At 37.5% G+C, this 68,153-nt stretch overlaps 1 protein-coding gene and 1 pseudogene across 1 annotated transcript; one reads left to right on the top strand and one right to left on the bottom strand.

The window, feature by feature from the left end:
- The first annotated feature begins 8,209 nt into the window (after window positions 1-8,209).
- Window positions 8,210-36,113, top strand: LOC131164489 (developmentally-regulated G-protein 2). Its single transcript, XM_058121721.1, has 12 exons — window positions 8,210-8,382; window positions 9,105-9,190; window positions 9,691-9,758; window positions 16,843-16,919; window positions 17,394-17,574; window positions 17,800-17,856; window positions 21,642-21,716; window positions 24,249-24,368; window positions 34,306-34,476; window positions 35,058-35,171; window positions 35,436-35,606; window positions 35,723-36,113. Exons 2-12 carry the CDS (start codon window positions 9,121-9,123, stop codon window positions 35,816-35,818), a joined length of 1,200 nt encoding a protein of 399 aa, XP_057977704.1. The 5' UTR covers window positions 8,210-8,382; window positions 9,105-9,120; the 3' UTR covers window positions 35,819-36,113.
- Window positions 36,114-37,374: 1,261 nt separating this feature from the next.
- On the bottom strand, window positions 37,375-42,968 carry LOC131163546 (pentatricopeptide repeat-containing protein At4g02750-like; annotated as a pseudogene).
- Between the last annotated feature and the right edge of the window lie 25,185 nt (window positions 42,969-68,153).

Below are 68,153 nucleotides of genomic sequence, written 5' to 3'. Positions count from 1 at the left end.
AACTTGTCTCTCTCTTCAATAGAGAACCAATGCCTTTAATAGTTTTAAAAGTATATGATTATGGGCAAAAACAACCAAAAATATAACAAGCATTAATCAAAAAATTCTTTTATCATAAGAAATGCCAACATAGGTCTGCATAATCAAATCATGTTGTTAATATATTTATCCTAAAGAAAGCTAATAATTGGATCATAATTCATATTTATATTTTTACCCATTATCCCATTGAATTAAAAACTCAATAGCCTTCTATATACTTCTTGCTTGAATGAGTAATCTTTAAAAATCCCCAAGTTTATGGAAAGATTCAGGATAATTCTAGAGAAAATCGTAAGTTTTTAAGAAATCAAATTTTCGTTGTGCAATTCTAGTAGAGTCTGATTGGTAGAATTTTGTTCTTCTCGTAATAGACTTAGTTGGATTATTTTCTCTATTTCAGATGCTTCTTGTTTTTGTATGGTTAGAATTATGACTTAGAGCCTAAAAAGGTCATCTAATTTGGTCTCTGATGCACTCAAATGCCTAAATCTTTCACATAACTAGTTGTAAGTTCAACAAAGGAGGAGAGTTGTATTGGGTAGTTGACAACCAGTTTAGAGCTTGTCAAATCTCTACGATACAAATCTTTATTGATTATTTAGTAGGGCATCGTACATGAGCATTCGTTGCATTTATACCACTTGGGTGTAGTAAAAAATGGGTAAGGATGGATTATGTTGTCGCCTTGAAGCAATGCGTCCCGGGAGCCTGGAGTACGATGTTAAATATATGTGAGGGTTCTTACATCATTTGGGATATGAGCGGGTTAAAAAGGTTATTTGAGAATGATATGCCTAAATAAACTAGCCAATAAGAGTAAGACAATACCTAGCCCGTGGTCCCCCCCCCCCCGGGAAGTCAAACAATCTGACGAGAGCAATCAACTCCAACTCAATAAAGAGGAGGAGAGATCTACGCGAATGGCTTAAATGGCCGAGTGATGTGCGTAAACACTTTATGACCCAGGAGCAATTCAAGCCCAGCGCAATAAAGGTGAATCAACTAAGGGTCAATTCGAGCCCCTATAAGAAGGGATCTGGAGAAGAGGTCAAGGTAAGTCATTCAACCTATTCTACTATTACATTCAGCCTATCTAAAGCATCCCTCTTACTTAGGCATTGGAGTGATCCCCCAAAGTACACCCTGAGTCCTCCAAGCCTTTCTTTTCTTCCCTTTTCAGGTCAACGGAAGTCGAAAGAGCAACCCTCGCTAATTTTACCCCACAACAGTTGGCGCTGTTTGTGGGAACCTGCTTTTAAGAGGCGATCACATCTTGCTCTCGACTTTCGACATTCAGGCAATGCCGACCTCACACAGTTCTACTTCCATCCCTGCTGCAAGAAAAGAATCGTCCCAGTCTATCCACTCCACACCCACACAACCATTGGGCGTCAGCAAGGAGGAATTCCTTGCTTTCCAAAAGGAAATGAAGGATATACTCAACCAACTCTTACAACAAAAGAGTCAGGAAGGGCACGTCCTCCACCAATGGCAAGAGAGCCCCACTGCAGACAAGAAAGCTAACAAACCAGCGGAGAACGAGGAAAAAATCTACCTCAACAAGAAGGTAGAGGATGCAAACAACGTGGATGTCAACCAACAGAGATCCACGGAGCTCGAAGAAAGGATCAAGAAAATAGATCACATAGAAAATATGATGAGAGAGGGCAGAACCAAACCCTTCTACGGGGAAGCATCCCTAAGTTCCTCAGAGCCGCCATTCAACAAGGAGATCATGGAGGCTCCACTGCCAAGTAGATTCAAGATGCCCACCTTCGAAAGGTACGAAGGTCTTTCTGACCCAATTGATCATCTGGACACCTTCAAGATGGTCATGTAGCTGCAAGGTACTCCAGATGCCATCATGTGCCGAGCCTTTGCAACAACCCTTAAGGGTATTGCAAGTGACTGGTATCGAACTCTGCGACCAGGATCGATCGGTTCCTTCTTAGAGATGGAACAACTATTCACCGGTCATTTCCTTAGTAGCCGTAGAATTGCTAAAACAATGGGCCCATCCCATGAGTATGGCGTAAGGAGAGCATGAGACTCTAAAGAAATTCATGCACCGCTTCAACACGGCCACCCTAGAAATTCGCAACCTAGACATGGGGGTGGCTTTAGCAGCCTTGACAACGGCTCTTCAGCTCGGAAGTTTCTTATACTCTCTAGGGAAAAAGTCGACGGTGGATATAGGGGAGCTAATGGCTCGAGCACAGAAATATATCAACCTGGAGGAGATGATGGACACAAGAGGAAGTCGCATAGAACGGAAAAGGAAAAGTAGTGGTAGGGAGACGGGAGAATCCTATAGATCTGCGAAAAGACAAGAGGCTAGCACACTACACACAAGCCCAGCAGATGAGCATAAATCATTAAGCATCAAAGGCCCAAATGACGAGCACGACTCGTAAGGTCAAAAACAACCCAACAGATGAGCACGATTCATTAGGCATGAAGGCCAAATTCACGAGCACGACTTGGAAAGCCAAAAACAGCCCAAGCAGATGAGCACGATTCATTAGGCACAGAGGCCGAACTGACGAGCATGACTCGTAAGGCCAAAAACAGCCTAGCAGATAAGAACGACTCATTAAGCATCAAAGGCCCAAATGACGAGCACGACTCGTGAGTCCAAAAAAGCCCAAGAGATGAACACGACTCATTATGCATCAAAGGCCCAAATGACGAGCACGACTCGTGAGGCCAAAAAAGCCCAGCAGATGAGCACGACTCATTACGCATCAAAGGCCCAAATGACAAGCACGACTCGTGAGGCCAAAAAAGCCCAGCAGATGAGCACGACTCATTACGCATCAAAAGCCCAAATGACAAGCACGACTCGTGAGGCCAAAAAAGCCCAATAGATGAGCACAACTTATTACGCATCAAAGGCCCAAATGACGAACACGACTCGTTAGGCCAAAAAAGCCCAACAAATGTGCACAACTCATTGAGTAAAGATGCCAAAATGACGAGTACGACTCGTAAGGCCCATATCAACCCAACAAATGAGCACAACTCAATAGGTCTAAATGGCCACGAAGCTGCTCGGTAAGATCAGTTCGGCCAAATTCGCTCCATGATCTGGCTCGGCAAGTCCGCTCCGTAAAACTACTCCATGAAGCTGCTCGGTGAAATCAGTTAAGAAAAATTCACTTTATAAGCCAGCCCGGCACAGCTCCTCTTCAAGCTTGCTCGGCAAGCCCCGCATTGAGAAATTGCTCCATGAAGCAGCTCGGCGAAATTCGTTCGGCAAAATTCACTTCATGAGTTAGCTCGACAAGAGATGCCCGCTGAGCTTGCTCGGCAAGAGCCACTCCCCGAAGTTGCTCCATGAACCTGCTCGCTGAAATCAGTTCGACAAAATACGCTACATGGATCAGCTCGGCATAAGCTGCTCGGCAAGCTTGCTCGGTAAGTCCCGTTCCCCAAAGTTGCTCCATGAAACCGCTCGCCGAAATTAGTTCGGCAAAAATCTTCCACGGGGCAGCTCATTAAAAAGTTCTCCAAGGAGCAGCTCAGACAGCTCAGAAAAATGCTCCATGGATCAGCTCGAACTAACAGCTCGGACAAATCGGCCAAAGTCCCACGCGAACAGATCGGATAGCTCGAACTAACAGCTCATACAGATCGGCCAAAGTCCCGCGCGAACAGCTCGGACAAATTGCCAAAGTCCTGCGTGAACAACTCGGACAATCAGCTCGGACAGCTCGGCCAAAGTCCTACGCGAACAGATCAGACAGCTCGGACTAATAGCTCGAACAGATCACCAAAGTCCTACGCGAACAGCTCGAACAATTAGCTCGGATAGCTCGGCCAAAGTCCTATGCGAACAACTCGGACAGCTCGAACTAACAGCTCAGATAGATCAGCCAAAGTCCTATGCGAACAGTTCGGACAGATAGGCCAAAATCACCTCCGAAAATTCTACCCAGCTCAGAACATCAGTTCAGAAAATTCTCCCCAACTCGGAACATCAGCTCAAAAAATTCTCCCTAACTCAAAACATCAGCTCAGAAAATTCTCCCCAGCTCGAAAAATTCTCCCCAACTCAGAACATCAGCTCGGAACATCAGCTTGAAAAATTACCCCCAACTTGGAACATCGGTTTGGAAAATTCTCCCCAGCTCGAAAAATCAACTCGAAAAATTCTCCCCAACTCGGAACATCAACTCGAAAAATTCTCCCCAGCTCGGAACATCAGTTTGGAAAATTCTCCCTAGCTCAGAATAGCCCGGTAAATGTCCTCCGCGAAATAGCTCGGAATATTAGCTTGGAACATCAGTTCGGAAAATTCTCCCTAGCTCGGAACAACTCTGTAAAATTCCTCCACAAAGCAACTCGGAATATCAGCTTGGAACACCAAAAAAAAAAAAAGAGTTGGAAGAGAGAAAAAAAGAAGAAGAAGAGGAGGAGGGAGCTTTACATATTTCGAGGGGAGTGTGCAGATTCAAAATTCCATTCGGAAATTTGAAACTAAAGGGGGACAACTGATATGCCCAAAATAAACTAGCCAATAAGAGCAAAACAACACCTGGCCCGTGGTCCCCCCCCAGGAAGTCAAATAATCTGGCGAGAGCAGTCAACTCCAACTCAATAAAGAGGAGGAGAGATCTACGCTAGCGGCTTAAATGGCCAAGTGATGTGTGCGAACACTTTATAACCTGTGAGCAATTCAAGCCCCAGGCAATAAAGGTGAATCAATTAAGGGTCAATTAAGGGATCTGGAGAAGAGGTCAAGGTAAGTCATTCAACATATTCTACTGTTGCATTTAGTCTCTCTAAAGCATTCATCTTACTTAGGCATTGGAGTGATCCCCCGGAGTACACCCCGGGTCCTCCAAGCCTTTCTTTTCTTCCCTTTTCAGGTCAATGGAAGTCGAAAGGGCAACCCTACTAATTTTACCCCGCAACAGAGAATACCATGTTTAGATTAACAACTTGGAATAAGAACACTCAATGGTAAAAATTTAGAGATAGTTGACATAATAATTAAAAGAAAAATTAACATAATTTGGCTTTAAGAAGCTAGTGGGAAGGCGAGAAAGTGAAACTGAAAAATTAAGATCTAAACTTTACGTTGGAAAAAGAAAAACATAAGAATAAGGTAATAATTGTTGTAGACAATGATATAAAAGATAGTGATGTACATACTAAATGTCATTAGTACTTATATTCCTTAAATATGCTTAGTAGAAAAACCTAAAAGAAAAGAATTTAGAGATTACTATACAAAGAATGGACTAAGAAAATATTTATAAGAGTTAATTTAAAATGAGGATATTAAGTCTACACGGGAAAAAGAACAACATAAGAATAGCATCTCACTCAATGCTTCAAAAATATTGTTAGGTTCTTCCTTTTTTACATAATTGTCAATGACAACGTTCCAAGAGATATTATTTATCTTTAGCATATTTGTAGTGACCCGAAGAATAATATCATTTTAATAATAATAAGAGGGAAGAAATAGATACAAAAACAGAAGGAGACCGTAGACTTCGTCGACGAATGCGAAGACATTGCATTTTGGGGATAATTTTAATTTTAGGAAATTGCCAGGACTCGTCGACGAATACAGGGGTTCGTCGACGAGCGCAGAAAGAAATTCGTTGACGAACATAGGGCTTCGTCGATGAGAAAATATCAAGAGACGGATTGGGCTGCTCTGAATTTCGTTGATGAATACAGGGCTTCATTGATGAATTTACCGAAAGACTTGTCGATGAGGTGACGTGTCTTGTCGACGAATCTGACCTTATAAGTAGGAAAATCTAGGATTTTTATCATAATTTTTGGCTTATCTCTCTCTCTACATCTCTCTCTCCCTTCTTTCTTCGTTTGCGGCCCCGCCAGATGCCGGATCGACGATCTGAAGCTGCCACGACGCTCCTAGCGAAGTTCTCTACAAGACTGCCGGAGCGGATCGTTAGGGAAATGAAATAAGATTTCATCCTAAATTCAGGGTAAAGCCTTTTAACCTAATTTTGGCCTTATGGTAGTTATAAGAAATGGTGTAGGCAATGAAATACTGATATTTAGTTCTGGCGAATGTTGTTTTCAGGGTGTTTTGTAGGAGGCCCTGCGGGTGTAAGACTAGTATTCCATAGGGGATTTCTAATAGTCAGGTAAGGAAAATATGTTATACTAGGTATTTTTAAAATATTGTACAGTTTATTTAATGATGAAAATTATGTATTACAATATCGTGTGGCTTTTGAATATGAATATAGTACGAATATATGTTTTATGATATTTCAGTATTCTAATTTTACGATATTTCAGTACCATGATTTTATGATTCTCAGTACCATGATTACACGAATATCAGTATTATAATTATGCAGTTTCAATATTATGATTATGCAGTTTTAGTGTTATAATTATACAGTTCTCAGTATTGTGACATATGAATTACATTGCAGATATGTAGCATCATGGTTAATTCAGTACTTCAGAATCATGGTAAATCAAATAGATATATATATATATATATATATATATATAGAAATATATTATATGATATCAGACCCTGTTGGACTTGCAACTACAGAACATGGTATCGTTGCTACAGATATTATGTTACTTTATGAGTGCAACCACCTATTTAGATAACACGTGATAAGGTCAATCACCTAGGCCCTTGAAGAGGTTAGGCTCCTCATCTAGATATGGGTTGAGGTGAGCAGATCGACTGATGGAGTATAGTGATTTATTTCTAGTTGGCCAGTCAGGGTAAATCCCGCCTACGGGCCGCACAACCCTGTCATAAGGGGGTAAGTCATGACACACAGATAGCCACATGGAACAGTTTCAGTTATTATCACATATGTATAGATTTGCAGAAACAGGGAACATACTTACTTGTACTAGAAGTATTTTGAATAATAAACTTCAATACTGTCATGTTAAGTAATAGGGACAGGAGTGGTGGATTTTATCACTTATATTTTATTTATATATTCAGTTACACATGTTTATTTGAAAACTAATTTTCATGATATAGTAGCTCATTTGCCACACATTAGTAATATCATATTTCGTCTTACTGAGCGTTGGCTCATCCCAGTGTTGAATTATTTTTCAGGTGATCCAGGTAGGCTCGTAGACCAGACTCACAGATAGAGGGGCTTCTGTAGTGTCCTGTCAGAGAGTGAGTATATTTTAGGAATGTTTATGTATAACCCTAGCTAGTTGAGGGTATTTTTGGGGAACAAGTATATGTACATATTTTGGGAAACATGTAGTACTCTGGTATTGTGTGGTTTTGGTTTTGTATTGTGTATATATTTTCATATGATTATGTCTATATGATTTATGCTTTTCGCTGCTTAGGTTATTAATTGGGTTACCCCCAGTACGGTATCAGAACATGTAAATTAGTATAAAAAAAATATGAAAATTAAGCAGGTTGTTACAATATTGTTCAAATGACTCCTTCGCTTCCTCAATTAACTACCCATTGACCATGAAATTTTGTAGAACAACATTTTTACCCAAAATAAGGTTACACACTAGGTGCCCATATCTTGTTTGTCAACAATTATAGCACAGAGTGAAAACAAAGTTGCCAACAAAGACATCTTTCTTGATCTTAAAGTAGAGGTCGATTTTTTTATCTTATAAGGATAAATTTTACAGGTTGGTGAATTGAGTTGACGACCATTTAGGTTGACTAGGACGTCACGTCACCATTTATTCAAATTTCTTGCATTTTATAAATTTGTTTTAATGGACATTAGAAATTAGATGACCTTAAAACAATTACCAAACTTGAGTCCATGGTATAAAGGAAGTCCGGTGATCAAATTGAACTCAAGTTTTATAAAAAATACATGAAAAAACATTCATATTTTTATAGCAAATAAAATATACTTATTTTAATGCTATATTTTTATAAGATAATATAATTATTCATATGCTTAATTTATAGTACTTAATTGTTAAATTATAATAGTGACAAATATGGGAAGTCTATTAATGCTATCATATTTTATAATGTTTTTCTTTATCAAGTTTATATTATTTATAAATACAATGAAAAAAAAATATATAATTAGCAATACAATATATGTTAATGTAACATTATAATATGGTAAATTTTGTTCAGATTTATTGAGATTCAATATATTTTGTTACAAATAATAATTCATTTAATATAATAAAAATTTAAGCTTGAAAAGCATACAGTCGTGTAGCAGAGTTGTCCGAACCAGAAGTCCTGAAGGTGGGGGTACTGTCACAGGTAATCGGCAAGCCCTATTCGTTTCCCTCTGCCTCTCTCCCAATCCATCGACTCCCCCTCTCTCATCTGCTAGAGCCGGCGACTCTGGTACGGTGAGTAATCGACGAATGCTCTCTGAGGTTCTTGTCTCGCCAATGCTTTATGTGGACGGGTATCTTAGAAATTTAGGTTAATTCAGAGCTGGATGACTGTGGAGTCAATTGATTGTGCAATAAATGTGAAGTACCTTCCTTGGCGTTAGATTTTTGAGCTGATCTTTCTATGGTCTTTAGAGCCACCTAATCCTGTTTCTGTTGGTCACTGTCTCGATTTCCTACCTAATTATACCAATGTCTCTTCTTGACTTGCTACATGATTGGCTGATTATTAAATTAACCGGTTCAAGAAAGAATTGAGAGATGCAATATATTTTATAAAGCATTGATTAGCTTATTGCCAGGGTTTGCATTCTGCTTGTGAAAAACTTTATGTTTGTGAAATTATACATGCGCTGGATATGCATTATTTGGAGTAATGAGTGTTTATGATCTTATTACAAATTGACAGGGTCAGTGAAGTCTATGATTTTATGATATCCTATGTCTTTAAAATAAGTTCGTTACTTTGTTGAGTGATGGACGTCCGCTTGATCTTTTTGGTTCTTCCTTAATGCCTATATTTTGTTTTTGTTTTTGTGTTTTTGAGAATTTTTTTCCCTGCAATATTTAGTTTTGTGCTGCGTCTATTATCTGGGTATATGACTTAGTTGATCTTCCAAATAGCAACATTTGCAGTTCATGAAACCTAATTTTTGCCCCTTTTTACATGGAAGCAGCTGATATACACGAAAAATGGGGATTATAGAGAGGATTAAAGAAATTGAAGCCGAGATGGCTCGGACTCAGAAAAATAAAGCCACAGGTTTTCTTTTTTCCTTTTCCTTTTTCCATTATACATCACCAGTAATATTTTAAAAATATTGTTAGTCAGAATGATTTTTTATTATTTCGCATGTGCAGGCTAGTATGTCATTAGAGGTACTGCAAAATTGTTTTGAATGCTGTTTTATTAATATTTATTGAGTGATTGATCAAATGAAGATAGTTGCTGTGTTTTTTTTACCACTGTGTGTGCATCTGCTTGTTTGTGTGTTTACATATAGTCTGCATGTGCCTGTGCATCTTTATATTATTAGAGACATTGGTATTCTTTTTAGTTATTGAATGTTTGAGAATTAAATACTTAATATTTCCTAGGTGATTGATTGAACAATGATATTGTTTGAAGTTTCTTGCAGCTGAATTCTTGTTGCACTTATGTGTCATATTTATACGTTGTTATCAGATTTCTGTAGTCTTTCATACATATTGTAGATAAACCCCTAGGGAACTTGGAGACTCACTTATTTTGATTGAATGCAGAGTATCACCTTGGTCAACTCAAGGCAAAGATTGCAAAACTAAGGACACAATTATTGGAGCCTCCAAAAGTATGATTTCTTTCACTTTCTCCATGTTTCATCTATAGATGCATATACGGGGGTTAATTTTGAATAATTTTCTAGATGGCCATGTTCTAAAATCATCAAATCTTTCTTTAATGTGCTTAAATAATTAATGCTTTTGTTTTTAGGGGAAAAAAGTTTTTGTTCATCAAGTAATTATTCTATCTTGAGTAACTTGTCTGTGTATTGCTACTATTGCTCTTTTACCACTTTTGCAAGATCCAGATTCCTGCTTCAGAAATCATGGTGTAGGTTTTTATTTTTTATTTTTTATTTTTAATAATAATAATGATGAATGGTTTCATTTTTTTTTTGTTTGGTAAGGAAAGGGAACTTTATTGAAGAAGCATCAAGGGGATGCTAGCCCATGGTACAGTAAGTCAAGCACCCTGAAGGGTGTCACACAAGTAAAAAATTACATCATAATCTTAACAGTAGTCCCACTATGCCAGCTATTGACTGCAGTAAACCAGTCTTCTTTGCTTTTTTGGATTTCTGAGATTGAATTTTAAACACTCTGCAAACGGAATGAGGGACATAGCCTTTCTCTTATTTTTTTTGCATGAATCCCTTTCCAAGCCTAGAGTTCCCTTCCCATAGATTTAATGATAACCCACCTTTGTCTCATCAAAGTTAGCGCTATATTCTAGAATTTTCTTGTCCGAGTGCAGTGAAGGAGGATGTGCTCAACAGATTCTACATTAGCCATGCAAAGGGGGACATCTGTTGGTGATTGACAGACCCCTTCTTTGCAAGTTATCCATGGGCAAAATCTTACCATTGGTTGCCTCTCATACAAGGAAGGCAACTTTTGTTGGGGCTGCTGCCTTGCAAATCTGAGTCCAAGGGAAATTAAAATTGTTTAACTCCACAGGGAAGAGCTTCTTGTAGAAGGATCTAACAGTGAAGTCCCCATTCTCATCAAAGGCCCAAATAGGAAGATCAGTGCTATTATGGTGCTGTAAGTTGTAAAAGTTTGTGAGCTGGTTGAGTTCTCAATCTTCCACATTTCAAATGAAGGGGATGTTCCAAAGAGCCCTTGATTTGAGGTTTGAAGTTGTTGATTGATGCAGGCATCTTTATCACTTGCCAAGTTGTAAATGGCTAGAAATAAGACACTAAGAGCTTCTTGATTGCGTCATGAGTCATGCCAAAAAATAAATGTTATCCCCACTCCCCACTTGAAGTCTGATACAAGAAACGAAATCATTCCAACCTTTCTTAATGAAATTCTACACCTTTACACCCTGTGATCCTCTGTTAGACTGGGAGTTCCAATTGTTATGTTCAAGCCTATATTTCACAAGAATGACTCCTAGCCAAAGGTGGTCTCTTTCAATCATGAATCTCCATATCCATTTCCCCAACAGGGATTTATTGAAAATGTGGAGGGACTTCAAACCCAAGCCTCCTAAATGAAAGGGTTGTTTCACCATGCTGCATTTGACAAGGTGAAATTTGAATTCCACCTCGAAGCTCCCCCAAAGAAATCTCCTTTGAATTCCTTCGAGTCTCTTGGCAACTAAGTCAGAAGGGGAAGAAGAGACGTGAAATAAACAGGGAGATTTGGCAAGGTGCTTTTAATGAGAGTGGGTTTGCCATGATAAGAAATTCGTCTTTGTCAATGATGGGATCCTAGACTCCTTTATCTTTGAATTTGGTGCCAAGAGGTAGCCAAAGGTAGTTAACAAGGAAAGTACCCATTTTGGAGCCTAGAAGACCAGCAAGGAGAGGCCCATCTACATTTTCTCCATTCAAAATGATTTCGCTTTTTCCAAGTTTAACTTTCAAACCCAAAACCACCTCAAATCCTGCCAAGATACGTCTCAAATTTAGAATGTGAAGAGGGTCATTCTCACAAAAAATAATGGTGTCATCTACAAACAAGAGGTGTGTGACCTCCATGGACCTATTGTGCCTGCTAGCTCTAAGGCCTTTGAGCAGCCCTTATCTGGTAGCTTTTATCAACATGAGGCTCAACACCTCCATCACCACGATGAACAAAAAAGGGGGAGAGAGGGTGCCCTTGTCTCAAACCTCTGGAGCAGCCGAAGAAATCAATGGTCTGCCCGTTGATTAACATTGAGAAGCTTGGCGTGTTGATGCAATGAGCGATCCAATTACAACAACGTTTCCCAAAACTCATTTTATTGAGAGTATAGAGAAGGAAGTTTTAGTTGATGTGATCAAAAGCTTTCTCCATGTCAAGTTTGCACACCACCCATTTTTCTTTTCCCTCTGGCAAGTATCCACTACCTCATTACCTATGAGGGCTGCATCCATGATTTGTATTCCTGCCACAAATGCATGTTGATATTGCCCAATGACATCTAGAGTGACTTTTTTAAGCCTCGTACCAAGGACTTTAGCAAGAATCTTATAGATACTTCCCATCAAGCTAATCGGACGAAAGTCCTTGATGTTGGTTGCCTCGGGTTTCTTTGAGATCAAGATAAGGAAAGTGGCATTGATGTTGCTCACAAATCTACCCAATTTAAAGAATCCCTAAAAAATTTTAATAAATTTATGCTTAAGCTTGTCTATTTGACTGGAATAATGATGAGGAGAACCCATATGGCCCTGGCACTTTGTCTCCATTTGAATCTCCAATGGCTTGGAGGATTTTAGCTTCCTCAAAAGATCTCTGAAGCTGCTTCACGATGGTGGAGTTGATAGACTTAAAATCGTACTACAAGTCTCCAGCTTTCAGATTCAATGTAAAGAGCTTTATGAAAGTTGTAGATTCCTCTTTTGATGTCCTCCTCCTTAGTTTAGGTGTTCTATTTCAATGTTGGAAATGGTGTTCAATTTGTGATGGGCATTCAGAGTTTGTTGGAAAAATATGGTATTCTAATCTCCTTCCTTGAGCCAGGCTCTAGATTTTTGCCTCTAGGAAATCTCTTTAAGGCGAACAGCCTCGGTTAGCTCCTTCTTCAATGAAACTCTTTTGGCCTTTTCATTGGAACTAAGCCCTTGTCTTAGCTCTTGCTCATCAAGGCTCTTGATGCCGTTAAGAATAATGGTTTTTTTTTTTTCCTGAATGTTCCCAAAAGTGCTTTTATTTTACAATTTGAGCTTCTCTTTCAATCCCTTCAATTTTGAAGCTAGCACAAAGTTGGCTTTCCCCTCAATGTGCAACATGGACCACTACATCTTAATGAGGTCCTTGAAGCCTTTGTGCTTTAACCATATATTTTTCAAAGCGAAATGGGGTTGGTCCCCATTTGATTCCACCTGTGTCAGTGATGATAAGGAAATGATCTGACATGAGCCTATGTTGGAGCTCCTAAGTGGTTTTGGGAAAGTGAGTATCCCAATGCATTGAGATGAGGAATCTCTCAATTCTTGAGAAGGAAGGTGGGTGCCTAGGGTTGGACCAAGCAAAAGCACCACCAATGAGAGGGATATCAATGAAGACATTCATATTAGTGAAGTCTAGGCTTGAAGGAACCAAGAAAGCTCCTCCAAATCTAGGAAGATAGAAGCCCGACAACCATTTTGAAATTATGTGAGTCTCAAGATGTCAGTTCCCCCACTTCGATGGCCAATTTAGAGGTTTTCCTCTCAATCCACATTGAGAGCTTTGCACTTGCCATGGGAAAGGTAGAGGGTGAGGGTGGGGGAGGCCCTATAGTCGTAGGGATTGAAAGCCAGAGTTGCACAGGGTAAAGGTATCGTGGTGGGTTTTGAATTCACAAAGGGTTTGGGGTTCCAACATAGAGAGAAGGAGAAGGCAAGGGAAAGAGGGGAGGGGGGTGAGGGGAAGAAGAACAGGGGTCTTCAGGTTTAAGGATGGAGGAGCCCAACATTGTGAACTACGGAGGAGGGGTCTGTGAGGGGGAACAATGGGGGGAGCATCGTGAGAGGGTTTTTCAACTATGAATGAGTTCATTAGTATTCAAAGAAGAATAAAGGTTATTTTTCTCTGCCTATAGCCTATACCAAGGGATGGGGGAGTTGTTAGGTGTCGTGTTACAACAAATGGAATTCAATTTCCACCTTAAAGGGAATAGATTTGCACTTCCCAAATGACAGGTCAAGGGAGGGCTGCGTGTGTTTGTTGAGAGTGGTATTGATGGTGTTTACACTGTCGTCTTTCTTGGTCAAGGACATGGAAGTGTTGATATGTGAGCTGTGCAGGGTGTTGTATTCAAACTAAGGAGAGTGGAAGTTTGAGGTGGCTATTGAAATATGAGTGGACCCTTATGTACAATAGAGTTGTATGTGGGGTGTCTTATACAGGTGCTTTTAGCTGAGACCTACAACTTCATATGTCTTTCAAAAGGTTGTTGGGCAGTCGTGAAGAACACCTTATGAAGGTTTCCAATGAATTTTATTGGAATGGGGTTTTAAGTAAGTTAATTCTACTTTCATCTGTCTAGTGCCAGAGAAAAGTTAGTCTATGAAAATTTTGATTATAGACTGATTAGCCTAGTTTATAGTGTTTATAAAATCATCACTAAAGTGCTAGCTAATAGATTAAGTGTGGTGCTTGATTAGACTATTTTAAAGCCCAGAGTGCATTCGTAAGGGGAAGATAGGTTACGAATGAAGCTGTTGAGGATATTAGGAGGAGGAAAACAAAGGGCTTGTTTTTAAGTTGGATTTTGGAAAAAAATTACGATAGAGTGAGCTGGAAATTTATGGATAAGATTTTTGTGAGGAAGGGGCTTGGAGAGAGATGATGTAGATGGATGAAAGGTTGTATATCTAATGTGAATTTTGTGGTGAGAGTGAATGGTGATCCTAACTCTTGGTTTAGGGCCATGGGATTAGACAAGGGGATCTCCATTCTATGTTTTTGTTTGTGTTAGTGGCTGATGCTTTGAGTAGGATGGTTGATAGGGTGATGGATAGAGGTTTAGTGAAAGGTCTAAAAGTGGGTAGGGAGGAGATCTTGGTGTCACACCTTCAATATGCAGATGATACTATATTTTTTCCTGGAGGATCATAAGCCTTCTTTCCTAAATATATTGGGGCTTCTTCAAATTTTTGAAAGGGTCTTGGGGCTTAAGATGAGTCGGGAAAGAGTGGTATTGTGGCTATTAACGTGTCTGTAGAGAGTGTTAGGGAATTAGCTTTGGAAGTTGGGTGTGCTGAGTGGCTGTTGTCCAATCAAGGGGTTCCTTTGGGGGGTAATCCTAGATCAGCTAGTTTTTGGGATTCGGTGGTGGAGAGGGTGTCCAAGCATTAAGATGGGTGGAAGGTGCCCTTTTTATCTTTGGGAGGGAGGATTACTCTAATTCAAGCTTGTCTTTCTAGTATTTCGTTGGATTTTCTTTCTATTTTTATTATCCAGTGGGAGTTGCTAGTAAGATTGAGAGAATTATGAGATATTTTCTTTGGTCAAGGGTGGGGGGTTTTAGGGATCATTTGGTGAGTTGGGAGGTGGTTTGTAGGACTAGGATGGAGGGTGGTTTGGGTCTTGGAAATTTGGTGTCTAAGAACACGACTTCTCTAGCTAAATGGCTGTGGAAGTTCCCGTTAGAGGTTTCTTTCTTGTGGCATAAAGTTATCAAAAGTAAATTTTGACTTGATGGGAATGCCTGTGATACTAATTTGTCTAGATGTTCTTCAGAAAGCCCATGGAAAGCTATTTCCCACATTTACCCTCTTTTTATTCTCCATACCAAAATTGTTTTGGCTAAGAGCTGTAATTTCCATTTTTGGAAAGACTTGGATGGGGAATGTTGTTCCATCCACATCTTTTCCTCCCCTATTTCGCTTGAGCTCAGGGCAAAATGATCCCATTTCTTCTTTTTTTGTAGACCTAGGTGGTCCTTTACCTTATTGGGATTTTCACTTTAGGTGAGCCTTGAATGATAGGGAAACTATTGGGTTATCTTCTTTGTTGGGTATGTTGAATAGTTTTAGGGTATCTTCCGAAGATGATAGATGATCTTAGTTGTTGGATTCTTCGGGTGTTTATTCTTGTAAATCATTCTGTGAATTCTTGACAGGTACAATTTCTCCTTTCCATTCTACAAAGTTATCTGGAAGGTCAAAATCCCCACAAAACACAAAGCATTTCTTTGGTTGGTTGTGCTTAATAGAATGAATACTAATGACTTGCTGCAGATGAGGAGACCTTTAAAGGATATCTCTCCTGATATTGTATGCTTTGTTTTGATTATTCAGAATCTGTTTCACATCTTTTCTCGCATTGCAATTTTACATGGAATGTTAACAAGCTATTCAATTATTTTGGAGAAAGCTGGGTTTGTCCTAGAGCAGTGGAGGAGTTCTTGGCAATATCTTTTGTGGGGTTTGGAAGGAAGAAGGAATTGCATTACAGAATTGAGCTTTATTTGCAGTGTTTTGGGGCTTGTGGAAGGAATGTAACTTGCATATGTTTTCAGGGAAGTTACCATATTGGTCGTTGTGGTAACTCTTTATGACTTCTTTATGGTGTGTGGGCAATGGAAATTTCAAGGGGATGTGTATTTCTGATGTTCAGGGTGACTGGCATTCTCTTCTTAGGGCGGGCTTATTTTCTTTTGCTGTATTTTACTTGTTGTGTTCTTTTTTTTTTTTTAATTTTTTCTTGGGATTCCAGATGTCGTTAAGGAAATGTCTTCTCTCGTGATTGTGCATTCTTTCTCTTTCTAATGAATTTCTTTTTCTATATAAAAAAAAGGATCTCATGATTGAATGATTTCCGGTGCAGTGGCATAACACTAACCAGTACCTGTGATTCGTTCAATTTCATGATCATGTATTTTTAGAAGTAACTCATGATATGTACGTGAGTTTTTGTGTCACTTAGCTACATGTGTCGAGCAGTCTAATGTTGGCATCAGTAGAGACTTGAGAATCTAATATACAAAGAAAACCTTTGTGATTTTTGTATTTGGAAATTTCATCAGGTGCTGATAAATGAGTTAATATAATAATCCAGCAACCAGCATGGCCACCTTAGTTGTTTTTGTTGGTTTTGTTACTTGTTTGTCTCTAATGGTTTTCCAATTTTATTATTTTATCTTTCCATTATTTCTTTTCTAATATGCTACTCTGCCTTTGCTTGCCTATGCATGCATATGCATATTCAAACATTGGATTTTTAATTTAGGGTTCTAGTGGAGGTGGAGAGGGTTTTGAAGTTACAAAATATGGCCATGGACGTGTTGCACTAATAGGATTTCCCAGGTTTGCTGTCTTCTTAACTTAATATGTATCTATCATACGAGGACAATCACAATAGAAGCTTACCTTGAAAGAAAAAAGAAATATTAGCAGAAATTTGGCAACATGGTTTGGTTAATTTAAATGCTTGTTGGCTTCTCTTTAGTTGATGTTTTCACAGTATATTTCTCAAGTCCCATGCCATCAAATGCTTTTTTTCTATCAGACTCAAAGTAAGAACCAAAATACTTGTTGGCTTCTCTTTAGTTGATGTTTTCACAGTAGGATTCTCAAGTCCCATGCCACCAAATGTTTTTTTTTTTTCATCAGACATGAAGTAAGAACCAAAATATTTTTTCCAATTCTGTATTATCTGATTTTTGAATGCCCCTGCCTGGACAATGATGTTGATGCTGTAAACAGATACTTTTCTTATTTTTTTTTTCCTTCTCTCTTGAACATTACCTTCTCAATATTTTTTTAAATGAATAATTTCAGTGTGGGGAAGTCTACCCTTCTGACTATGTTAACGGGAACACATTCAGAAGCTGCATCATACGAGTTTACTACTCTTACCTGTATACCTGGAATCATACACTACAATGATACTAAAATTCAATTGCTCGATCTTCCTGGAATTATTGAGGGTGCTTCTGAAGGCAAAGGACGCGGTAGACAGGTCAAATACTGTAAATAGTTATTTTCTCCGTTGATATTATGTCATATCTTGTTTATATATAAATTTTCTAATGGTTTTGCCTTTTAGAAGCCATGTTTGATCAAATTTCTTGTACTTATTTTCCCGATTAAAGTGGAGATTATATTTGAATGCTTGTGTTATGCACTGCTTTGCCCAATGTAGTTATGTACTGTATTTACGTGAAATATGGCATTTTTCTTTCAGGTTATTGCTGTTGCCAAGTCATCAGACATTGTGTTGATGGTTCTTGATGCTTCAAAAGTGAGTGAATTTTGTATTTGTAGTGTTTTTAATACTATTGTGAAAAATGAGTCAACATTTTGTTTATTATATATATATATATATATATATATTTATTTGTATATATTATATATTTTGGGGGGTGGGGGAGTGGGTGTCTCGCTTGTGTTATCTGAGACACTCCCAGAAATGTTTTCCCCAGTGCCTTATGTTTGATAGTATGATTACTATCTCATGAGATTATTTTTTTTTGGCTCACTCATTGGGGTTCCTAGGAATATAAGATGATAGTGTCCCCATACTATGGGTATTCTAATGTTATTGCAATAAGATTACTTGAATAGCCCTAAACTTGTAAGCTTAATAATTTCATGTGCATCTTTTATTGTGTGCATATAACAATAATAATAATTTAACCACAACAACAACAACAATAACAGAAACAACGACTGAAATAATTTAATTGTTATAATTTAGACTTGTCATTGTTCACAATGCAACAATTTCATTCATTTGAGGGGTGCTTTCTTTGAATTTTCATTTCTTTAGAAGTCTCAATGAAAGAGAGGTTGGTGAGTTAACTCTTTTATTGGCTGTGCTGGATTCTTTCATGCCAAATTCGCGGGGGATACAAGGCTTTGGATTGAGGACGTTTCAGGGTCTTCCTCTTCAAAGTCTTTCTTTTCCAATTTCATAAAATCCAGAAATCCAAGCCCTTTCCTCTTACATAAAGCTGTTTGGAAAGCAAAAATTCCTTTTAAAATTTGGGCCTTCATTTGGACCTTAATTCTTAACAAGATCAACACAAATGATTTGCTACAAAAAAGGAGGCCTTACAAAGCCCTTAGTCCAGATATTTGCATGCTGTGCATTGTGTCTAATGAGACTATTAGTCATTTGTTCATTCATTGTAAGGTAGCAAGATGCATGTGAAACAATTTGTTTTCATACTCTGGTGAGTATTTGGTGGCTCCATCTACAAATTAGGATTTTCTGAAAGTTAAGTTTTGGGGTTTCAGGAAGAAGGAGAGAGAGGATATTTTGGGACCATGCCATTTTTACAATCTTGTGGTTACTTTGGCTGGAAAGGAATGCTAGAGTTTTTAAAGATCAAAAGACTTCTCCAAGATTGCTTTGGGAGAAAGTTCCTTTCCTTGCTTCTTTTTGGGCTCATTCTTTTGGGGTTTTTGGGGGTCTTTTGCTGTTTGACATTCAAAGGGAATGGAAAGTAGCTTTGCTGTAATTTGTTAGTTTTTTCTCCTTTTTTCTTCTCTGCTTTTTATTGGGAGATGTTGTATCCTCACTTCATTGTAATTATGTTTAATTAATAGATTTTTTAATTATAAAAAATAATAATGAAAGCATAGTTTTAAAAACCAGACTGGCTGGTTCAACTTGGTTGGAACAGAACCAGTCAACTCACCGGTCTAGGCATAAGCATTAAACCGGATTTGGAGTGAACTGGCATCAACCTGGTCAAACTCGGGCTAACTTGGTCAAACCCAGTGAGTTGACTAGGTTGACCCGGACTTCAATAAAACATTAGAAAGAGGAAAATTAGGAGGCACCTGGGATAGAACCCAGGACCTCATGCACACAGGGACACTTACCACGGGAGCCAAATTTATTTCTCAGTTTATGAGCATACATATTTATATACATATTCATGTACATATAAATATATGTAAAAAATAAAAAAAACTTACGAAAATATAAAATCATTTTTACTTTAAAGTCATTGTTTGAAACTTGAAACTATTAATAAAAGTAACACCATATATAGAAGAATTTTAAATTTTCAAACTAAATCATGAAAATTAAAAAAGAAAACAATGTGTAATAAATCAATTAAAAAAATTTTGATTTTGTACATTATTAACATTTATTTTCTTAATTTTAAATAAATATTTATTAAAAAATAATAAGATAAAATGAATTTTCTGCTTATTTTTTTCTTCAAAATAAAGTTCTTAATCCAAACAAATAGTAATAATTATTAAAATCTCTTGTAGTACACACACACACACACGCATATTACATATATATATATAAAATATTCCTGGTTCGGCCACTGGTTCGACCGGTTGAACCGATCTGGTGGCTTCACTGGGTCGATCACCGGTTCGGGTTTTAAAACCATGAACGAGAACTAATAATAAATACTTTATAATAATACTTTTTATGTTAATAATCATATAACGAAAACAAAAATAGTGATAATATATTATTATTGTTATTTTTATTGTTATTATTATTAATGATTACGGCGTTTTTAATAATACTAATAATAGTGAACAAGAAGGCACAATCTCATCTGGGAGCAAATGAATCATTAGGATATTTTTATCCTATGAAGTTCGACTCACATGAGAATTCAAGATTATGCGAGGGAGAGTTCAGAGTCGAGTTTTGAATACCTTTATTTTTGGGGCATCTTGCATTCCTTGTCCAAGATGCTTCTGATGCAAGACTCTGTCTCTCTGTTTATTTGTTTGTGTGCCTCTGTGTGTGTGTGGTGTATTCTTTATTGTTTTCATTTTCGTTTATGCCCTCAGTAAAATAAATTAGGATGTGATGAATAAAAAAACAATGTAGCCTGCATCTTTTATGCGATAGAGTCAGAGAACCTTATCGGTTACCAAAGCACTTAAGGTTGATGTTATCTTTTACAATGTAATCAGATGCAAATTGTTCTGTTCTATTTGACCAGTTACTGAAGATGACTTGAGACACTCAAACTTCAGCATTGGCTTGCATTCTTCTGATAGCCATAAAAGGAGTCCCCTTCACCTGAATGTGTGCACCTCCCTCCTTCCCCATGCATACTTATTACATATGTCTAGTGATCTCAAAGATATGGGAGAGTATCTTTTTCATGCAGCTATATTTTCATGTATGCAATGACTGGTGAGTTATGAGCACAATCTTTATCTGCATCGACTGTATAAAATTCACATATTTTGAGGGAAAGTGGTGGTTACTAGTGATTCAAGATGCTCTTAACAGATGCATTGCTACCTCTGAACCTCCTAAATATTCATGTGAAGGGTTTACTAGTGGTTACTTATGTTTGGCAGTTTTGTACATATATATAGTCTGGACCACCTGAACATTTTTTAGTTTGCGACTTGCTATACAATCTTGCATCAACCTAACCTCTCTGATCTATCATCTTTTCTTGCACAACCGTCTCACCTTCCTTGATCAATCTATATTGGTTCATAAAACTTGCTCAGATCCTGTTGGTTCTAAAATCCTCTCCCATGAGTGGGTTATTATGGGTGATATACATGGGCTTCTAACTGGATAGAAATGACCAAATAGTAGACCTTAATAGTAGAGATTCCTAGTGGTTAGAGAACTAATCTTAATTGTAGACTGAACACTAGACCAAAGAAATTTGAGAGGACTAAAAAAAAAAAAGGAAAAATTCTTATTTATTCACTTGCACTGTGCAATACAAATGATACAGCACTACAGCCATACAAAAATCCTTGTAGTAGTGTGAGCAGGAACACTACAGTAATTACTCCAAAGTACTGGACTTTTTAATTAGAAATATGCTAATATTGAAAATTTAAGGCTAATTAAACAAGTGAACATACATCTTTGTGAGTTATGATCATTCTAAAAGAATTTGATGCCAAATTATCCTACACTCTCCATTCTTGTTGACACAAACATATGTTGTGTCAGCTATTAGTTGTATTGTCTTTTTTTATATTTTTTTGCTATCATTAGTTTTTCTGGAAATGGTATTGTCAATGTGTTTTGCTTTTAGCATAACCAGCTGCAAAATACTTCAGAGTGAGGGACATCGGCAGATATTGACAAAAGAGCTGGAGGCTGTGGGCTTGCGTCTAAATAAGAGACCACCTCAGGTAAGATTCTGCCTTTAAGAATTTCTGCAGATTTCAACATGCTTCCAAATTTGCATATGTAGTTCACGTCATACCATTTTTATTTTGTTGTTGTCTCTATTTTCTGTTTTCTACGTTTATTCATTTACTGTAAGGACCATTTGGTACAATTGTTAAAAATTATGAAAATGAAAACTGAAAACTGAATAAACTGTTTGGTTAATATTTTCAAGACTGAAAGTCTGAATCCTTTTAGAAACTTGATTGAATACATGTTCATTTTTTGTCCTTGGATCAAATAACAAATAAAAAATGTTTACAATAATCGGAATGCAAAATAGTATGAATTAAAGCATATATATTATTATAAAAAATATAAATTAATTATAATTATTGTACTTATTTTTTAATATTTTTTGATCTCCTATTTTAGTGCTTCAAGAACAATCCTATTATTGTATATGATATTTGAAAATTGATGAAAATGTTTTTTTGGATGACTATTATTTATTTTTTTCAAAATTTTAGAAATTTGTCGATTTTCATTCTCATTTTGTTTTAAATTCACATGGCAATTTGATTCTAATATTTTCATAAAAAAAAAACTGTGTATGTAACAATTTAATCCACAAGAGTGAATTTTGGATGTTGAAGTACTGTGGCATCATGCCCCAACCCTCAACAACTGCATTTGGTTTCCAGTTGTTGCCACAATAACTGAAAAATGAATATCCAGAAACTATTAAAAGAAAAAAAAACTAGTAATGCAGACAATCGTGTTCTCACCATGTCTCTTCATTGTATTGCAATGAATAGATAATACAAGTGTGATACCAAACAGCCCTGTAGTAATCTAGCCTACTTTAAGCCACGCGGAGAAGGAACCAGATTCAGGGCCTCCAATTACACAGGCTGATGCCACTGATTTATCCTTAATTCCAGCTCCTTCAAACCACTTGGAGGCCTTACAAACCAGTCCCTGTCTGGCTGATAACCAGGACACCCCTAACTTTGTGTCACGATCTTACATCGAATGTGTATTAGGGAGTTCTTGGGCCTATGAGGAGGGTTTGGGTTCTAACTAAGGGAAGCACCTTTTTTAGGACAAGCCCGTGAGACCAATAGGCCAAAGCGGAAATACCTCACTGGAGTTGGGTACAAGACCATTACATTTGGTATTAGAGCAACCCTATAGGTACTATCATGTGAGCGGATCTGCCCTGGGGGTACTATCATGTGGGTGGATCCTTCACAGAGGTGTAAGCCACTTTGACAAAGACGTCAAAGATCGGACAGGAGACCCTGTCACGATCCGTCTCATATCGGATGTAAATTAAGGAAATCACATTGACGAGGACATCATAAATCAGGTGGGAGAGTTCACATCGGGTGTGTACTAGGGAAATCACACTGACGAGGACGTTGGAGATTGGACGGGAGAGCTTATTAGAATCTCACATCGGATGTGTACTAGAGAGATTTTGAGCTTATAAGGAGGGTTTGGATTCCAACTAAGGGAGACGCCTTTTATAGGACAAACCTGGAGTTGGGCTAGGACCATTACACTTTGAAATGCTGAATGGAATAGAGCCAAAAAGCACACATTTTAAGGAGCAGGTCTCCTAGTGGGTGTTAAGGAAAATGAAAATGAAGAGATAGAGAATAAGAGAAGAGATTAGACCCAACTTTGCTAAAAAAAGCTATGGGCAGTAACAAGAAACTAGACACAAACAGGGAGCTCAAACACCTGGAATGTTCAGTAAATTATGATAAATTGGGTGGGTGCACTGATTTGGTGGAGGCAAGCAGCAATTATGCGTGCACTACTAGATCATGTTTAGGAAACTCATTTCTTGGAATAAGGAGGGATTAAATGATAAAGATAAAAGGATTCTAATCAAAGAATGGAGAGGTGACATTGTCTGCTTAAAGGAAACTAAAGTGAAAAATACGGGTCAATTCTTAGTCAAAGATATTTGTGGAGATGGAGTAGAGCTGTTTTGTAACTTTTGTTCTCAAGTTTTCTAGTTTGTTCTTTTTTCTGTTTTACCAGGACTCAGGATGATTTTCTCTTTTTCCCTCTCTTTCTCTAATAAAAATCTTTGTTTATGAAAAAAAAAAAAAAAAGAAAAAAAAAAAATGGCCCCTGAATTCATAAATTGTTAGCTTGGTTTATCAGGAGGAAAATGCCTCCTTTATGCAGCTTATTTGGGCCATTCTTACCAAGTCATTTGAGAATTGAGTTTTAATTTCCTGCGGAAGTTCCATCAAAATTGTTTTACAAAAGTGTTTGATTGTTTGATCTAGACCTTCAAGGGTTACTTAATGTCGGATTTTTTTCTCCCATCAGAAGCCCCTTAGTTTAGCTTTTAGAAGTCTTCAAACTTGAACTTCACTATGTGGTATCCTGATAACAAGTAAGTTTGCTTTCGCTGGGCACTGATCAAGTACATTTACTAAATTGAATTCCTGCTTTTAAACTATGTGAGGATTTGTGGATTCTTTTGTTTGTTTAACTTTGGCTATATTATTTTTCTTCCTTTGGCATCACAGATATACTTCAAAAAGAAAAAGACTGGGGGCATTTCTTTCAACAGCACTATTCCTTTAACTCATGTGGATGAGAAACTTTGCTATCAAATTCTGCATGAGTACAAGATTCACAATGCTGAGGTACTTTATTTCAAGCCTATATTACTTAGTTTTTTGTACAGAATCGTTAGAACTTAAGAAAAAATAAATTGTAATATTTCACATAATCAGCCATTACGAATGTTGGGTGAAAAGCATTTTATGTATTTATTGTGCAACAGGAGGTAAATAGTCAGGACTCTGGAAACCTTCTAATTCAGTGACCATATTTTACAGGGAAAAAGACCATGACCTCCCCTGAGGTTTGATAGAAAGATGCTGACCTTCCCTAAAGTTTCAAAAATCCGAGGGACTTCCTCTAAGGTTTCAAATTCCAAGAGACCTCCCATGAGGTTTGCCAAAAAAACACAAACCTTCCCTTGTATTTTGCAAAAAGAAGAGTCTTTTGAGGGAAGATTTGTGTCTTTTTGGCAAACCTCAGGAGAGGTCTGTGTTATTTTTGAAACCTCAGGGCTGTCTTTTTTGTCAAACCTTGAGGAGGTGAATGTCTTTTGCCTTATTTTACAACATTTCCCTTTTCATCCTTACTGGTGCTTCCCCATTTTTACAACATTTCTCTTTTCTTTTCTGCAGTCAGATATTCCATATTATATCTTGTATTTAGTCATTTCTGTCATTCTCCTTGATCATGTCAAGTTAAAATCCAAGTTTTTCTAGGTTACCCCTCCTGCTGTCTAAAGCCTCAATTGAAATCACTCTTTCTGACTTATAGACCATATGGTCTAAATTACAATATCTGGTCCACAATAAGAGTTTCCCAACTGTCTTATCCCTTGTATTCTTCATGGCTGCTTATGGCTCTTACTATTTGGATGACAAAAAGTAGCAGCAACATTCCAGGATGTGCTCTCTGGAGGAAATCCTGGTTGTTTTGGTTTGTTCTTCTGAGAGAACAGGATTCCAGGATGTGCTCTCTGGAGAAAATTCCAGGATGTGCCTATCCTTCTTCTTCTGGTCATACATTCTTTTTTTGTTTTTAAAAAGCAGCTGGGTTTCATTAGAAGTCATTTGCACTCTTAACATTCCTCTGAAAAATGTTTTATATTCATTTCCCTGCATACATGGCTTCTAAACTTTGCACTAATGGTCTTTGATACAACTTACTTTCTTTGATTCGTCATGATGTGCATAATAATGTAAATGTAGATACAAAGAGGATTAGGGGCATATGCTAGAACTAATAGGTCAAGTTTGCACATTTCAATGCAATCAATCAAGAGTGTGGTTGCCAGGCTAAAAAGGTTAAAAAAAAAAAAACATTAATTGTGTAGTTTATGATATGTATTGAGGCAAAGTTCACATACTTTGTTGGTAGATGACATTTGGATAATAAAATGCTGGAAAGCTGCACTGTTGTAATTTTCTGGTTGTTTTGTTTTGCTCTCTGGAGGAAATCCTGTTCTCCTAATGTACTTATTTGGTTTGCTGTTGATATGTACTTTCTTTTCATTCATTAAAAAAAAGTTTGATCTATCTCAAAACTGTGTTTTTAGAATTATCTTGTTGAGTAATTTTGAGTTTTCTTCTTCTTCTTCTTCTTCTGTTTATTTTTATAATATAATAAAATGCATAAAGGAAGAAAAATATAGACTAAAGAGATTACATCCTAATACGTTCTAAAGACCATAATACCCTTAATAACTCTCACTTGTTAACATAAAACTAACCCACTAATAATACTAAATGACTAAAATAACCATTAACAGTGCCAAAGTCTGCCAATAAAGAGACATATTGTCTAAAACCTGGTAATTGAATTAAGCAAAAATTATACACCATAGGATCAAGCACCTCCCCACAAGAAGCTGTAGTTGATAATGAGAGTGCTACCCAAACCCTTTATGCTACAGCAAACACAAGTGCAACAGTTCAAATGATGATTTGACACACGCCTTAGGCCTCTAGCAGGCAGACTGCTGCCACACCTTGGCCAAAAATATTCACCCCAGCAAGTACCCGTTGGCACTAGGAATTAAACTCATGACCTTCAATATGATACCACTGGAAGGGCTCAGCGCTTCATGCAGCACCAAAAGCTATAGCTAATGAGTGTTACTGATATCCTTTATACTACACCAGTTCAAGCGCCATGGTTTGATTGTGACTTGACCTGCAACCTGGGCCCCCATCACATGAGCAGATTGCTGCCACACCTTGGTCAGCGCACTAAAGTGAAAAGCTATAGCTGATGGCATGGTTTTAAATTGTGGTAGCAGGTAGCGTAGCGTAATGGTAATGTGTAGCAGGAAGCAAAAGAAGTGGATGCTTTTTTTCTTTTATATTTATTTATTACGCAAAAACTCCAGCCACCAACAAGCCACATTGGACCCCCAGAACAGCATCAAACCCAAGTGATAATGGGCCTGCCCCTCTACCCTTCTCCACTTAAATAATTGAGTCTGATCTCAGGGGCAGTGGGTTCAAACCCTCGACCATGCGGTAGACCAGGTCCAAACCTTACCACCTGAGCAACCCCAAGGGGGCAGCAAGAGTAGTGGATGTTACATAACAGGAAGTATGAGTAACAGCCGTGAACTTTTTTCTAGCACACATAAACTTATGTATATTTGTTTATTAGCATGTTTTAAGCTCTCAACCCTTTTTAAAATAAACTTTACAATTGTTTTAAACCACTATTAACAAAGAAATTATTTATTTTTTCACTTTTTCATTAATTATATGTGTGATAAATTAGTTATAAGAACATAATGTATTATACACTCCATTAGTCTATTAGGCACATAAGTTGTACAAATAATACAAAAAATTAAAGAAGTTCTATTATTTTATTTGTTGAAGTGATAAAAATTTAATAAATTTTGAGTCCAAGACCAACAAGTTCTATTGTATAACTATAACCTAAGCTTTAAAATTATTATATATAATCATAAATTTATCATTAAATAAATGAAGTACAGTAGTAACCATAGCATGAAGCCCTGTGGCTCGAGGACACCTTTTTAATTTTTTTTTTTTTTAGCAGATGCAGTGGCCATTACACAACATTGGTGGTCCGTGATGGCTGCTACAGTAAATTTTCTTCCCATTGGTTTGCAGTGTGTACCATTATTGGGACCTCAAAAAAACCATTACCTAATGGCGTTAAATAACAGTGGCAGCTACTATTTGAAACCATGGCTAATGGGCAGGCTTTATATAACCGATCGCATGCAAGTCCAAAGCACACGCTTTCCATTGTCACCACTAGTAATGGCCCATAGTCTTGAGTAAGACGTTGACTCAAGGTTTTGGGCCTAAATTTGGTTCCTCTAAGTTAAAAAGGAGGGTTTAGCTCTTTGAAAATATAGGGTTGTTGCTGGAGGTTAGACTCCTCAAAGCTTGCAAATGAGTAGAAGTTCGAGCCACCTATATAGGGCTGTTCAACAACTGGAGCAAGGTCAGCTACATCTCCATCACAAGTGAGGGTAACATGCCCACAGGTCTTGGAAGGTAGATTCCAGTAAATACCAAAAGCGGTTCAGGCAAATCTGTGAGTTCAGTTGATGTTTCTGCCTCCTTGGTGCGGGAGAACTATTGCCATGATGAACATAGAAGCACCAATACTGGACACGAGACACAGATACAACATGATACTGACACAGCGATACGACAATTCAAAAGTGTATATATATATTTAGGCATGTTTTTTCTTTTAGATGACAAATATTGTCGTAGTTTTAAGTTTAAATGAAATATAAACATAATTCATGAAAAATTATCAATCACAATTTTTTACAAACTACACGTATACAATCATCAACTACATTTGTATTATGGAATATTGGTCTAAAAATTAAAAAAAAAAAAAAACAAAACAAAACAAAAGAAACACTCAAGGGTATGGCTAATGGTGAGCAATGTGCATGTCAAGCAATTATTTTTTTAGGAAAAAAAAAGGAAAGAAGAAGAAATCGTAGAAGAAGAAAGAAGAAGAAGAAGCTTAACAGAGAATGGCGAACAAGTGATGGCTTTAAAGAGAGGGGGAACTCTGGGACCTGGCGAACCAGACACATTACCCTCACTTGTGATGGAGATGTAGCTGACCACTGCTCCAGTTGCAGAACAGCCCTATATAGGTGGCTCGAACCTCCACTCATTTACGAGCTTTGAGGAGTCTACCCTCCAGAGACAACCCTATATTTTCAAAAAGCTAAACCCTCCTTTTTAACTTAGAGGAACCAAATTTAGGCCCAAAACCTTGAGTCAACGTCTTACTCAAGATTATGAGCCATTACTAGTGGTGACAATGGGAAACATGTGCTTTGGGCTTGCATGCGATGGGTTATATAAAGCCTGCAGATTAGCCATGGTTTCAAATAGTAGCTGCCATTGTTACTAAACGCCATTATGTAATGGTTTTTTTGGGGTCCCAATAATGGTACACACTGCAAATCAATGGGAAGAAAATTCACTGTAGCGGCCATCACGGACCGCCAATGTTGCGTAATGGCCACTGCATCTGCTAAAAAAAAATTTAAGAGGGCGTCCCTGGGTGACAAGCTTCCTGCTATGGTTACTACTGTACTTCATTTATCTAATGATATTTTATGATTATATATAATAATTTTAAAGCTTAGGTTGTAGTTATACAATAGAACTTGTTCGTCAAACTGAAAAAAAAAAAAAAAAAAAAAAAAAAAAAAAAAAAAAAAAAAAGAAAACACACTCAAGGGTATGGCTAATGGTGAGCAATGTGCATGTCAAGAAATTTATTTTTTAGGAAAAAAAAGAAAGAAGAAGAAGAAATTGTAGAAGAAGAAGAAGCATAACAGAGAGTGGCGAACTGGAGATGGCTTTAGAGAGAGAGGAACTCTGGGACCTGGAAGGTCCTGCAGTGTTCTATATGGCTGGCACAATGATGCTAGGGATCCAAAGCCCAACCACTCCAATGTCAAAGAAACTCTTAACTCTTAGTCTCTGGACCTTTTCTTTGGGAGTTATGCTAACAGAATTGAAGGAGGCAAAACAACATTTTAATGAAAGAAGTGTCCAGGAGGTGTCCTTGCCGTATCAAGAAGTGCCTCAGTCGTGTCCAAATATAAAAATAAATCAATTAATTTCTTACACGTGTTGGGCACTGACACGTGAGGCTTCCAGAAGTGTCGGTGCTTCCTAAATGATGAGAGATTGGCCAACAAGCATCCTTTGGTGTCTATTGTTGGGGGAAGGGTTGTGAAGGATCAGGAAGTTTGTGGTAATGACATTCAAGGCAAGTTGATGTTCTGGGCTAGATAGGGGAAACCATTTTGACAAGCCTAGGGGCTGTAAGGTTCATTCTCTTCAGATAGCAGTGCAGGAGGGTGTAAATGTTCAAAAGGGGACAGATGAAAATATACCACAGGTGAGGAGAAAAGGCAATGGAGAGATAAGTTGGATCACAGATGATGAGGTTGATACTGCCAATGAGTTTGCCTATGATGACACTTTATTATTAGATGAACTTCAAGAACAATATGGGTATGTGTCTGAATCATTTAACTTGCCGATATATCATATGTGTCACCGTCTCCAGAGGAAGTTAGGAGGGGGGTTACCATTTTGAGGAAGATAGACTGGGTAAAGAGCAGCAGTGCACGAATGAGATCATGCATATTCCTTTATGTAGATGAGATTTAATGGGGAGGATTTACAAGCTCGATAACTGTTGGATAAGGTGGGATTGTTGTTGTCTGATCCTGTAAGAAATGAAGCTGGTCTGAATCGTGGTATAAGAAAGGTGATATGTTTTATAAATAGAGGGAGAGACCTATCGTTGTCTTAGGTCATTCATTTAACCAAACACCTCAACATGGTATAAGAGTAAGATCCAAACTTAACCCTACCCTCCAAACCAAACTTATTCATCACTGGAAAACACCCTTACATGGCTGCTTTTCTCAGAACCACTACGACCCTTCAACATTTCACAAAACCAACGACATAGCCAGAAACAGAACCCTACAAACTAAAATCCCATCGCCAAAAACCTCCTTATGCACCGGCCGACTGCTGACAGTCCCAACCCCACACTCTGGCACATGAGAGAGTTTCGCGCCACCTTTTCCTGTTTCTTTTTTTCCCCTTCCAGCATGTTATGGTTCCTTCATGTGTTTTGCTCAATGATCCAATCTTTTTCAGCCATGCGCTCATGATAATCCGTTAGTTGTTGTTCAGTGTTAGTAAAGGCCATTGGTGAGTCTCTTGGAGCAGTTGCAGTGTTCATAAGTTGATTTTGTGAGGCTGTGGCAGTGTTATATCAGTTTGTTGGTGACTTTTCTGTGGTTGTTTCGGTGGTTAACCTCGTTCATGGTTGTCTCGGTTAGTTTGATTGTTCCTCCTGTTTGACAATGGTCTAGTTTGTGAGTGTTGGAATGGAGTCTATGAGTTCCAAAAACATGTTTCCTTCATCGCAGCCACTGTTAACAATTGAAAACTTGTATGGAAAGAATTATGTTCAGTGGTTTAAGGCTGTTAGATTTTATTTAACAGGATTAGGGAAATTTGACCACTTGTTCCAATTTGGTCCTTTTGATGAGAGGAGAAAAGAAGTGTGGATTTCGGAAGATGCTTTGATTGTTTCCCTCTCGTGGAACTAGATGGAACCCCAGATTGCGTGGATGTGCATGCATCTGGATGAATGCAATGAGATTTAGGATTATGCTAAGCTTTTGTACTCTAGTAACATTACATGTATCTATAGTTTATCCTTGGAATACATTCAATTACAATAGGGAGATAGGGGTGTTACAAAGTATTTTGGAGAGATGAAGCATATTTATGAGGAGCTTAACATCAACCTATAATTGTGAATGTTCATGAAATGCAAAAGTAGAGGGAGTTGATGACAATTCTTCGGGTTTTAGTAGGTTTGAAGCCTGAGTTTGAGGCAGGCCAGTCCCAAATACTTAGTATTGTAGAGTTTCCATCATTTGCCGATGTTTATTCTCGCGTCTTTCGTGCTTCCTCCAGTGGGCATTTCTCTTGCTTTTGTGTCTAGCTCTGAGAGGACATCCTAGGCACTGTGATTCTAGTGTTTTAACCCAAGCAGCCCTAGAAGTCATCAGGGTCATTTAAGTGGTCATGGTGGAAGAGATGAACGAGGTAGAGGCACTCCTTGCAAGTGCGCTTATTGTGGACGAGGTGGTCATATTATTGAGCAGTGTTGGGATTTCCACGGTAAATATTTAATGTTGCCAATGCAATGGGTGAAGTGGGGATCAGCATACTATATCTATGTTAGAGGAAGAGTATTTCAAGTTTCAACAATATCAAGTGTCATAGTAAGCTTCTCTTTCCATTGCATCGCTTGCCTAAACAGGTAACCCGATAGCTTGTCTATCATCCAGTATTTCTCATCCTAGTCCATGACACTTCTCGTTGTCACCTTGGTTATCCTTTGTTTGAAAAGTTGAAAAATCTAGTTCCTAATTTGAGTTTTATGTATAGTCTTGATTTTGAGTCTTCTTAGTTGGGAAAGCATTATCGCGTCTTTTTTGCTTCCTAAGTCAATAAACAAGCAGCAAGCCCTTTCATGTTAGTCCATTTTAATGTTTGCGGTCCTAGTTGTCCAAGTTGGGTTTTTTGATACTTTGAACCTTTGTAGATGATTATTCGAGGATGATTTGACTATATTTAATAAAAGATCGTTCTGAGTTATTTCATATATTTTGTGCCTATTATTATGAATTAAAGACTTAATTGGTTTGCTAGTTTGAATACTTCAAAATGATGATGCTAAAGAGTATTTCAGTACTTAATTCACCACTTATATGACTCAGTTTGATATTGTTTGTCAATCATCCTGTGCCCACACTCCTTAACAAAATGGGGTTGCAGAGAGAAAAAATAGACATATCCTTGAAATCACTCGTATCTTTATCGAATGCATGTATCTAAAGTGTTTTGGAGTGATGCTGTACTTACTACTTACTATCTTATCAACAAGATGCTGTCCTCTATTCTTAGTGATAAAATTCCCTACTCCGGTCTCTTCCTAATTCACCTCTATTCTCTTTACCTCGTATATTTAGGTGTGCGTCCTTTGTTTGCTATAAAATGTCTTTCTAAGCTACTCGTGCGCTCAAAGGGATATCATTGGTATAGTCCTGCAATGGGTAGGATCCTTCTTATTGTGTATGGCGATGATATTGTAATTACAGGTGATGATAATCATGGTATTCAACGCCTAAAACATTTTTTATAGACTAAGTTTCAAACCTAAAATTTGAGACCATTGAAATACTTCTTGGTTATAGAAGTACCTAAATCTCGTATGGAAACAATACTGTTACAGAGGAAGTATATTCTTGATCTTTTGGATGAGACCAGGCTGTTGAAATCCAAATTGGTTAATACACCCATGTCAGACACGAACTTCTTGTTAGAAGTACCTAGATCTCGTATGGAAACTGTTCTGTTATAGAGGAAGTATATTATTGATCTTTTGGATGAGACTGGGCTGTTGAAATCCAAATTGGTTAATACACCCATGGATCCTAACAAGAAGTTCGTGTCGGACATGGGTGATTTATTGCCTAATCCTAGACAATATCGGAGAATTGTTGGAAAGTTGAATTATCTCAAGGTCACTCAACTAAACATATCTTTCGCAACAAGTGTTGTGAGTCAATTTTTAGATTCTTCAAGGACAAGTTATTGGGATGTGGTAATTTGCATCTTGAGATATCTCAACGGTGCCCCTGGGAGAGGCCTCTTATATTGAGTTTAGGATCACACTTATATTCAGGGATATACTGATGCAGATTGGGTCGAATCACCTTCAAACTAAAGATCTACAAACGGGTACCGTATATTTATTGGTGGTAATTTGGTTTCTTGGAAGAGTAAGAAACAAAATGTAGTGACTACTGACTAGGCCAAGTGCTGAGTCAAAGTATAGGGTCATGCCTCACTCTACATGTGAGCTTGTTTGGCCGAAAAAAACATGTTTGAAGAATTGGGCTTTCCACATTCTCAGTCATGGAGTTGATGTATGATAATCAAGCTACTCTTCATAATGCCTCCAACCAGCCAAAAATGTGTTGGAAGATATGGGCTTTCCACATTCTTAGTTTGTGGAGTTGATGCGTGATAATTAATCTGCTCTTCATATTGCCTCCAACCTAGTCTTCCATGAGTGAACAAAACGCGCTCAAGTTGATTGCCACTTCGTTCAGGAGAAACTTGTGCAGAGGCTCATTACCACCACTTATGTGAAGTCTGATATGCAACTCACTGACTTTTTCACCAAAGCTTTTGGGGGTGATCATGTTAAATTCATTTGTAACAAGCTAGGAGCATGTGATATCCATGCTCCAGCTTGAGAAAAGGGGGGGGGGGTGTTTATGGTTATTTTTTCCCTTTAGTATTATTATGCTAATAAGTGAGAGTTAGTAAGGGTATTATGGTCATTAGAATGTAATTTGATATATATTATAAATAGAGGGACAGAGCTATCATTGTGTTAAGTCATTCATTTAAAAATCTCAACAGGCACAGTGAATGTGTATGTAGAAATTATAATGTGAGGGAAAAACTGAGCACACAGTAGAGGCTAGATGATGGGATTCCTAGATCTAAAGTGGTTTGGTTGATCTCTCTGGCATAGTTTTTTGAGCAGTATTAGCAATACCAATATACCATTAAAATGTATCTATAACTAGTACCAATCATGTATGAGTAAAAAAATCTCATAGACCAGGTATATGGTTTTCTGTACACCAAGCAGTGTTTAGTGTGTTAAATCTGCTGATCCATAGATGGTATAATTCTCCAATCATGTACTGTTTGCAGCAGCGTTATACTGAAGGACCATCTTGATGAAGCCTTGCATGCTTTGTCTGCAAGTGTAATTCCTTTCTACAAATGTTGTTGTATATTATTCAATTTTAATTTGATTAACATTTGCGTGCAACTCAAATGCTTGTTAGCTTCTATCCAAAGTATGAAAGCACTCACCTCATTGTGAATTTTGTTGCAGGTGTTATTTCGGGAAGATGCTACGGTGGATGATTTCATAGATGTAATTGAGGGAAACCGTAAATATATGAAGTGCATATATGTCTACAACAAGATAGATGTAATTGGTATTGATGATGTGGACAAATTAGCTCGACAGCCAAATTCTGTGGTCATTAGCTGCAATCTGAAGGCGAGTTCTGAAGCCTTGTTTAGTATGCAACTTTTTCAATGAGAGAACTAATTCAAAATGTACTGATCTAGCTTGTCTATCTTGAGTGGCACTCACTAGAGTTGCATAATATAGTTCCTATACAATGTTTACCCACAGAAATTTGTTAATTATGGCTAAATGGTCTTAATCTTGAATGTCATTTGCATGCTATGGCTTGTTTTTGAGGTACATATTTTTTGGGAATCTTTTTATGTGCATAAAATTGTTTTGTTAGATGATTTCTTGTTTCATGTGCTTACGTGAAGTCTGGTTTTCTTTATAATGGTATTTAGTACCAGAGCAATATGAGCGTATCTTTTCCTTTTCTGTGTCTTTTGGTGCGCAGACATGCATTTTTTTTAAAAATTACTTCCTAAAAGTTTTGCTTTTGTTAAGCCTCATGTTATGTTCAATACTAAACAATTTGTTAACATGCTTTGAAATGGCATCTGGAAGGCTTGTGTCATTCAAGCAAAATTAGCTAATTTGTACATGGATTTTCCATTTGATGGTTGTTTATAATTTATTAACTTTGTATTGCTGTTTTTTGTTTTGAGCAGTTGAACTTGGACAGATTACTTGCAAAAATGTGGGAGGAGATGGGGCTTGTAAGAGTTTATACAAAGCCGCAAGGACAGCAGCCTGATTTTTCGGATCCAATAGTTCTTTCTGTTGTATGTCACTTACCCCTCTGTAATTCCCAATATATAATTTTTGTGGTAGATGTTCATGCATGGCCGTTTCTTTTCTCCTTTTCCTCCTGCTTCCAACCCCCTCATGGGGGCACCCAATCCTCCAATCTTCATCCATCTTTTCTTTCCATCCTCTCATTAGTCATGTAAACTTTGGGACTTATTTCTGCATATGGTTAGTATTTCCTTGCCCTTTTCTTTTAAAAAAAAATTATGATTAAAACAGAGTGACTTTCCTTATTTTAGGATAGAGGTGGCTGCACAGTGGAAGATTTTTGCAACCACATACACAGGAATTTGGTGAAGGATGTGAAGTACGTTCTAGTGTGGGGCACAAGTGCGAGACACTACCCACAACATTGTGGCCTTGGTCAGGATCTTCATGATGAGGATGTAGTTCAGATTGTTAAGAAGAAGGTGCGGCATGAGATTCTGAGATGCTTTCTATTTCCTGTGACTTTTCACAATTAATAGTCTGCACAAGCATTTACCACAATGCAAGATTTTATATTTCTGTAATATGCTTATTTCAGGAAAGGGAAGATGGAGGGAGAGGTCGGTTCAAATCACATTCGACAGCCCCTGCTCGAATATCTGACAGAGAAAAGAAAGCTCCCTTGAAGACCTAGTTATCTGGATGGACAGATTTTGTCCTGCAAATTTATTGGTTATCCATGAAGTGGCACAGAAAAAACGATGGTTGAGAGCATAGTGATGCACCACATTATAAGAAAGCTGTTTTTTCCTGTGTCTGTTTGAAGGATTACTAGGTAGTGAGTATTCTGTGCTGGAGCACTCTTTTTGGTCTGTTGTTTCAAATAGTTTATTGGTGAGGTTGGAGTCGATGTGGCAAATGGTGGTTTCTATAACAGCTTTTCGGTTGATCAGCAACTGTTTGAATCAATAATAGTAGTGTTTTTAAAAGTCTAGGGTTTCAAATCATTTACTACTAGATTGAATCAAATGTGATTTTTGCATATTTTCTAGTGGAAGTAATAGTGGGTTTACCACTCGAGTCTCCCATATTGTTTTCTGGTTTTACAGTTACCAGAGAGTGAAAAGATAAGTACACCTTCAGGAGAGATGGATTCTCATATATGAAATGATAGGATCTCGTTTATATTATGTTCATGTTATGTCTAATTCGCAGAATGTATACTCTTAGCAACAAAATGACCATATTTGATAGTTCATACAAGAACTATGTACTGTTATCATGGAATAGAGAAACAAAAAGGGTTATATTTGGTTTGCGAATTGCAGGTTAATAATTCATGTTACTATGTTCTAGTGTAACCATCTTGGTGACTTATTCCCAGGGGTCCATTTGAAATCCCCTTGTGGCAGTCATCTCCTTAAAAGGTGAAAATGGCTAGCTCCAGCTTATTTAATTTCAAGATTTGTGACTCATTTTCAAAAGAACTTTTAAAATCTCAAGTATGTGCTATCTAAATTCTAGAAGTAATTTTAGGTGACAAAACTATAATGATTCAGGTTTTAGGCATCCACCATCTACAAACTGCAATTCTGAAAAGCCTCTTAATTTTTGCAAGTCAAAGTTTATGCTAATTTCCAATTATACAATGTAAGGTAATTCATCTGCCATTTTATGTTCTTCTCCTTTTATTCAAAATTTGCACAGCATTTGTAACATGAAAGTCTCATACTCTAAAAAAATGATATGAAAGTTTCATTCTACATGTGCAATATCAAGTCAATATATCCAACTTACTATCCAAGTAATTGTTTCTATTTCAAGAATCAAGAAGTTAGATGTAATATCAGTATATAATTGAATGGGTAGAAGACTTTCAACAATAATTTATGATTTCATTTTAGCCTTAGGATGTTGTGATCAAATTCTAAATTTATTTATGCTATCCTATGCTACTCATTTTTAAAAATTTTAAACTATCATTTACTCGTGTCCATCAATGGGTTTACATCATATCATTTATGAGCTCACCCTTTTGAAAAATTAAAATCATAAAAAAGCTTCCTAAATTTAGGGATTTGGCATCTATAATAGAACCCCATACCAATGAAAAAAAAAAAAAATGAGTGCATAAAGTGGGTTTATAGCATTGCTCATTGAATCATTAGAAGCGATCATTATAGGCAAATCCAAATTGCTCAACTTATATATTAGATTCATCACTATATTAATCACTTATTTTTAAGTTAATCATGAAATCCAACTACATCCTGGAGATTTCCTCACCCTTCTTTCCCTCATCAACTTCTTCAATCTCTCAGCATCATTCCATCTACTTTCAGAGGTATAGATATTCGCCAAAAGTGCATAATTTCCTTTATCTTCAGGCTCAATTTCAAAGAGATGCCTGCCAGCAATCTCACCAACCTCAGCATTTCCATGTACACTGCAAGCTCCTAACAAAGCACCCCAAACTCTAGCATCACCAGTCATCGCATTGTCTATGATAAGATTATATGCCTTCTCAATCTGGCCAGGCCGCCCAAGCAGATCAATCATGCAAGCATAGTGCTCAGCTTGTGGCTCAATGCCTAATTGAGTCATTAACTCAAAGTACTTACTTCCTTCTTCCGGAAGTCCTCCGTGACTACAAGCATTGAGGACACCAATAAATGTGACTTGATTTGGTTTTATTCCTTGCTTCTGCATCTATGAAAAAACACCCAGAGCTTTCTGAGATTTTCCATGATCAGAAAAGCTTGCGATCGGTGCATTGTGTCACGGTCTGACTATTTTCACACACTTGTGAAGGGTCATGCAGCGTTAGCTAAAACACTCTTACTTAACTAGCCAGCCTATCGTTTACCAACATTCATTCACGAAACACTTTCATTGACATTCATTCAAATAGCAGCGGAAACAGTAATCAATTCATGAAAGCAGTGACAAGTAAGCGGTAAACATTGAAGCAAACGTAATTCATTAAAAACACCTCCGTTGACATGGTGTGTTTAGCGAGGGAGGCAAGTAAGCTAAACACGTTGACAATAGCTAATGAGTTTTACAATGACTGATGGACACTCACCCTCCCCTAAATAGGTTTTTATGTAATTATCATCTTGACACTAAGAAACATCAAAGTGACTGAGGAGTCGTACTGCCTTATTTGGCATACAAAGACACTACTAGCAGAAAATAACCCTACACTAGTATTTACATGATGAAAACCCATCCCAAGCACATGAGATAAGTAGTCACAGACAAGCATAATACCCTGAACAAGCTTAACTTGTGACATTCTCCCTCCACTTATGTGGTCGACGTCCTCGTAGACTCTGGCGGTAGGTACACTTTAACTTTGTCCACGAACGACTTCAAATCTTCCGCAGAAATCCAGCTGATTTCTTTGTCATCAAGGCACTTCCACTTCACTAGGAACTTCTGCCGCTTCTTCCTTGAGGATATGAACTTTCTATTTGCAAGGATCTCTTCAACGTCACGTCTGTTAGGTTGCATTATCTTCAACTCTGCTTTGTTCGACTGACTTTTGCTCAGGTCATTGGTGTTGGCGTTGGCGTTGAACAGCTTGAGGCAGCTGACATGAAATTGCGGTCTTCTCCCCTGATCTGCCCACTTTTTCATTTGCTTAGAAGCTTTCTCCAGATAGGCTTGGGCAAACTCTACATTATGTCTCCATTCACTGGTGAAGATGTATGCCCTGGGACTCTTTTGTCTATATGGCTCGCCCACTGTGTGAGGTAACAGCGGTAGCTGGCCTGTAACAAGCTCAAAGGGGCTTTTTTTGGTTGTTGAGCTACTTTGGGCACTACCACAGAATGGAGCCACATCAAGTAGTTGCGTGCCATTCTTCTGGTTGTCGTTGACAAAATGGAACAAGTACTCTTTCAGTAGCCCTCTGAATCTCTTCATTTGTGTGTCTGTCTGTCGGTGATAACTCGAAGAGATGTTAAGATGTGACCTGAATGTCCTGAAAAACTCTGTTAAGAAGTTGTCAGTGAACACTAAATCTTGGTCACAAATAATAACTTGGGGAACACCCCAATATCTCACAATAGTCACAAGGAACAATTGTGTAGTCTCCTCTGCCGAACAGTACTTTGGTGCGGCCCTGAAAGTATCATACTTCTTCTGCTCCCCCTTGTCTTGTTGGCAAGTGAGATAAGTTTTTGGTATGATCAACCATATCATCCGGCTTGTGCGGCCAATAATACCTCCCCATTAGTCTTGTCATTGGAGTCATTCTCTGTGAATACCCCTCAACGAACTTCCTGCAGTATCTAGTAAGGTCAAAAAAGGAACGCAACTCTTTCACTGTCGTGGGGGTCTTCCGTTCTTAAATCATCCTTACCTTCTCCATACCCCTCCGGATACAACCTTGTTCAACCACATGACCAAGAATTTGTTGCTCCACTAAGCGAAAGAGACCTTCCCTTTCTTCACATACAGACTATTTCCCCTCATCTTGTTGAACACCTTTCGTTGATGCTCTTCATGTTTCCTCTGAAACAACACCGATGCTCCCAACGGTGTTTTGGAAGGGAGAACACATTCTGCTTCCAATTCATTAAGCTGTTTCCCCAACTCTACTATCTCTCGAGGCGCAATCCGACATGGCCCTTTAGCAGGTGGTTTCACTCCTAATAACAACTCGATCTCATGCTCCATAATCCATCGTGAAGGCAAATTGTGAGGCAGCTTATCTGACAACACCTCCTTGTACTCATCCAACACTGCTTAGATTGTCGTAGGCTCCAGCTCTTGGCCTACTTCTTTATCTACCACCACCGTGGCCAGACGTGTCTGCTCACCCTGACCCAATCCTTCATTGAGTTGTATGGCTAAAAGGGACTTCCCGTCGTCTCCTTTTGTTGCAACGACTTGCACCATGCACAAGTGATCTCCCATCAGACACAGGGAACCAGCCGAAGGCATCAGCACGATGCTCGTCCCCCTTAGGAACTCCATTCCTAGAATGACTGGAAAGTCATCCAATGGCACTGTTGTGAAATTCGCATGACCTTCCCACTGTCCAAGCTTTACTTTCACTTGCTTGGCTACTCCCAGAGTAGGCTGGGCTATAGAGTTAACTGCTTTCATGCGTCTTGTATCCTTCTCTAAGGATAAGTTGAGTCTCTATGCTTCTAACTGCGAAATAAAATTATAAGTAGCCCCCGTATCCACCATAGCACGGGTACTCTTCCCATTGATCCTCAAGTCCACAAACATTAACCCTTTTGCTCGTGTAACTTTCGGTGTTTTTGCCTGCTTTTCCAATGCGCTCACTAGCCGCACTGAACCCACCCTCGGGGCATGATCCTCTTCCTCCTTGCTTTCCACCCCTTTTCCCGAAGTAGAAGCTTGTAAGGCATTGAGTAATCCCTTGTGTTGACACTCACTCGCTCTGTGAGATCCACCACACAAGTAGCACGAAATTTTACTCTTTCCATTTCCATTGTGTGTTGAACCTTTAAGACGACGAAGCTTCCTTTGAGGTTGATGATTTAGTGTCGGCTCCCCCACTTTTGGGTTTGCCTTTCTTGAAAGACTTTCCACCATTTCCCTTTCCGCCAAACCGTTTGGACGAAGTGGTATCACCACCAATGTAGTCAGTTAAGCGTTCTATAGCAACTTGTGCAGTTGACAAGTCTTGAACTCTTTACCTATGAAGTTCAATTCATGCCCACGGTTTCATCCCCTCTAGAAAATAAAACAACTTGTCCTTCTTCGACATATCCCGAATATCCAACATTAAAACAGAAAATTGTTTCACATATTCCCTTATCGACCTCATATGCTTGAGATCTCTCAATTTTCTCCTTACATTATACTCCACATTCTCAGGAAAGAATTGAGCCTTGAGCTATCTCTTCAAGTCTGCCCAACTATCTATTACACAGCTTCCATTTTCAATCTCTTGGTACTTGATACGCCACCATAGTTTAGCATCACCAACCAAGTATATGGTCGCAGTATTCACCTTTTCCTGTTCTGAGGCCATCCTCACAGCGCAAAAGTACTACTCCACATCAAACAAGAAGTTCTCTAACTCTTTGGTATCGCGGGTACCCCTATACGTCTTGGGTTCTGGTACCTTGGTCTTACTAACTCTCAAAGTGTTAAGAGTTCCCCATAGTAAGAACCATTAGATTCACCTTTGCATCCAGATCAGCCATCCACGACTGCAAAGTTTCCACTGTATGGTGAAAGTCCTCTGACATGTTGCCTATCAAACCTGCTTGATGTTTTTGTGATCCCATCACTTCATCAGCAAGTTCTCCCATCTAGGCCACCTCCGCGGCCACAGTGTTGGTTGTTGTCTTAACCTGTGCTTCTAGCACGCTGATCTTCTCAGCATTGTTTGGTGTCATGGTCACTTACCAAAGCTTTCCAAATCCAACAACGAAGGTAACTGAATTCATGTAGTAACTCAACCTTGGGCTTTGACCAAGTGTCGTCGACTTAGCTCTGATACCAAATGTCACGGTTCGACTATTTTCACACCCTTGTGAAGGGCCGTGCGGCACTAGCTAAAACACTCTTACTTAACTAGTCAGCCTATCGTTTACCAACATTCATCCACGAAACACTTTCATTGACATTCATTCAAATAGCAGCGGAAACAGTAATCAATTCATGAAAGTCATGGCAAGCAAGCAGTAAACATTGAAGCAAACGTAATTCATTAACAACACCTCCGTTGACATGATGTGTTTAGCGAGGGAGGCAGGTAGGCTAAACACGTTGACAATAGCCAGTGAGATTTACAATGACGGATGAACACTCATCCTCCCCTAAAGAGGTTTTTATGTAATTATTATCCAGACACTAAAAAACATCAAAGTGACCGAGGAGCCATACTGCCTTATTTGGCATACAAAGACACTACTAGTAGAAAATAATCCTACACTAGTATTTACATGATGGAAACTCATCCCAAACATACGAGATAAGCGGTCTCAGGCAAACATAATGCTCTGAACAAGTTTAACTCGTGACACATTGTAAGAAATTGCATCTTTGTTTTTCATTCTCTTAAATTCTCTCTGGGCCTTATCTATACTCCCACACTTTGCATGCATGTGTATCAGTGCAGTGGACACAAAGATCGTCCTATCTGAGATGGTTTTGGTTTCAGAGGGGAAAAAACAGAGAAAAAGAAATAAGAAGTCAGAGTTGTGGCAAATGACCGTATGAAGCAAGCATATGCAATACACAATGAACTAATACTCAACCAAGAGTAATGAAGTGTGTTGTGCTAAGTAATATTTAGGTGATCAGGGGATCGTAAGAAATAGTTTGATACATGGAAATTACAAACTACACTTACAGGATTAGAGGATTGCAATAATGAAGCATGGTAGACTTGCCCTACCTACTTAGGATGGAATGATTATCAAATGTTTGCCTTCCAGCATTGCTGGGATGCGAGCGCAGGCACTGAGCACCGCAGAGAAGGTGTACCCGGATGGCGGCACGCCTGCCCGATGCATCTTTGCATAAAAGGAGATGGATTGGCTAAAGTGGCAATGGAGGACGTGGGAACGTATGATGGAGGTCCACAGGAACCGGTCCTCACAGTTGGGAATTTGGCCGAACACCCGGCGAGCATACCTGAGGTTATCGCTAGGGAATTGAAGGAGCCTGGTGAGAACTAGGGTCAAGAAATGGTGGAGATGGGGTTCTGTGGAGGTCCTGTGGAGGTAAGAGAGATTCTGCTTCAGCTGGTCAAGGGTTTTGCTCGCTTGGATGCAGAACTCAGCGATAGACAGAGTGGGGTAATATAAGGGATGATTGGGTGGCGAGACGAGGAATTTGGGTGTCATCAACTTCGGTCATTCATTCTTTCAAACGAGTCTTTGACGACAAATCTGAAAAATGGATTATCTTGCCTTGGCCCCCGTCTCCACATGAGTTTAATCTTTTTTCGCGAGGCTCTTGGTCATGCTGTTGTATATGACGAATCATCCTATGTTCTTCGAAAATGCTTGAAAGTTATAGAACATCCCAATGGTCACGATTGCAGAAACGGCACGATTGCAATGCTCGAGAACTATTGCTTCCAACATGTTGCGAAAATAATTAACAAAATAAGCTTAATGAATTCGATTAGCCTTGCGTTTCATCACAACCCTATGGACGCTACAATTGAAGTTCTGCTAATGGTATATGGTAGATTTTGTTTTTATTAATTCACTCACTTGTAGGCTAGGAGTGTATTTTTTTTTTACCAGTTCAACAATCCTGAATGAATTTTAAGAATAAAAATTTAATCTCTAATCCAAAGATTTGCAATTTATAGAGTAATGAATAAAACAAAGCACTCTATATTTAAGTATTCAACAAGAGCAATTTGCCACACTAATAAATTAACCCCCCCATTCAATTTGCAAGCGAAGGCAATAATTGATACATGATAAAACCACAATTAGTTCTTAATTATGGGCTTTATTTGGTCACTGTTTCATAAAATATAATTTACTCCCTTGTACCCCAATTTGACACTTACTGCGTACATTTCAGCTGCCTCTTAACTCAACCAATGTATTTTTAGTTCTAGTATCAAATTAAAATGATTTAACAATGCGCATGAATATTTTGTGAAAATTGAACTACTTATAAATCTTTCATGATGAATTGGGCTATTTTAAGAATTGATCATCATAAGTGTTACTCACAAAAGTTAGTAAAAAAATAAAATCACCTTAAACAGAAGAAGCAAGTATTTTTCGTTTTACACGCTCGAAAATTATCTGTGCGTCTTTCAAGCACTTTCCACCTGCTTACTATTCAAAAGATCACTTTCAGTTTCGCCCTTTAATATACCCAACTTTGTAATTGTCCCCTCCCTCCTTTGTTTGCTAAACATTGTCGCGAGATAGCTGCGAAACACTGTAAATATGGCAGTCTGTAGATTACTATTTTTTAAGTTAATGCCTTGACTTTGTCTTGCCCTTCCTTTCTTCCCTTTGGCTTCTTAATTTACATGATCTCATTTTATACTTGGATGATTTTTTTTCATTGACTATTTCAAACATAAAATTTTATGACTGATGTTGACAACTAAAAATCATAAATATAAGTTATATAACAATCATCTTCTACGGGCTCTCTTTTCATTAGGGGTGTATAATTTGTGTTGTATTTTTTTGACTCTGAATCAATAAATAAAAAAACAACTCAATGAGTTGGAAGTTTTCTATTCCCTATTATTATCATTCTTATTATCCTTAATCTTACATTATTTTTAATTTTTATTACTTATTTTCCTTTAAATAGTGGACCATTCATGAAATATGTTCAAGTAAAAACTCAATGTTAATGCCCAGCTGGGCTAGCTCAAGTGGTAAGAGCGATTTCTAACTTTGATGACCCCAAAGTCACGAATTCGATTCCTTCATGAATCATTACGTCAGTGAGTTGCTAGGGGTGCGTTAAAGGATGGATGGCTTTCACCTCTCTAGATTTGGTGTCGCACTATAGTGTTTAAAGTAGCGCAATGGTAGCTGAAGTCCCCAATTTATCAAGAGAAAAAAAAAAAAAAAAAAAAACTCAATGTTACTTTACAACAATAAATCTCTCAATGACTTACTAAATAAGTCCATTCCCGCTATTTAAGTAGGTTCCAAGTCAATGATTAGAGATCATTGTAGCTGCCAACAGAACTAAATCTGTTCAGAAACTTTCCAACCATGGAAGAAGCATGCTGGCTCCTTAAAGAGCTAGCCACCATTATGAACAGTATATATTTTACTTTATTTATCTATTGATTTATTTATTAGATAGATAATAATATATATTATCTCAAGAACTATAATAATATATTTATCTATTGATTTATTTATTAGATAATGAATTTTAACCTCTCATGAAATTTTAAAAATTTTAAGAACCTTTCTTGATATTTTAAAAATTTTACGGACTTCCCTTAAAATATGTCAAAAAGACACATACCTCATTCCACATTTGGTAAAAAAATAATTTTTTTTAGGAATATAAGTGTATCAAAAATCAAATATTGAAACTAGCCGGTTTACTATCTAATACACTATTCAAAACCTTGTGAAAGACATTGGATATTTTATTTTTGGAGTTGAAGAATTTGATCAAAACTCTCAATGCGCGTGTGTACACACATGTTGAAACTATATATAATATATGTTGTTTAAAAGTCTTTTTTTAAATTTAATCATAATTAATTTATCTCGGGTAAGAGATCTTGAGTTAAAGTGAATATATACACAGATATATATATATATATACACAGATATATATATATATATATATATATATATAGTATTTTTTGTTTTTAATTATTATTATTATTATTTTTTTATAATCTGGGACTCTAGCCATCATCGCGTCATTTTGGACACTATGGTGTGGCACCAAACCTGAGGGGCTTAAAGCCGCCCGCCCATTTACGCACCCTTGAAAATTCACCGAAGACAATAGTTAAACACAGATAATAATTTTGAAAACTACAAACATAATGGGTCATTTAGTATTGTTATAAAAAATTACAAAAATAAAAATAAAAAAATAAAACCAAAAATAAAAATGAAAAATTAAAAATTGAAACAAAAAACCAAAAACTAGAAACCGAAAATATTTGTAAAGTTAAATTAAATTAGAAATGCTCATTTTCATTTCGAATTGAATAATGTTATGAAAATATAATTAAAATTATAAAAGTATACAAAATATATAAGTTAAAAAATATTATAATAAAATTAAAATTATTAAAATTATTTATTTAACTGTTATATTTTTAAAATTTACTTTATAATAATAATCTTATTGTACATAACAATTGAAAAAATAGTTTGTAAATGACTTTCATTACTTTTCATTTTTAAAAATTCATTTATTTTTTATTTTAATTAAATTTAAATCTATATGATTATTTATAAACATTGAAATTTCAAAATAGATTGTCCAAATAATTCACAATCATAAAATCTGATTTTTATATTTTTTTTATAGATAATTGAAAATTGACAATAAAAATAAAAAATCAACAACTTAATTAAGCAATTACATTTGTATGATATATTTTTTTACTGTGTAGAAATTAAAATAAAAAAATAGAAAACAATACAAAATCTTATATGGCCTGATTTATAAAGTTCAAATGAAAAAATAAATATGATTCTGTACAAATTATTAGATTGTCCAATAAATTAAATTGCAAGATCATTTCGAGAATGAAATCATAAAATTTAATTTTAAAAACTGTCACTTCACCCTGAATTTATGCATTTGATGCAGCAGGCACGTGTTAGCGTCGGAATTAATTTCCCACATGATGATCAGGAATCATCATAATTATTAAGCTCCGACGTGGACAACTTTTGACTAATGACAACAATGGGCTTATTAACTAAACGACATCATTTTCGATTAAGTCTGCATATACATGCAATAAAGGAGGATCATATTCATGATGATTCAGAGATATGCATATGCCCATCGACAATGACAGTCAACCTCGCCATATATATGCTAGGTAGGTTGGTGGGTGGATTGGTGGGTCAGTGTGCTTCATATTCTACTTCTACAAATTCAATACACATCTACCATCCCCTTCATCATTGTACTTCTCACCTTCCCCTCAACATACAATGACCATGACCAATCTGGCTACTAGACCTAGCGAGATTTACCACACGTCAGATTCATCCAGCAAAATTTACTTATCACGCGTCACTCAATTATTTACACTGTCATTTAAGTCTCGCTACTTAGTCCAGTAAGATTTGTTTAAATTTTACTGGACCAAGCAAAGTAGCGAGATTTACGGTACATTCATATATTTATTTATTAATAAGTCAAAGTATGCCATTTTTAAAAATCTTTTTAATTATAATTTGTAATATGGATTGTTTCAATTTTTTATGTTCTCCTTTTTTATTTAGTTATTATAATAATAATAATAATAATAAATTGAATTTTTGGAGCGAATAATCATTTATTAATTTAAATGCTCACATAGAATAAATTAAAATTTTTAATTTAATTAAAAATATTATTTTTTTATTATAAATTAATATAATAGTTATACGTTATAAATGTATACTAATATAAATGTATGTGAAATAAGTGAAACAGGTGAATGTATACTAATAACAGTCACGAGTGTCAAAATTATTTATTGTTATTCATTTATTAACTAAAAATAAAAATTATTTTCCACAGCATAAATTCTACTTCTACAAATTCAATACACATCTCCCATCCCGTTCATCATTGCACTTCTCACCTTCCCCACAACATAAATGCATGAATGCATGCATGCATACATACATGCATGTAAGTATTTATATTTTAATTATCAAGTTTATTCTTAATCTATGCAAATTAATTAAGACAAATATGTTATAATTAATTACCATATTATAAAGGAGTTGTCCAGCCGAACCAGCTCTAGTGTTAAGAGCGAATTTGTGACTTTAATGACCTCAAGGTCATGGGTTCAATTCTCTCTTGAAGCATTACGCCGATGAATTATCAAGGATGTGTCAATGGATAGACAGTAACATTTCACCCTCCCGGAATTTGGTGTCACACAATAGTATACAATGTGGCGCGATGGTAGCCGAAATTGCCGAGTTTAAAAAAAAAAAACTATTTATAAAGGAGTTTGTTAAGAAAAAATATAAATAACTAATTTTATATTAAAATAAAAATTATATACACACACATATATTTGTTTATGTATCAATTGATGAAGTAGAATTGAAGAAACAAAAAAACATAAATAGAAGGGATTGTAATACTATAAATTTTGATTAACAACACACATTATGTATTTCTTTTGTCAAGAATGATCGAAGGATAATTAATAAATTATATATGTCATTAAAAAAATTCTTCTTTTGTTTATTTTATAACAGGGAGTGTGCTGATATCTTTCACATGAAAGATGATTTTGTACATTTGTTCATGCCTCAAATTTTATAGTATATTTACTTTGAATCAATGAAAGAAATTGTGTAGCATGCATATGGCTTGTTGAAGAATTTGTTTTTAAAGTAAAAGTGACATTCCAAGCATATCGATATTTTTCACTTGCAAGAAAATTTGTGTACGCAACATTAATAATTAATTATTATTTAATAAAGTTAAACCAATACATTTTTGGAGATAAATGGGAGGAAAAGTATATGAGTTAGCTTTGAAAAATGGCGAGAACAAGAAGAAAAATATAGAAGAAATTCTTTTTAAAAGATCTGAATTTCGTTTGAAATGATAAATGACTCGTGACAACAAAAGAGCATACGACATTGTATAATAAAATAAAATAAAAATAAAAATAGAATACATGTGTCAATACATAAAAAATAAAATAAAATTTTCCTTTTTATATTATGTTATTGTCAAATTAAAAAAATATATTTTATAAAGAAGGTGAATCACTAACTCGCACATGTTTTGAAATTTTTCATGAAGCTAGAAGCTCTCTTTTTCATATACATATGAGCCTCTCTTTAAGGACTAATTAGTAGCTTGTTATAGAATATTTCAAACGGAAAAGGGTCAAAAGGACAATCACACGTGTTACTATTGTTGACATTGTATAACCCTTGCTCAAGGTTCTACAAAATTCACATGCTATCAAAGGATAATTGATATTTTCTCTTCTCAAACAATGGAGTAGCCTAAAAGATGAACAACATTTGGCAACATATAACAAATGGCGTTAATTAACTAAAAATTTTCTCAATTTTAATTGAAAAGTAAGTCCATCCTTGACAAAATTATTTTCTATTATATAATATTTAGATAGGAGATCTATTTCTTAGTTTTCAATAATTCAATTTTATTTTCATTTTAACTTGCTTTGATTTAGGTTGTCACAAATTCATCTAAAATGAATTTCAAATGTTTTTATATGGAATATTGTTTGCATTTTGATAGTTTCATTTTTTTTTTATTAATCGAATTTTGCTTGTTTGAATCATTCTACACTTAGTTTTTAGCCAATTTTTTTTTTTTTAAATGTGATGTTTGCAAAGGACAGAATGGAAATAAGAGAGATGTATTGGATTATATGAGGATTGAAGAAGTGGCGGTGGCGGTGGGTACTGATGGCACAGGGAGGACGGAGGACCGCGAGGGAGCTGGGAGAGGGATCTGCACAAACCTGTAGTGTTGGTGGGTACCGGCGGCATAGGGAGGAGGTAGGAGAGCAAGAGAGCTAGGAGAGGGAAGGGGAGAGGGTGAGAGGAGATTTGGGGGATTTAGCACGAAGAAACGAATGCTTTTAGGGGATTTTCTAGGTAAGAATTTTAGTGACTGTTTTCGAAACCATTACTAATAGCCAAAAAATCGTTGCTAATATCTTCCCGCAATAATTTAAGCGAAAAATCTACCTTTAGTGACAAAAGTATTAATGATGATTTCATTTCATTTTCGTCACTAATAATGAGTCATTAGTGACGATTTGAAAAATCATGACTAATATGTTGACTATTAGTTACAAATTTTATTTTCGTCACTAATGGCTCATTATTAGTGATGATTTTAGCTTTGTCACTAATAGTTTCGTCACATTATATGAACCTTTCTTTAAATTATAGCCCAATTTGGGTTAAGGACAAAATATTATGACTATTTTTGAGGGATTAAAGGACCATTATGGACCTTTCTTTAAATTAGAGTTCAATTTGGGCTAAGGGCAATCAAAGAACAGGGTGAACTTTCTTCCATAAACGCACTAAACATATAAAGGTTGATGTCACTTCATCCATGAGGCATTTGAAGCTCAGATTATCTCTCTTTCTCATGTGTCTAGCAATCTTCAAGTGACAGATATTTTCACTAAAGCTCTCACACAGCAACGACATATATAATTTTCTTACAAACGAATTGATGCTTATGGATAACCCTCATCAATTTGAGGTGGGATGTCAATAAAAAGCCATAAATTATGTCTTGTTCATAAATAGGAGTGGAGATTTACCTTACCATGTATACCTTCCTAAAATCACTCTATTTAACTTAACTGGCTTACCATATATAGGTTCTTAAGATCATTCTGTGTAATTAACATGTCTTAGATCATGCCAAGAATTCATTAGACGCATCTCAATGTGTAGATATATATATATATATATATATATATATATATATATATATATGCTCATCTAATATGTAACGCCCCAAAAAATGATATGTTTGGGAGTGTAAAAAAAATTAAAATTAAAATTAATAAAATTAAATATTTATTATTATTAATTTAATAATATGATATAATATAATAATATATTAATATAATAAAATGAAATTAGGAATAACTTCCCAAAATGGGGGGTGAATGGGCTTTTAAAACTTTCGTTTTAGTTCTTTTTAAAATCCTTAACTTCTTTAAATATTTAACCAATTCTTTTACTTGTTTATCTATTTTATCAATCAAAAAAGAACTCGAATTCTTTTAAACAATCAACAAGACAACTAATAAAACATTCAATATTCAACTACACTTTGAAAGTAAAAACAATCAAACAATTAATCACAATTTCCAAACCAACACGACCAATTTGATTGCCAAATATAAATACACTTGAGCACTATAAGATCGATGGAAGCATTTAAGATTAGTATATGTAACTTTCAGCTTGTATGTTGTGTTCAGCCCTGTAGTAAATATGAGTTTGAACAAAATCCTGTATACATGAAATTTCTTCTTCAATATTATGTTCAATATAAAATCCAATCAACACAATATCTACATTCTTCTCAATATTCAGAACTCAACTAAACTCTCAGTTAATTTATCATTGGGCTGTTAACCAAGTAACGTACTTCCGTATGGTTTCTGCAAGATATGGTGTAACCAACGTACTCTCTTTTGGTTTTCGCAACCCAAATCAAAATTAGACTTCAAGTTTACTTGATTTATATATTACGTAGTATATATGATTATCAATTAAACCATCCACGCAATTTAAATATGCTAAAAATAAAGAGTAAGGGAAAGAGAGATTGAGACAGCGATTTTTACGAGGTTCATCTTATACCCAGCCTACATCCTCGCCTTTGGCAAACGACCAAAGGATTACTAAAACATGTTCCTTTAACGGGCTGAACAAACCTTTACAACACTCCTTGAGTAAGGCTAGAGCTCGCCTTTTCCAAACGATATTCCCTCGTCCGGTCACTCCTTACATAGGGTAGAGCTTGCCTCTCTAAGCAATATCTCCTTTCTTAGCCAAAGATCCAAACAACCCTTAGAATCATCAATCTACAAGAAATAATTCAAATAGATGCGTACAAATAATGCTCACACAAATAGCTGATTAGTACAATTTACAAACTAATATACTAAAAATTCAAAATATCAAAAGAATGAAGTAAGAAGCTCTATGTAAATATCACCGGATTACTTCTCTTTGATAAGGATCAAGAACTTAAATCAAATTCTTTAGAGAAGTTGTAAAAGCTCAGAGATTTCTCAGAATTTTCGCAGCAATTCAGAGCTTTTAAAACAAATAACAAGAGGCTTTGAGTGAAAGATATTTTGAAGGAATTTTCAATGCTTGGTATATTTTGATTCTCATAAACCATGTATATATAGGCTTCAAAAACACTTTCATTCGTGCTCCCTAAGTTTACTTGGAGTGCACCCACAGTTTTCAAAAATATTAGGGCGCAAGTCAATTAGATTTGAAAAATAAAAGTTTAAAAAATCTGCCCGTTGCCATACTTCGGTTGCTTGAAGTGCAACCTTAGTAGCCTGAGGTAAGTTCAGGAGCCTGAAGACACAGGGTCAGGCGCCTAAAGGTACACTGCCTGTTTGATTTTCTTCAACAAAAATCTTCGGTTGCCTGAGGATTTAACCTCAGTCGCCTGGGTAGTACACAACCATTTTCCTTCTTTCTTTTTCAAAGACATTTGGTTTCTTTGCTTTCTTACTTTTGAAAAACATTTTTAGGGATATTAAAATAAAAGTCTCTAAGTCCATCTTTATCCCCTAATGAACTTCATTTCATTCACAATGACATTTTTAATTTTGAAGTACTTACATGAAGATTTCCTAACAATATGAACATTTCTTATTCTTTGAAACTTCATGATCATCTTGAAGCTTTAGGTTCATTTCATCTTCAGATCTCTTCGTGCTTCCCGGTTTGATCACTTCTTGACACATCATACACCTTTAAGCTTGATAGTGATCTTTTGAAGCTTTGTTGAGTTTGGCTTTTTCAGATTCTTGAAAACAACATTACTTGAACACATAATATCATTAACCTTTTCTTCAATTTTTATCATCGAAACATGAGGTGAAAGCCTTGTTAGGCTAACATATAATAATAATATTATATATATATATATATATATATATATATATATAAAACAATCCTGAAGAATATTAGGATCCTTCAGGAAGCTAATTTATAAAGCGATTCTCTCTCTCTCTCTCTCTCTCTCTCTCTCTCTCTCTCTCTCTCTCTCTCTCTCTCTCTCTCTCTCTCTCTCTCTCTCTCCTCTCTCTCTCTCTCTCTCTCTCTCTTCGATTTCCTCAACCAAATGGGCGACGATCGAAAAATGGAAAACACCCTTGAGTTCCATTCTCTGCAACCGATTTTTAACCGAAGTGGATTTGTCGTAGAAGCAACGTAGGCACCACTCCTGGGGTAGGGTAACTTCTCACTCTTTCCTCAGTTTTTCCTTAAACCTCCATCCAAATTGGTGATTGGACACCACCACAGGGTCTTAGGTTCGATCCTCTTCACGTTAGCCTGAGCATATTTTTTATTTGGGGGTCTTAGGCACCACTCCAAGGCTAAGGTGAGGAGTACAAATTATGTCAATTATTTTAGAAATTCAACCAGTGAAATTATAATAGGTGCAACGACCTGCTTATTAAATTGATTTTTTTTTCATAATAGCAAATAACATACTCTGATACCATAGTATTAACCTAAGCAGCAGGAAGTAGAAATCATACAAACACAACCATAAACCATTATATACAATACCACATAATACCAGAGTACTACATGTTTCCAAAATATGTACATGTATTTGTTTCCCAAAAATTACCCTTAGCTAGCTAGGGTTTACAAAAATGTTCCTAAAATGATACTCACTCTTTGACAGGGCACTACAGATACCCCTCTATTTGCGAGCCTGGTCTGCTCGCCTACCTGGATCACCTGAAAAATATTTCAACACTGGGATGAGCCAATGCTCAGTAAGAAGAAATATGTTATTACTAGTGTGTGGCAAATGAGCTACTATATATCATGAAATCTGTTTTCATATAAACATGAATAACTAAATACGAAAGTACCATACAAATAATAAAATGCACCACCCCTTTCCCCTATTACTTGACATATTAGTATTATGGTTATAATTCAAAATACTTTTAATACGTAAGTAATAGTATCTAAAACTGTTTCCTATGACTATCTGTGTCATGACATGCCCCTCATGACTAGGTTGTGCGACCCGTAGGCTGGATTTACCCTGGCTGGCCAACTAGGAATAAATCACTGAACTCCATCAGTCGACCTGCCCACCTCAACCTATATCTGGATAGGGAGCCTAACCTCTTCAAGGGCCTAGGTGGTCGACCGTACCACGTATTATCTGAATAGGTGGTTGCACTGATAAAGTAACATAGTATCTATAGCAATGGTACCGTGCTCTATAGCTGCAAGTCCAACAGGGTCTGATATCATATCATATTTTTCTATACATATTTATCTGATTTACCATGATTCTGAAGTAATCATAATAACCATGATGTGCAAAACGTACTGAAATCTGAATAATCATAACATGGAACTGCATATTCGTAATAATGGAATTCGTATAATCAAGGTACTGAGATTCGTACAATCATGGTACTAAAATCCGTAAAATCATGGTACTGAAGTTCACATAATCATAGTACTTAAGTCTGTAAAATCATGGTACTGAAATTCATAAAAATCATGAAACTACAATTCGTAAAACATATCCTCGTACTACATACATATTCACAAGCCACACCATACTTTAATACATAATTTTTGTAAATAAATACACTGTATAATATTTAGAATTTTCTTAGCATAGCATATTTCCCTTACCTTAACTTTGAAAAGCCCCTTGGGAATACAAGCCTAATACCCACAGGGCCTTCTACAAAACCCTGAAACCAACATATGCCAGAACATAATATCAGTATTTTTCCGCCTATATCATTTCCTAAAACTAGCAGAAAGTCAAAAACTAGATAAAAGACCTTACCCTAAATTTGGGATGAAATCCAACTCTATTTTCCCGACGATCCGCTTCGGCAGATTCGCAGCGAACTCCGCCAGGAGCATCGTTCTAGCCTCGGATTGTCAATCCGGCGACTGGTGGGGCCGGAATCGAAGAGAGAAGGGAGAGGGAGTCGTAGGAGAGAGAAAGGAGAGAGAGAGAGAGCGGCGAGAGAAATGAGAATTATCCCGGGTTTCCACTATTTATAGGGCCACGTTCATCGACGAGACACGTCACCTCATCGATGAGCCCTTCACAAATTTCATCGATAAGCCCCTGTGTTCGTCGACGAAATTCAGAGCACCCCGAACCGTCTCTCCGTATTTTCTCGTCGACGCAGCCCTGTGTTCGTCGACGAAATTCTGAAGACCTTCGTCGACGAGACCCTGTGTTCGTCAACGAAGTTGGGCAATTTCCTAAATTTATGATTATTTAATATTATCTCCAAAATGCCTCATTCTGTTTCTGTATCTATTTTCTCTCCCTCTTATTATTAAAATGCTATTATTCTTCGGGTCACTACAATAGGTGATTATTAAATTAGAGTTTTATATTATATCAGATTTTTGGGAATGTTTTGAGATTAATTTAAATTGTAGGGAATTAATAAATGGAATTTTGGGGGAATATTTTGGAATTAGATTAAACTGCAGGGATTTGATTATACTGGTATTTTTAAATATGTTAGAAATTAAATTTAAATATCGGAAGTGGATCAAATATGGGTTTTTAGAATTTAACCAGTTAATGGGAGCGTGTGAGCCTAGGAAATGTTAAAAATAATTGTAATTATGGGATTAAATTGATTAATTTGGGGGAAATGTGATTTCAGGGTTTTGAGTTCCGAGCGCCGCAGGTGTGGACGTAGGGTTGTTAGTAGGCCTCTCAGTAAGCCAAGTAAGGGGAATAAATTATAACAGTTATTTTGAGACCTACTAGTTGAATTAATACATGAAAATGAGAATATGATATTTTGCCTAAAATTATTATGATTCAAATATCAGATAAAATTGTGTGGGATATGATTTATACTAAATTGTGATGTTTTGGGATTTGAAATGTGGGAAATGATGAAAAGTGGTAAATAAAATTTTTTTTATTGAGAATGATGAATTTTGTTATACCAATGTGTATTTTACTAGGAAGTGATGGAATATGAAATATGAATATAGAAATATTTTCTATGATAAATGAGGAAATATGAAATGATGATATGTGTTGGTCGTACAAGGCTTAACATCTTGTTTTGATGTTAACAAACAAGAAAAACTTAACATATTTGATTGAGTAATGATATTTCAGGACTCACAAGGATCAACCATGTAAATGCAAGGTCAAGGATCCATTGCAAACTTATACTTCAAAGAAGGATGATCATATGAAGGTTAAAGCATGGATTTCAAGATGATTTTTTAAAGCTTGAAGAATATGAGAGAAAGCTCAAAAGTATATCAAGGTTTGAAGAAAAGCAAGAGAGCCAAAGAAAAGAAAAGAGAGAGAAAGCTCAAAAGACAAGCATGAAGACTCAAGCACTTAGAATGTCAAAAGTCCTAGAAGTCTTTATGTAAGTACTTCATATTTTAAATATCTTTTGAAATATTTTTGAAACTCTTTAGAATACAAAGACTTAGAGACTAGTTCTTGAAAAATTCTTGAAAATGTTTTTGAAGTTACATTTAAGTATTTCAAATAACAAAAGGTTTAAAAATGAAAAAAAAAATGAAAGTTTTTCATAAAATGAAATTGGTCAGTCGACTAACCAAAACACATTAAGATTGGCCAGCCGATAGACAAACACCAAGAATGGATAAATCTGCTCAGCTGACTGACAGTTTGAACTAGAATTAGTCAACCGACTGACAAACCTGGTTCGTCCAACCGACTAACTATTTTGAACGTGGTTGAGTCAGCCGACTGACATTTTACAGAATTTAATTTTTGGCAAATAGAAAAACCTCATCCACCTATCCAGCTGACTGACTGTGAGAAATGAACTACCCAGTCGCCTATCTAGCCAACTGACTCCACGGGATTTGAATTTTTAAACTTCAACATGAAAATCCTAAAAATTAGTTTTTCAAATTTGAACGTTATAAAACTTAGTGGACACTCTAAGTAACTTAGGGAACAAGAAAACTAATCCTAAAAAGTCTATAAATACTCCCTTAAACCCAAGAAATTAATCATCCAAGCAATCACACAACATTCTTGTATTCAAACTCTCAATCTCTCTCAAAGTTCTCTATTGCTCACACTCCATCTAGGAGATATCTTCTGAATTGCTACTGAATCACAAGCCTACGGTTCTAATACTGAGTTTTCTCAATCACTAAAGAACCCTAGGTGATCTCTTTACTTGAGCTTCAATTCTATTTCATACTGATATTTAAATTCTTGAAGTACATAGTACTGAATTTGTACTAATCTACTCTGTTTGAGAGTATTTTTATACGCAGCATTTGTTTCATATTTCTGGTAGCTCTTGGACGATTCAAGGTGTTTGGATCGTTGACCAAGCATGGGTTATCACTTGAAGAGGTGATTACTCTAGCCCATTGAAGGAGTGCCCAAGCGTGGGGTATCGTTTGGAGAGGCGAGCTCTAGCCTACTGAAGGAGTGTGTAACGATGTTGTTCCATCCGAAAAGGAACTGGTTTAGTGGAATCCTTTGATGGTTTTCCAAAGGTGAGGATGTAGGCCGGGGATAAGTCGAACCTCGTAAAAACCCGGTGTCACTCTCTTTCCTTTACTCTCTTTATTTTCAACATATATAAATTGCGTGGATGATTTAATTTCTTAATCATATATACTACGTAATTTGGAAATTAAGTAAACTTTAGTTTAATTTTGATTTGGGATTGCGAAAACTGAAAGAGAGTACGTTAGTTTATCGATACTTTGCGGAAACCTCAAAGGGAGTATGTTGATTGGTTAACACCCAAAGATAGTTTGAGTTGTGGTTAGTATTGAAGAAATAAATTTCATTCTCTATAGCACTTGAATCAAACTTACATATATTTATAGGGGTGTAAACAAGAAAATATCTTGAATTCTTGAAAAGCTGAAAATTGCCAAAAGGTTATCTTGATTGGGTGTTTGTGGATTGAACACTTTGATTTGTTAAATGGTTGGTTGATTGTTTAAGTTTTATTTACTTGTGTTGTGTTGAATACTTTAGTCGTTGGTTTGTGGATTGAGCAAGTAAATAAGCTTTTACTAAACAAGTAAACACTTTGTTGTGTGATTGTTAAATCAACAAGAGGTTAAGAGTCTTAAAAAGAATTAAAAGAACATTTTAATAACCCAATTCATCCCCCCTCTTGGGACTACACCTTAGTTTTCAATATGTTTTATTGAGAAATGTTGAAATACGTTAAATGGAATATATACTGAAATATGAATATTGTAATGTGAATACTGAGTTATGAATACTGAAATGTGAATACTAAAATATGAATATTGCAATGTGAATACTGAATTGTGAAAATGCAAATGTGGAAATGAGAACCCTGATGGACTAGAGTATTTCTGAAACTACGGTATTGTTGTTAGTGGGATGATAAGTGCAACCACACGGTCTCGTGGAGAGTGTGGTGTGATAGTCGATTGAACCAATAAGAAGGGTAGTTTTTCCCCCTAGGTATGGACCAGGGATAGGCAAGTCAATTGTACTACAAACGAATTGATGGATTTCTTATTTTGATCGAACTAGGTAGGCCAACCGCGGTTTAGATCCAGCCTTCGAGCCGCACAACCCTGACCATGGGGGGAAGCATGGCGTGGTGAATATCCTCAGGGCAACCATAAGTTACAGATGACACATGGATGGGTTACTGTGGATACTCATAGGCTAGATTGTGAGGATGAAAATGGGAAAGAAAAGCTTATGAAAGCTGTTGAAAAATGAATATAATAAATGAAAGAGTGTGAGTTTAATTACATAAATAATTATGGAGAAGTAAAACTCTCCACCTGAGTGTTTACTAAGCAAGGTGAGTGCCCTCATAAGTATCAGTTGTAGTCGCACCTGAGTTAATCGGGTAAGGTTATAAACAATATCAAAGTAGAGGGGCGCTACATGTATGGGTGTGTAATCTCCCCTATCCTTGGGAACTTTCGCTGATAAATATTGATTGCATGTGTATGAGTTTGAGAAATGAAATTAAAAGCTATAAAAGATTATGTTTTATATCTATATAATTATGAGTACATAATGGTGTATTTTCTCAAATGTTATAATCACTTAAATGAGTTTATTATAATATAACGAAACTCATACTGTTACACATTGTAAATAATTTATTTCGTCTTACTGAGAAGTGTCTTACCCAAATATCTAAATGTTTCAGGAAACCGTGATAGACGAGTGGATAGAGTTCCGAGATAGAAAGGAGATAGTACCCTAAATGAGTTAGGGATGTATGATTCCCCTAGAGTATTTTGTTGATTTTTTGGGAATGTGTTTAGACATGTATATATATACAGATGGTTAGAACTCTGGTTATTTGTATTCTGGATGATTTGTATATATTGACTTCCACTGTTAGGTTTGTGTATATGAGATTTACTGTTTACCCGATTCCCACTTCAGGTCGGGTTGTGTTGAAGTGGTATTAGAATATTTGACGTGGACAATGTTTGATTAATATGTTCTATTTATTGGGAAAAAATGGTACGAAAATCAAGGCATCACATAATACTACTGAGAAGTAACAAGTTCAACATAAATACGCAAGAGTACAAAGAAAATATAACTGTCAAAACATAGTTCAATATCAAAATAAAATAACAAACACACACACACATGTACATGTGCGCGCGCACGCACACGTATACACGTCCGACGGTGGAGGGGCAACGGTGGGCTTTGATTGTGCACAGAGGACAGGGAGGGAGTGTTCAATCGTGTAGGGAGGTTGGGGATTTCTACGCGAAATGAAAATAATGGTTATGGGTAAGGGTTTTAGTGACGGTTTTTATAAACCGTCACTACTAGTTGGTAGGGTTGGTTAACCTAGTGAAAGAGCTGTTTGGCTGCATAATGGGGCGCCAAACTAATTTGGTGGGAAAATGGGGCTAATTGACTACCTTAGTTGATTTTTCTTCCTTTTTGTATTTTGCCTTAACTTTTCATACATTCAAATTGAATTTGTCCTATACAATAAATAAATAAATAAATGACTATGGACAATTGCCCTTCTTTATCCTAACATTTTTGGTATAAAATATTAAGAAAAGATAGAAATGTCAGTTTTTAGATTTCCACAAAGAAATTAGTATGTTGAGCCAATCCCATTGGTTCCAATCATTACTTTAATTGGCATGTAGCTACATATACTAGTTTCTTTCATGAAATCGTTCATCCTTCATCTAGTGTATTCTTTCTTATAATTTACTTCATTTTGTAGCTCATTTTGCTAAATAAATTGAGTATTTGATTCCAAAAGGGTTTGAAAATAGGTGAAGGATTATTAAAATGAGAATGAAAGGGATCCCTTTTCAACTCAGGAAACAAAAAAAAAAAGATTAAAATCTTTAAAAAATTAAAATATTAAGAAAATTTTCAAAAATTCTTGAAAAATGATAGAAAAATTCTTTAAAAGGAGATAAAATTTTGGGAGAAATTTTGGGCCTCGTTTTGCTTAGCTATGATCACTTTTAATTATTTCCATTGTGTGGTTTGTGTATGGTGTGTCTTGCTTGCTGTATGATTGCATGTGTAGTTTCCTGTTATGTGTGCATATACCTACATGATTATATATGTGTATGCATGCCCCACCCCTCCCACAAGGAGGAACATGATAAATTGGATTACGATTACATACTCCTTGGTTATCACCTGAGGGGCGAAGAGTCTAACAAAATCCCTTCGAATTTGAACGATATAGATTCTGTTAGATCCCTCGATCTATGTGCATATTTCTCTTGCATGACTTTTTTTTTTTGGCATGTGTTTGTGCAATTTAAATTCCATGCTAAATTTTTCCCTAAACTTGGAGGCCCTTTGAGAAATCATAGGCGGGTGGCTTTTGTATTTTGCAAGGTCTCTTGATATTTATGGGTCAGGAAAGGAAACGCTTAACTTGGAATAAACGAAATAAGCAATTAACCCTCATTGGTGTCATTAGAGGTTGTTTCTTTGCATGCATTTGGGGATCCTAAGGTGAGGGTGGTTTCTATCTTTCGCGAGGCCACCCAATATTTTACAGACTGGTATTTGAATTAAAAAGGAAAAAACTAAAGTCTTGATCGGTTAATTTCAAAGTTGATCCTAGGCTAATCAGGTTTCGTCATCTTCTAGATGGGTGTAAAGGGATTCTAATACCCTCCCTTTACATAACCGTACTCTTGAATCCAACTTGGTAACAAATCATGGGCTATCAGTTCTCCTGGACCTATGAATAGCTTAGACACCAATGAACTGATAGCATACTAAATAGGTGTTCTAACCTCACCTAGAACTAAATAAGTTAGTGGGAGCTCCCTTACACCATATTTTGACTCATTTCTCATCACACATCTCGAGCTCACCATTCGATCGAGGCGATGCCAAATATTTGACCCCCATATTGCAAGAGTTGACCTCCCTAGAACGTTGCGACACTTAGCATTGAAAACCAAGAAGCTATTGGTTATATAGGTATACTATGATTTGACTATTGTTGCGGGGTAAAATTTGCAGGGATGCTCCTTCGACTTCTGCTGACCTGAAAGGGGAAGAAAAGAAAGGCTTGGACGACCCAGGGTATACTCCGGGGATCACTCTGATGCCTAAGTAAGAGGAATACTTTTAGAGAGGCTAAATGCAACAGTAGAGTAGTGTTGAATGACTTACCTTGGCCCCTTCTCCAGATCCCTTCTTATAGGGGATCAAGTTGATCATAGGTTGGTTCGTCTTTATTGCGTGGGGGCATGAATCGCTCCCCAATCATAAAGTGTTTGCGCCTATCACTCGGCTATTTAAGCCACTGGCGTGGATCTCTCATCCTCTTTATTGGGTTGGAGTTAATACTCGTCAGAATGTCTAACCCGGAGAAGGCGCTAAACAGGTGTTGACCTGCCCTCATTGGCTAGATTATTTTGGGCGTATCAGTTGTCTCCCCCTCAGTTTCAAATTTCTAGACGGAATTTTGAATAATTGCTTTGTTTGCATTTTTCCCTTTAGAAGGTTTAATGCTCCCTCTTCTTTTTCTTCTCCCGCTTTTTTTTTTTTTTGCCGAACTGCTTTTCCGAGCTGCTACGTGGGACTTTTTCCAAGCTACTTTTCCGAGTTGTTATGTGGGGACTCCTACCGAACTGCTTTTTCAAGCTGCTATATGGATGATTTTTGCCGAGCTGCTATCCCGAGCTACTCCGTGGAGGATTTTTCCGAGCTGTTCGAGCTAATGCTGTCCCGAGCTACTCCATTGAGGGCTTTTTACAGAGCAGCTCCATGGGAATTTTTTTTTTTTTTGCGCATGGTTTACCGAACGAATTGCCAAGCAGTTTGTGCAGAGCTATTTTTTCAAGCTGTCTGAGCTGCTCCATGGAGGGAATTTTACTGAACTGTCCGAACTGCTTAATGGAGGAAATTTTTCCAAATTGCCCGAACTGATATTTCGAGCTGGCTTACTGAGTGAGTTTGTCGATTAGTTCGTGCCGAGCTGCTTCATGGGGCGAATTTTGCCAAACTGTCCAAGCTGATATTTCGAGCTAGCTTATTGAGCGAGTTTGCCGAGTAGTTCGTGCCAAGCTACTTCATGGGGCAAATTTTGTCGAACTGTCTGAGCTGATATTCTGACCTGGCTTACTGAGCAAGTTTGTTGAGCAGTTCATGCCGAGTTGCTACTTGGAGCGAATTTTGTCAAACTGTCCAAGCTGGCTTACTGAGCGAGTTTGTCGAGCAATTCGTGCCAAGCTGCTATGTGGAGCGAATTTTGTCGAACTGTACGAGCTGATATTCTGAGCTGGCTTACTGATTGCAGAGTAGTTCGTGCCAAGTTGCTACTTGGAGCAGATTTTGTCGAACTATCCGAGCTGATATTCTGAGCTGGTTTACTGAGCGAGTTTGCCAAGAAGTTCGTACCAAGCTGCTTCATGGGGCGAGTTTTGCCGAACTGTCTGAATTGATATTTCGAGCTGGCTTACTGAGCGAGTTTGCCAAGTAGTTCGTGCCGAGCTGCTACTTGGAGCGAATTTTGTCGAACTATCCGAGCTGAGATTCCGAGCTGGCTTACTGACCGAGTTTACCGAGCAGTTCATGCCGAGCTGCTACTTGGAGCGAATTTTGTCGAACTATCCAAGATGATATTCCGAGCTGGCTTACTGAGCAAGTTTGCCGAGTAGTTCATGCCGAGCTGCTACTTGGAGCGAATTTTTACGGACTGCCCATGCTGATATTCATGGCTCTAGGCCTTTTTGATTAATGATTCGTGTTCCACTGTTGGGCGGTTTTTGGCCTTACGAGTCGTGCTCGCCATTTTGGCCTTTGTTGCTTAATGAGTCATGCTCATTTGCTGGGTTGTTGCCTTCCGAGTCGTGCTCGGCAGTTTGGCCTCTACAACTAATGAGTCGTGCTCATCCACTGGGCTATTTTTGGCCTTACGAGCCGTGCTCGCCCTTTTGGCCTTTGTTGCTTAATGAGTCGTGCTCATCTGCTGGGCTGCTACCTTTCGAGTCATGCTCGGCAGTTTGGCCTTTGCGACTGATGAGTCGTGCTCATCAACTGGGCTGTTTTTGGCCTTACGAGTCGTGTTCGTCCTTTGGACCCTTGATGCTTAATGAGTCGTGATCATTTATTAAGGGTTTCATCTACTCTTTTTTCCGAGGCATTGTCACCATCCTTTCTATCCTACGAAAGTTTGATAAATGCATGTTTAAATGCGTCGTACCTTGGGAAGTGACTTAGATGAAACGTTCTCATTTATGGGTTGTCGATCTGACGTTGCATCTGAGGCAATGTGGTCCTTCCAAGGCACTGTCTGTCCTCGAGAAGCCGCGACTATGCACATGTTAGAGATTTTATGTACGTTCATGGATTCTTTGTGTCCTTTCTCTCCCTCGAGACGCAATCTTTTTCTGCAGATAAGAGTTTTTGAGATTCCCGCCTTGGGGATTCGCGCTGTCTTCTCTTTACAAAGGCCAAAAGACTCCCTCATTCTCTACTCATCTTCAGTCCAAAGGACTCCCTCATTCTCTTCTCTTCTTCAATCCAAAGGGTCCCCTACTTGTCGTTAGGTACGCTCTCCCTTTCAATTGCATGTTTGTTTTGTTGTTCTTCATATTCTTCACTGTTCTTGCGTTCACTTTATCTGCTTGATCTTTTCTTCTATGAGGACTTTGCTATTCGTGTGTGGAATTTTTCTATTTTGATCTGCTTTGGCATCTTTCCTTATTTGTTTTTGCTGGTTGTTTGCTCGTTTGATCCATTTGTAAAGCTATTGTTTCGCTCACGCTTTGTTTTCCCAATTGAGTCTTCTTCAGCCTTTGAGGGTTCCTACTACAGTAAGGAACACTCGTTACGACCTCACCCCCTCCGATTTGCAGAATGTTCTTTATTTTTTTGCTATACCACAGAGTATTACTGTTAGGTTACCCTTTGTCTCTGAGTCAGCCCTTGATCCGGGCTCCGAGGAGCTCTACCTGTATACATATTACTTAGATTTGGGTCTTAGACTCCCTTTTCCCCCCATTTGTCTCCATTGTATTGCATTTTTACCGAATAGCACCCTCCCAACTTGTTCTGAACTCCTACCTCTCGCTCACCTGTTTTGCCGTCCTTCTACTCTGCCTGGGCCACCAGCCTTTAGTTCCTCTCTTTAGGAGTTGTTTCCAGATGCGAAAGCATTCTGTAGAAAAGGAGCTGTACTATTTCAACTCTCTACCATGTTCTAAACTTTTTTCGCTAGGCAGTTCTTCCATACATAATTGGAAGTCCCGGTACTTCTTTGCCTCGAGGGAGTTGAACTACACAGGCTCTCTGGTCTGGTCTGCTCCTCTGGATGATAACGTTGTCTATCCCTTATCCACCTTCTTATGCAGGGCTACAAGTAGGTTATCCTCTAACTCACCTATTTTCCTTTCATCCCTTTTGCTTTTGTAGTTCAGATGCGCCACCTTCTTCTAAGGCTTTCCCCCGAAGAGCAGGCCATCCTGAAAGAGCTACGAGCCCTTTGCGAGCAGGGGATTTTCCCTCACGAGGAGCTGCTCCAAGAGCGTGTCCTCGTGCAGTGGGGGATCAGCCCCGTTTCCCCAAGTCTTACCTCGCCTCTGATTTCTATATATGTGTTCGGATATTATCTCTATTGTTGGTGTTTTTACTTCTTCTCTCCCTATCTTTGCAGATATGGACTTCAACAAATATGAATCTTTCATGGGAGAAGCCAGGAAGCAAAGGGTGAGTAGGAGTAGGAAGAAGAGAAAGGAGATCAAGGGGGAATCCTCCCAAAGGGATGTACCTATTGTAGGTGATTTTGGTGCCCTTGCTGATGAGATCAATGATGCTCCTCCTCCGATCTCCCAGACTCATAATGAAGCGATTTTTCATGAGCCGACCCGTTCTACCTCTACTCTACGTCAGGCGGTACACGTTGAAGATTTTGTACAGGCTCAGTGCACTCTTCTTGATGCCCTTTCAGCGAAGTTCCACCACACCTCATACCAGGTATACTCTTCAGTTTTTTTATTTTTCTCCTTATATATTGTTTTGTTATCTGTTTTGTCATTTGTACTCCTCAATTGGAGACGATGGCTTTAGCCCAAGAGGAGAAGGTTTCCGAGATGTACCGGCAGACCTTGGATGCTAGGGAGAAGTACGTTGTTGCTCAGAACGAACTTCGTGAGGCCGAGATCCTTGAGCAGGCCTTGCAAGCTAAGGTTGAGTGCCTTCGTAGGGAGGAGTTACCTACCAGAGAAGCTATCGCTGCTGCTACTGCCTCCCGAACCGCAGTAAAGGAGTACAAGGACTCCACCCAGTTCGTCATGGATACCTCCAAGGCTTACCGGGTGGGTTTCAAGAGGTGCCAGGATCAGGTCAAAACCAAACACCCTGACCTTCCGCTGGACGGTGTGAGCTCACATGGGTATGGCAACGAAAGTCCTGAATCCATGGAAGATCTGGACGAGGACGAGGAAAGGGAGGAGGAGGAAGCTGGAGAGGGGAGTAAAGCAAACTAGTTTGCAGAAACTTTACTTGTAATATATATTCTCAAACTTTATTGACGTAGTACAATTATTGTAATTGGTACTTTATTACTACATTGTAAGAAGCACTTTCAAGAATAATATTTTTTTAACATATCCGAGTTTCATGTATTATTAATCTTTTTCCCCCCTACATCCTCCAACTTGTATGTCCCTGGCTTTATCTCGATTGTGACTCTGTATGGACCCTCCCAGTTTGACTTCAACTTGTGCGACCCTGACTTTGTTGGGTTGTTCCGCGACTTCCTTAAAACTAAGTCTCTGGGCTGGAAATTCCATACTCTGACGCAATTGTTGTAGTACTCTGCTACCCTCTATTGGTATGCTGCAACTTTTAGACTCGCTTGATCCTATCTCTCTTCCAGCAGGTCTATTTCTGATCTGAGCTCTTCGTTGTTGGTCTGCTCGTTAAAGTATTGCCTTCGCCAGGAGTGTATCCCTACCTCTTCTGAGATGACCGCTTCTGCGCCAAAGACAAGCATAAACAGGGTTTCCCCTGTTGACGCTCTCTTGGTGGTGTGGTATGCCCATATGAGGGACGGGAGTTCCTCTGCCCATCTACCTTACATAGATCCGAGTCGCGTCCTCAATCCATGCAATATCGTCTGGTTCATGTTCTCTACCTTTCCATTGCTCTGGGGGTGGCCACTAACGCGAAAACGAGCTTAATAGATAGGTCCGAACAAAACTTTTTGAAACGCTCGTTGTCAAACTGCGTCCCATGGTCTATAACTATTGCCCAAGGGATTCCGAAACAACAAACCACTGATATCCACACGAAGCGTGTAATGTTCCACTCTGTTATGGTGGCTAGGGGTTCGACCTCTACCCACTTAGTGAAATAATCGATTGCTACCAAAAAAAACTTTCTTTGACTAGTCGCCTGTGGTAAAGGTCCCAGGATGTCTATTCCCCACTAGGAAAAGGGGCAGGGACTGGTTAGAAGGGAGAGTAGATTAGAGGGTACGTGTGGTACTGCTGCGCATCTTTGACACTTGTCTCAACGTTTGACGAGTTCGATCGCGTCTTTCTTCATCGTGGGCCAGTAAAATCCCTACCGCATGGCCTTGTGGGCTAGGGCCCTACTGGCAAGGTGGTTTCCACACACTCCTTCTTGAATTTCCCTTAGTATGTATTTCCCTTCCTCATTGTTTAGACAACAAAGGTATGGCAGTGTTAGGGATCGTCTATACGGCTCCCGGCCTATCAGCGTATATCTTGCTGCTTTCCTTCTCACTTTCAGAGATTCCTTGTTCTCGTTTGGTAGGGATCCATCCTGAAGGTATAGGAATAGAGGCGCCCTCCAATTGTCCTTGCTGATTTCGGATTCCTGTGAGTTAATTCTGTCCTCCTCATATGAGGGTTTCCCTATCCGCTCTAGATAAATAGCGTCCTTCCGCATTCCGAACCGGTTGCTAAGGCCAATTTCGTGAGTGCATTAGCCTTTTTGTTCTCTGCCCTTGGTACGTGTTCTATATTGAACTGAACGAACCCTTTCGCATATTCTTGGGCCTTAGCGAGATACTTCTTCATTCTTTGATCCCTAGCCTCAATTTCTCTTTTCAGCTGCTCAACCACCAGTTAGGAATCACTCAATACCTTGATCTGTGCCACCCCTAATGCTTCTGCCAAGCATAGACCTACTAATAAAGCTTCATACTCTGTATCATTGTTGGTTGTCGTGAACTTTATTTTTAGTACGTAAAAAGTTTCACTGTCGTCCGGGGCTGAAAGGATGAATCCAGCTCCCCCTCCAGCAGCGTTAGACGACCCATCAACATGTAGTGTCCATACGTCTGACTTAGTGGATGACTCGGGGAGCCTTTTTGTTATGAAATCAGCGAGCACCTGGGCCTTGACAGTGGGCCTTGGTTGATATTTTATGTCGAACTCACTTAATTCGATTGACCACTTCCTCATCCTTCCCAAACTTTCCGGCCGCTGCAAAATTTGTCTCATTGGCAGGTTTGTTAACACAATTACCTTGTGGGCCTAAAAGTATGGCCTCAATTTTCGTGTTGTACAGATGATGGAGAATGCAGCTTTTTTCGTCGTGCAATAGTTCTTTTCGGCTCCACTCAGCACCTTGCTAGTGTAGTATATGGGCTAATGCTTCCTGCCTTCTTTCCGGACCAGGACCAAGCTGACGGCACTTTCCGTGGATGCTATATATAGGTAAAGGTATTCCCCATTCTTTGCCTTCGTCAAAAAGGGAGGGGAACCAAGGTATTGCTTGAGCTGTTCGAAGGCTTTGGCCTGCTCCTCCCCCTATTCGAATTCTCCCTTCTTCCGTAGTGCTTTGAAGAAAGGTAACTCTTTGTCCTGTGAGCAGGAGACAAACTTGCTGAGGGAGGCTATCCTCCCTGTCAAAACTTGGATCTCCTTTTTAGTCCATGGAGCCTTCATTTCTAGCATTGCTTTTATTTTGTCCGGATTTGCTTCTATGCCTCTATGGGTCACCATAAAGCTTAGGAACTTTCCTGCAGAAACACCGAACACACACTTCGATGGGATTAGTTTCATGTGGTACCGGAAAAGGAGTTCGAACGTTTCCTTCAAGTCTTTACAATG

Source organism: Malania oleifera, chromosome 9 (genome assembly GCF_029873635.1).
Source record: "Malania oleifera isolate guangnan ecotype guangnan chromosome 9, ASM2987363v1, whole genome shotgun sequence".
Classification (NCBI taxonomy): Eukaryota; Viridiplantae; Streptophyta; class Magnoliopsida; order Santalales; family Ximeniaceae; genus Malania; species Malania oleifera.
The sequence above is the reverse complement of the archived record's forward strand: the minus strand, read 5'-3'. Positions and strand labels throughout refer to the sequence as shown.

Excerpts from the sequence above, each read along its gene's own strand:
- LOC131164489 (XM_058121721.1), top strand. The coding sequence starts at position 9,121 with ATGGGGATTATAGAGAGGATTAAAGAAATTGAAGCCGAGATGGCTCGG. Across the intron at positions 24,369-34,305 it reads ACAAGATTCACAATGCTGAG|GTGTTATTTCGGGAAGATGC; the intron begins GTACTTTATTTC and ends ATTTTGTTGCAG. Across the intron at positions 34,477-35,057 it reads TCATTAGCTGCAATCTGAAG|TTGAACTTGGACAGATTACT; the intron begins GCGAGTTCTGAA and ends TGTTTTGAGCAG.